The sequence below is a fragment of the Antennarius striatus genome, chromosome 1, assembly GCF_040054535.1.
Source record: "Antennarius striatus isolate MH-2024 chromosome 1, ASM4005453v1, whole genome shotgun sequence".
Taxonomy (NCBI): Eukaryota; Metazoa; Chordata; class Actinopteri; order Lophiiformes; family Antennariidae; genus Antennarius; species Antennarius striatus.
In genome coordinates this window covers 9,998,273-10,070,361 of record NC_090776.1, presented here as the reverse complement: position 1 = coordinate 10,070,361, position 72,089 = coordinate 9,998,273, and the positions used below count along the sequence as shown (strand labels likewise).

Genomic DNA, 72,089 nt, shown 5'->3' with positions numbered 1-72,089 from the left:
CTGTTTAAAAACGCCTGTCTGGAGGCGTGATAAATTACACTAAGTTCATTCACACAAAATGTCCTTTTCGTCTGCTATGGAGGCAGTTACATTAAAGCTTAAGATTATTAAATTACAATTTCTTTGAATTTTTAAAAGAAAATTGACGTACATCAATCATCCTGAATATTATGTGTTGATTTATTTTTAAAAAAAACAAAAAAAACAATTCTCTGACAATAATTCTCTGGCCAAGAGGCAGAATGATGACAACCTGCTGAAATGCTGAAATGACAACCTGCTGAAAGAGTCAGATCCTACATCAACCCATTTAACCCACATTTATATCAAACATGCTGAAGACAAAGTAAGCTAATGAATATATACCCTCATGTTTCTCAGTTGTTCTTAAGATCTCAGTTTGTTTCCCACCTTCACTGATGAAACATTGATGCCAGTGAGTTCACATCATGAAATCTGATGTGACTGTTCACACTGCTGTCACAGCAACAGGAAGCAGGCATATCACTGATCCTATCACGATAGTGGATCGAATCAGAATTAAAAACGTCTGGTTTTCTGGTCATTTGATTTGTTCACATCGTCCTGAAAAAACAATCGTCTCAGACACATTGGAGAAAAATAACAAAACAAAACAAAAATCAGATTTGGGACACTTTCTTCTACATTAAAAAACTGAGCAAAAATTCTGAATAAAAAGGGATTTTGAAAATATGAGGTCTTTTAAGAATCAAATTTGATTGAATACATGCTGAGAACAATGACTGTGGGATTCCCATCACTTCCACAGAAACGACTTGATGAAACCAGAATAAAAGGGGAGAACAATAAAAAAACTCAGGGTTCTTTCTGAGTCAGCATGTGAATGTAGATTAAAGACAGACTTGAAAATATGTGAACCAATCCTTTAAATGATCGATCAGACTCATCACAGGGGATGTCAGATAAAAAAGTACCACTTGCATATTTATGTTTATTAAAAAAAAAGAAATGTTCTTTTTTTTTTCTTCTCTTTTTGGACCACGTAAAATTACCTTTTAGCTTCTGTTGTATTGCATAACGAGCCTTTCTCTCTTGATCCAACTCGCTGCACAAAGTGTCTATCCAAAAAAAAATGAATTAAAAAAAAATGTAAAAATTGGTCAAAATAGGAATAAAAAGGAGGGGGAGAGAAATTGTGAGTTGCTGTTAGCATGTGAACTGGAGGAGTGTAATGAATGCCATTTGCCCCTATGGTATTTAGAGTGACCCCTCTGTGTACTTGAACCCTGTATTTAAAGTAGTGTAACAGTAAACCAATCCTTTAAGGGGTGGCTTTAGTTGCTGTCTACTGCATGTAACTGATACAGCACTACATTATGGTCTGTCTATTCAATTTTCCAGAGCATGATTTAGGAGAAAATAACCTTTGCAAACAAAACAATGTGGTTTCAGTTTCACCTTTGGATATTTAAAAATTTACTCAACTGCAGGAGGAAAAAAATAGAGAGTTTACAGGAAAAAGGCAAGACATAAATCACCAATATTAATATGCAAGTGTCACTTTTCCTTTTGTTGGGAGGTTAGTTGGTCCAGATTGATCAATACGGACCATATTATTTAAACCTTTTTGTGGCTCAAATTTTCCCCCCATAAACTTAAAGAGCATTGATCTACATCTGCTTTACAGTAATAATCTGGAGGCACACAAAGTACAGAGAGAGACCAACCTCGGACAATCTGCAGCTGCTGGACCATTTCCTCTCTGTAGGACAGCTCTCGCTTCATTTGATCCTGAAAATTATCTGAGGAGTAGGGAAGGCCCCATCAGAGCTGACATTGTGGAGGTATATTTAAAAAACATTCAAATAAAAGGAAGTTTTTGATGTATTATCTAATCTGAAATCAGTGCTAACAAAGACTCCTCATCATCACCCCTCTGTGACTCCATGGTTTATGTCCTACCTTTTAAATGCTGAAAATCTCTCTCCAGCTTTTTTCTCAGCTCCACTTGTTCCACGAGCTGCTTCTGCAGTTCCTCTGCAAAGTCAAAGTGTATCAACACAAAGTTATTTTCATCTGGGAATGTGATCCACCTTAAAACACTGCAGCTGCAGCACACACACACACACACACACACTCACACGCACACGCACACACACCTGACAGGACCTCTGAATGACGCGCAGGGATGGAGGCGCACGGGAAACAAGACAGCATGATAAGCAGAAAACACCAGTGTTAACACAGATATCTAAAAAGAGATTTTTCACTCCACTTCACACCGGTTTGATTCCACTTAATGTGATATATTTTGAAATTCTGCACATTAAGATTAATGTCGGTTCAGTAAAGCGACTTCAGGTGCGTTTCCATCCTTGATAACAACCATTCCCGCCATCTCCTCTCGCTGCTGCCGCAGTAATTGCCGCGCATCGCCCGGAGGTGGAGGCGATAATAATGGAGTCCCAGGGTTTTTCCAAGCGTTGTAAAATAATTAGCTGCCGTGCCTCGGGGTTATGGTTCTGTTCGTTAAAATATTAATAGCCTCTAAACGATTTCCTCTTACAATAATAAGTCAAAACTCCCACATCTCGTGATTAAGTGGTTAACAACTATGGAAACACTTTAGGCCTCCAAAAATGTAAATTCAGACACAGATTTTGGCGCAGATCTTTAGCAGGCCGTGGGCATTTAGTCGCATTTTAAATGAGGGTGGAATTCAATATTTACTGTTGCAAGGTTATTTTATTTTGATAATTAAGAAGACTTATAAATAAATTTAATAAAACCGACACAAAAACGTAAATAGTGTATTTAATTGAAACGGTGGCAAGAGCTCACATTAAAATACGCTTTTATCCGTTGATGTGATAAAACCATACTCCGATCAAAACAAAAATAAATCGCTTAAGTTAATTAACATGATTTGCGATTGTTTTTCCACTCCTTTGTTCCTCACCTTTGGCCATGTTCTCCAGATCTCTGTCATGAACGCTGATGTTGATGCGTAAAGCTCCATCGGCTGCACAAAACCAGGAAAACAGATTATTTAACCTACAAATAAATTAAATCTGGGTGTGAACGGCTCGGGAGGGTATTCAGATAAACAGGGGTTGTTTTATGTTGGATTAAAATGATGAAAATCGAAACTAAAAAAAAACACAAAAAACCTTGTTTGTCCTTTTGCTCCTGGAGGGATGGAGCAGTGCGTTGGCTTTGTAATTCAGACACATCATGGAAACCTAAATGTAAACAAGTCATAATTATTTTTGGTTGGAAAAACGCCGCTGTTTGGATGAATAATCATGCCAGAAACCAATCAGATAAATTACCATTAGATCTGCTCGATTGTTTCGACCCAAAGGGCGCAGGCTCGCTGAGGACCACGTGGCCGTCCTTGTCTGGCGCGAACACCTGTAAAATGAAGCACACACTCCAGTTCAATGATTCCACATCATTCGGTCCAGTTTTGTTCAGAATTGAGAGCCTTTTTTTTTTTCTTCAAAGCTCTGCAATTTTCTGTGCAGATGTGGAGCTGATTCATAAAAGCCGTTTCAGATTCAGAAGCTGTAATTTGGCGTCATTAAACAGACTCAGAAAAGTGTTTATTAGGAATAAATGGGAAAAAACAAATTAGCGTAAAGGGGGGGGGGGTTATAATTTAATTGCTTAGATGTGAAACAACATGATCGATGATATGTTCGTAAAAATTAAAGAGCCCCCTACCGATCTTTCCTTTTTTTTGTGGACTGTATTCTTTCATTTCTTTTCCACTGGGCCTTGTTGCATTACTTGAGGGCACTTCGGTAGCGCGGTTTCGGGTTGCTTTCCTCCACACTGTTCCGCTCTTTTAAACCCTATTCTTATTAATGATTACAAAATGTCCTTATCAACTAGTTAAATCTGTATTTTTTTTTTTGGTTTTCAATCCCTGGTCAATTGATGTTGATTACATTTTTCTGTGCCTCCTCTGCTCCATAAAATCATCTTATCCACTACTGTGACAATTCAACTCCCCCCACGGGGATCATTAAAGTTTCATTTAATCTAATCTTACTTCATGAAGAGGGGAGCCATTACGCATCCGTCTGTCCTCATCTGATGACCCAGTGTGAACGGAGTCCACCGGTGATGCTGCTGATTCTCCGGAGCTGCAGGCGTCGATCTGGTTCTCCTGGTTCTCCTTGACTCCCGAGGACACCCGGTCCGGCACGGGGGAGTCACAATGATCCGCTCCTGGTGAGATGTGGATCAGCTCGTCCTCGTCTTGTCCTCGGTTGGACTCCACATCCACGTCCAGGTCGTCATCGTCGTCCACCACACTTTCCCTTTCTGGTGATATCGATCTATAACTGGAACTCTCGCTGATAAAATCCGGGGACAGGTATCCGGGGCGCACACCGTACCCCTCCCGGTTACCGTAGAGTTTGGCGATGGTCTCTGCGTCTTTTACCACCGGTCTGAACGCTGAAATGTAGCTGATTTTCCTTTGAGGGGTCTCGTCCCCGGACTTGTCCTCGTCGTTCCGAGTGGAGGACTGGGAGCTGGAACAACGATCTCCGCCGTCCTGCTGGTGGGGAGGGTGCTGGTTGGTGTCTTTGGGTGTGTTTGCGCCCCGGTCGCTTTGGTCCGATAAATCCAGCTCACCCTGCCGGACGCCTGGCAGCTCCAAAGGAAGTTTGGGTGGGGATCCCGGATAGGGGGGCATCGGGAGGCCGCCTGCAGTGGGCCAAAACATGGAGAAAGCAGGGTAGAGGGTGTCCTTTGCGCTGGGCCAGAAAACACCAGAGACATTGGTTTTGGGCGCATCAGGAACGCCGTCACTCTTTTTCTGACACAGCCCATAGCCCGGGAAGCCGTAAGGATGGTGAGGGAACAAAGGCGGAGGGATTTTCTGAAGCATGCCAAAGTTCTTGCTTGGCACTGGGATGACTGGGTAGGTCCGTGTGCCCCCCGACAGACTCATGTTATTAGTCCCCTGGTCCTCGTCACAGCGTAAAGTTTTGTGGGGGATGTCAGGAGAGGTCGTTTGGGTCAGGCTGGACGAGCCCTGTGATTTCATTGAATGAGACACCCCCGAGCCATTCATAGGCAGAGTCCTTTTCCTACTCCCCCCGTTGAACATGGCCTTTACATCCTCCCACGCGTGGTTTATGTCCTCGGCTTTTATGTCCGTCAGTTTCAAGTGGCGTCTCCACGAATTGAAGTTGGCCGCGTCCGGCTGCAGGTACTTGGACTCTGAGGTGCGATGGGAGTGGAAGATGAATTTGTTTGGGGAGAAATACATGTTGCACAAGCTGCACTTGATGCACTTTGCCCTGGAGCTGTTGTATCTGGCGGGTATGAAGTTGCCCCTGCAGCCCCAGGCGCATTCGTGAGACACGTCAAAGGCGAAATTCTCTGGCAGCTTTGGTGGGGTGTGCGCTCCCAGGAAAGACTTACAGAGCCTCTCGGCCTCTCGTTTGGTGATCATTCCACAGCGTCTTGATGAGATGGGCATGGCCCCGGCGCGCCGCAGGAGCTCCAGCTGCACCGGGGTGCACTGGACGCAGGTGATGCCCAGAGCGACGCGGCGGTTGTGAATCTCGTTGTAACTGTAGTTTTTCAGCAGGGTGTTAGAAATCTGCGCCAGGCAGAGTCTCTCCTTCCCGTCTATGACTAGACATACGATGGGCACCCCGTACAGGGTGGTCTCACTCACTTGATTTGGTTTGAGGGAGCTGGGGCTGGAGAAGCTCTGACTGTCCTGCTTTGAACTGGGGGAAGAGCTGGAGTCTCGTCCCGCGTCTCGAAGCTGTCCGGGCATCGAATCCATCCCTGGAAGCCTGTCAGTCAAAGAGAAAACTGGGGTGACCCGGGGTGGCAAGTCGGCAGTGTGCCAGAGAGATACTTCATCTGACAATTCTTTCAATTATCACAGCAAAATTGTTCATTTTGAAATAAAAGCAAAAAAATTATAAGATAAAGGAAAGAAGAAAATTCTTATTTCCTAAATGTCAAAAAGAAATATATTTATTATTATTTTTATTATTATTATTATTATTATTATTATTATTATTATTATCATAATCATTATATTATTATAATATTATTTTTATTATTATTATTTTTAGTTGTAGTAGTATCATCATTATATTATTACCATTATTATTTGCTTTTGTTGTTTAAGAAATAATAATAATTATAATAATTATAATTTTAGTTTATTATTGGTAAATTTAAAAAAAATAAAATAAAGGCCAGCTAGGCCTACAACTACCTTCAGGTGTCGTTATATCTTTATATCGAAAAGTGAAATGAATGAATGTTCTCGTTAATTATTTGTCGTATCGTCGGTGCGTCGGTGTGCGGCCTCCTCTCAGGTTATCCGGGGTGGCTCCGCTGCTCCTCTTATCTACAAATCGGCTCTGATCTTCTGGGGCAACTACTTAAGAGTCACATAAGATCCTTACAGTCGGATAAGGACGGAAGGAAAATGCAGCTTGAGCTGCGCCAATGCGCTTAGCCGAGAGGAAAAGAACAACTATAAGCTGCTTTTCAGGTAATTACACTGATCCACGAGCGCGTCTGCGTATTGTTAATAAAAGACTAGCCCTATATATAATTAAACCTTCAGCGGAGATTAGTCTGAGCCAGTTGCTTGAAATTAGGTTGAGGCAGGCCTTATCTCACGTTCACCTGCGCGTACTTACTTTACGCGTCCCGTCACTTTTTACGCAGCGGCGTTAGTGATTTCTCAACAACACACGCGGATAAAACAACTTTGGAGCGACTGACATATTTGGAAGAATTATAATTATATCTAAAAAATATTCTGAAGAAAAAAAAAAAGCAAATAAATTAAGTTATCGTTATTCTAATAGAAATGATTAATACAAAAAAACAACAACATACCTCTCTCCTCTAAAAGACGACACACTCCGACTGCTGTTGTGTAAGATGATAATAAATATGAATTCTTGGATGTGAATGGGTGGCGTCCAGAGAGGATCAGACGGTCTGTCAGGAGGAACTCTGAGCCGGATTCTTTATTTCACTTTATTTCAGTGCAGGCAGCAGCAGGCAGGACCTCCATCCCGTTGGATCCCTGGGAGGTGAATGGTGTGACAGGAAGCACATGGCACCTCTCTCTCTCTCCCTCTCCCTCTCCCTCTCCCTCACTCTCCCTCCTGTCACGCTGATGTGTTACAGCTCCCCCCTCCTCCCTCCCTCCCCAGTCTCTCTCAAAGACGTGCTGAGCGAGTACACACCAGTTTTGATAATTCACAATTTTGCAGCCCTAACGCACAATCCACGCAAACATTTAAAAAAAAACCCAACATATCACGCAAAATTAGGTTCCCGCTGACCCCAAATGGAGAAACATTTTGACCCTAACGCCATTATGAATATATTTGTTATTAACCCATGAGAGAGAAAACGTTGACTCTTGTAAAATCTGTGACGAAACACGACAACATAAAAAAATGACAGGTTTACGGACCGTCTAAGGGCCCCGAACCTCAATTTTCGAACCCGCTTCTGGCCCTCTGATGGTGCACAGCGCGTCTTGGGCATCATTCAGACACACGCACGCACACGCAGGCACGCACGCACACACACACACACACACACACACACACAGCCCTGACGCACAGAGGCAGCCTGAGTGTGTGAGGACCACTTTGGAGGGCAAGTATGACAAAAGGCCCGCACTCATTTATCAAGTTACGCGGCCATCTGTTAGGCTCCGTCCACGGCCACGCAAATCAATCTGAGGCCGAAGCGACAGGACAGCATGGAGACAGTCAATGAGTGAGTCAATGAATGAATGAATGAATGAATTAGATTCGTTCGCGCGTCTTTTCATTTGGAGTGTCAAAGTGTAGTGTTATTGGAATGAGCTAATTATGATGATGATGATGACAATGATGATGAAGATGACGATGCCTTTGACGTCAGACTGTCACTCCTTTCTCTTCTCACTCTCTCTTCGTTTGCTTTACTGTCCTGAAACACCCGACTGTCTTTCTTTGGCTGCAGTTATTTAAAGAACATAAATGGAATTGAGTCCTTGAATGTCTCCTGAAATGATCAGTCCATATATGAATGTATGACGTCATCAAGCCCAATTTGTTACTCAATACTAACTAGAGGGTCACGTAGTGTAGTGCATTACATCTACACATTATCATTTCCCCCCCTTTATTTATACAAACCATATTTATATGCATAAATATTTTCAGCTCACAGCCAATAGGCTTGGAGCGGAGGAGCCGGGGCGGGATAATATGACCATATAAGGGAAAGCGCCGGATCAATTGAAAACTGAATCTGTTGAGAATGACAGATAATCCACCTTTTAATAAAGTATTAATGAAGTGACTGTGAGTGCATTACATGTAGGGGTGGACGGGGACTGTGGGGGGCCACGGTAGTAACTTATGGCCGCACAAACACACGCACACACACACACACACACACACACACACACACACACACACACACACCACACACACACACACACACACACACACACACACACACACACACGAATCAAACGACTCAGCTGCAGAGGAACTGAGATCCACGCAGCTCACAGCCGGGCTGATGTGAAAGTGTGTGTGACCGTCGCCTCTGTGTGTGCGTGTGCGTGTGTGTGTGTGTGTGCGTGTGCGTGTGTGTGTGGAGTGTGAGATGAGTGTGTGAGGCATCTGCAGCATGTGTGCAGCCTGAGCTCACCAGTTTTACCTCCCTGCAATATTGATGCTGAACCCGATCCTGAGCGCATCCTCTCCGCTTTCAGCATCAAGAGGCTTCCCCTGCAGCCCCCGCCAATAATTACAATTTTATACTGTAATTATTCCTCTCTTTTTAATTATTTAGACCGCCGACTTGAAAGCAACCATTGTCGCTGCTTATTCCGGGGGAAACGTGAGCTGACGTGGCGGGATCAGCAGCGAGGAGGCTTTAATTAGACATTTCAGTGGTAATTTTAGGCGATCTCTTCATTATTGCTGTTGGATACAAACGAGTCGGGTCTCATTCATATGCGCTCGATTGTTGAAACAAACCTTTAACCTGAAACATTAATGCGCTCCAGGTTGGAGCCACAGGAGCACCAGGTGAACCCACACCTGATGGATTATTTAACACCGCAGGGGAAGCTCAGGTGTTCTGCTTTTGGAAATAAAGTTTAATAAGCGTTTGATTTACTTGTAAACGGATATCTGACGTCTCACTGTTGGAATAAATCATCACAAATAGGGTCAAAAAGCTCCGACAATGTTTTTTTTTAAAAACACCTCAGTGAAACTTGCCGAAAATGTGGCAAAAGGTTTTTGTAAAACAAACAAACTCACAAATGCAAATACATTAAGCTGATGTGTCTAATTCAGCACAATGAAGAGTTTATTTCTATATTTTTCTATATTTCCTTTTATTTCCTTCTCACATGTCGTCCACGTTCAACCCATATGCGAGTCTAAAAAAAGTGTTAAATATTTGTGTATATGTCAGTCCACCAACAGCAGGTTTATCTGTGTGTGTGTGTGTGTGTGTGTGTGTGTGTGTGTGTGTGTGTGTTATCCTTTTAAAGGAATGATCCATTACATTCTAACGTTACAATACAACAGAATATTGTTCAGATTCTTGTATATTTAGGTTCCACAGAACTAAGCAGATTTTATCCATCACAACAACAACAACAACAACAACAACAACAAAGTCTGTTACAGCTCTTCACCTGATGTATAGTGGATCACTTTGACTGATTTTAGCTGCTCTGTCCTCCTATGTTAACTTACTGATCACAAACTTGAAATCAAGTTCAAGGCTCCGAACTTTCCTGTCACACAAACCCCCCCCCCCCCCCAGCAGAGGCTTTTGCCCGCAGTAACAGAACAAGAAAGCAAAACGCCACTTATAACAGCGACAGGAAGGTGTGTGTAAATGCCTCTGACCTGCTCCAGTTGAGGTGTGATGGTTCTGTTATTGTTTATTTCACAAACATCTGCATTTTGTCATATGGTATAAAAAGATAAATGAAGCCCCCCCCCCCCCCCGCGGTCAGGACAGGTTTAATAACAGCAGCAAACTGAGGCCAAATGTTTTCTAATTAACAGTGGTATCAGGACCATATAAAACCATGACCCCTATAAATTCCATTTTAGAGAGCGATCAATCGTCCTGGTGGACTGAAGGGCCTATTGATCCCGGAACGCTTTGGCGTGTCCTTATGGTTTCCACCAGTGAAAAGACTATTTCGATTGCACTTTTTATTGGAGAAAAAAAAAAAAACACTGCCAAGAGGAAAGCGATGGCTCGAAAATTAAACGGTGACATTTTAATTACAGGACATTGATAAAGGGATGTGGGTAATGGCTGAGTGGGGGGGGGGGGCGCCCACGCATTGTCCCGCCTGATGCGCTAATCAAGTGGGACCGCTGCGGGAGAAAAGGTCACCGGACCCACACAAAGAAGAGCCGCAGCTCGGTGGGAATTTGGGAATATGAAGGTCCCGAGCTGCCAGAAATGAAGACGCATCTCCAAACAAAGCTCGGTCAATATCCCAGACAGATTCCCGCCAGATGCGATCACGCAGCGCCCGCGTTTTCATTCCCGTCGTATTACCGCCATAGGTCACACGCACCGCCACGGATCATCTCACGCCTCCATTTACCAGCCGCGGGAAGCCGCTGTGACAGGAGCGGGTCTGTCTCCGCCCCTCCCGGCGGCTCCAGCTCAGTAAAATCAACCCACCTGATCATCAGGTGTCCGAAAGGCCATGAGGTCACGAGGAAACGCGTCTCCATCTTCATGAGACACGAATTGAATGCACATGGATTTCAGAAATACGGAAACTGAATAAAATTGTTCGATAAAATTTGTGCCTGGACTCTGCATGAAAAGAAAATACAGGAAAACGTTTGTGTAGGCTCTCAGTTATCCAGGTCATGGTTGTCTAAAGCTGGTTAAATTAAGTCACTGGACTTTAAAAAAGTTTCTTGAAGACGTTTCGCCTCTCATCTAAAAGACTTCATCAGAGCAACACCCTCAGACGAAGACTGGTCCACCCAACAGACCCCACACAACCAGCACAGCAACCTGGTTAAATGCAGTGAGGATTGCTCAGATGTCTACCAAGGGGAAAACAACCACCAAACAAGCACATGGCTCAACACAGAAGAGCAAACTCATCAGGACAAGACTCAGCAGTCTTCCTTCACCTCAAGGAAGAGGGACACTCAGTTCAGGCCATCCATGTGGTCTGTGGGGGGTGGGGGGGGTCTGTGACATCACCTTTCGCCCATTTACAATCATGTCCTTTCAAAACTCCCTAAAAAACAACTCAGTAGATGAACCCAGATGATGATGTGTCTCATGCCAAAGAACCTCATTAGCATACAAAGGCTCGGTAAAATTCACATTTCAACGACCCCCCTTTGACACCCCCATCAACCATTGTTGAGGAACCAGATAGCACTGACCACACCCCGCATTTCAGTTTAATTAAAATGACTAGAAATACTTTTAAGAAGTTCTTGAACTGAACTCACTAACTTTTAAGTCATTTGCTTCTAATCGTGTACACTTTAAATCCACACAACAACCTGACAGGAAATGTTTGTGCTCCCTCACACAGACACCAGTTAAAGCACCAGTTTCAAGTTCCTACAGACAAACATGGTAAGTTAGTTAGCTTAACAAGCTGGTTAAGAGTCACCTGAACAGCAGCTGTTTAACACAATGTCCCTTCATAGAACCGTTACTGATGACATCGCGGAGATCTTGACCTTTCTTCTCGTCCCATCATAGAATCTACTTTTGATAATCAGTTTCAGATTGTCCAGTTGTTTGGTTGATCGTTTAAATGATAGTACGAATAAAGACGCAGAAAAAGCAAAGCGAAAACCAGCGAAAATCCAAACACTAAACGTCAGCACCCGAGACAAAATAATGAGAGTGCAGCTTACAAAAAAAATGTGTGGAGAAGCTTCTTTCAGCGTGGTGCAGTGTCCACAGGACAATGTATGAATTAAAGGCAAAGAAAACTATTGTGAAAATGACTAAGAATGACTACCAGACTTTAACATTTTGATTAAATATGATTACATCCCGCTTCAAAGCGGTGATGTAATGTGATCGTCAGTGATCGTGTGTTCATCCCTTCGTTAGTTAGTCCACCAAATATCTTCGCAACCGTTGCAGATAGAAAGATGAAACAAAAAAGTACTTTACTCCAGTGGCAAAGGGGATGGAAATTAAATGATGAGCTTGACCTTGAGAAAACTAGGTCAAGGTCAAATTTCTACTTTTGTGCACTCAGGAACTGCACAAGATAGAAAGACGAGGGAGAAGGCCAGTGTGAGTAAGACCATGGATCAAAGCTAATACTTTCCTCTATGAAAGTATGTCAGGGTAAAATTCTGAATTCAGGGGTGTCGTGGGATGTTGTAACTCTGACTGCCTTGGTTCTAGTTTTACTCCTTTTTTCTTTTTACTTAAACAGTTATGACATCATTATTAATAAAATTATTAAAATGAACAGTTTGTTTAGTTTTTATATTGTACTACAGTATTGGCCAATCAAATGGCTTCTACTGTATATTCTGTTATTAATTTTGGGATGCAAAAATGTATCTTGAAGCGCATCCCAGGGATGCACTACTTTCTTGAGGTAAAATGAACTCTGGTTTCCTTCTGTTTGTTCTTCGTCGTGCATTATGTCAGCTTTTATTGCTTTTCCGTGTAGAGAATCCTACTAATCCAGTGGCAACCAAACAGTAGTATCTGACTCAACTTAATGGTGTTCTCACTGACTGTTCACAGTCCGCTGTATGAGAGACGTGTGTACTTTCTTGAAGGAGTGTATTAATATGCTAAATAGCACTTGACATGAAGTTGCCTGAAGCTGAGATTGATGCTAAAGAAAGGAATCTCTGCATTTGTTCTCTGTATCTTGACAACCATTGATTTAATTGACTTCACACTCAGTGGGTGAATTGATGACAAATCGTTGAAGTTGTCATAAAAAGAAGACACTTATCATTTCTTGACCTCTCTTAAGTGGCTCCATTGCAGATGCATAGCGGTAACACACCTCAGCCAATCAGTTGCCGATCGATTGGGTATTTGGTGGATTGTTGCCTATGATTGATGAAAATGTCGCCTCAAGTATGATATTTGGGTTGCAAACAGTGAGCAAATGCAGCTCTGTGTCGGAGTACGGTGGGGGCCGTTTGATATAAACACTGTTATGTCTCAGCAGGGTGGTGCCTCAGGGTTAAGGAGTGCACATAAGGCAAAAAAAACCAAGCAGGGCCGTAATAGTAGCTGACAGGAGCGTAGACGTGTTTGATGAGTAGCTAAATCAACCAATGGAAGACGGTGAACGTTATCGTTTCAGCGTGATCTGAGTCTCACTGATGAACCATTGGTCTTCATTTAAACCCATTGATTTATTCATTTCTTACTGCTGTAGTCCATCGTTGACATTTAACCAGACAGACAGATGCGTGTTGGCTCTGGACGTTTCCAAATTGCCCGTAGTTTGTGAGTGTGACCGTGTGTGGTTGTCTGTCTCTGTGTGGCTCTGGGCCGCACTGGCATCGTGCCCGGAGTTCCCCCTGCCCGTGCCCTAAGCCCGCTGGGATAGGCTCCAGCTCCCTGTGACCCGCTACGGTGGATGAAGCAGTTAAAGAAAATGGATGGATGTATGGAATTGTCTCAAAAACGCTTTGTTTTGCTTTTGCTTTTTGTTTTGTGGCTTTTATTGGTGATACATTGTGCAAAAATGATCGATGTGCACATTCCAGCTTGTTTGGAGGATGTATTGATTAGAATTAACTTCAAGTGACCTGAATTCTGGTCCGTTTTAACCACACAAGCTGCATCACCGCAGGATGGAAGTGTCTGTAGTATAAATACCGTCTGAAGTGTTTGATTGATAGACCTCTCATGGTCCACAGAGGATGGACCGTGGATCCGGTAGCTTTAGTGAACCCCTGCATTGATGAGGTTGACAGATTAAATATCTTCACCACTGGCTTGTTTGCTGTTTAATTTTTTTATAGAGACATCCATCTTTAGGATGAATTATGAATAGTCAAATATCTGCCGGCATTTCTTTAGCAAATCGCAGGATGAAGAGAGTGAATCTTTTTATTTTAATTTGCTGTTAAGACAAAATTAGATTATTTCTTAATGAAGAAACCTCATATTTACTCATTTCCTCTCTGCGCTTTCATGCAGATGTTTGGCCTTCACGGTTTTATTAAACTACTTACATTACTTAAATCATTTTTTTGTCTTCAATTGGGGATCTTACCGTGTTAATTATACAAACTAGAGCCGTGGAGACATCTGAGGACCCTGACACATACCTAAACGACACACAGTCAGTCAATACCATGTCTTACTGTGCAAGGTAGTTTTTAAAAGAGATCTCAGACAGAAAACAAACAGCGTGCTGTCGAAGCGTGTTTATACAACAGTGAACATGAAGAAATTAATTCCTCGCTTTATTTGGTCTTTCGATGAAAGTCAGGTTCAGCAGGATGATTTTGTGATAATGACTGTCTTCGCTGATCCCCCCACCCTGACAGAGGAAGCTATTTGACCCCTTTTATGCTGCAATTATTCTTCTGAGGGACACCAACTACCATGATAAAACAAACACATCTATGAGCCGGAATAGGACTTGTCCTTGTATTTCCTCTTTTAACAACGTCGAGACAAAGTAACGCCTCTACAGTGTTTCAAATTTGATGGGAGTTTATTTTTTAGAAAATTCTAGGGTTGAACAAATCAGTGAGAAATTAATGTAGCTTTTATCACATGTGAAAAAATAAATAAAAGCTGAAGGTGGATCTACTTGATGCGTAAACCTTTAGGTCACTCAGCAGGTCACTCCACGCTGCCACGGAAATGCTGTTTGGAAGTCTGGATTGATTTGTTAATTTGGCTCATCGTCAGTGTCATTGTTGCATAACTTAAAAAAAAAAAATCCTTACCCTCCTGTAAAAGCCGCTGTAGTTGAATTAACTTGAAGCGCATGTTTTTGGAGGTGGGAGGAAGCCGGAGAACCCGGTGAGAACCCGCGCAGACACGGGGAGAATATGTAAACTCCATACAGAGCAGGACTCGAACCCAGAACCGCCTTGCTGTGCGGCAACAGCACTACCCCCTCGAGACAACTCATAATATTCAACCTGAAATGGACCAACTCTGTCTTTGTAATTTTGCTGTACCATCTGAATAATGACAAAAAAAAAAGATCTTAAATCTTTCTTTTAGTTTTGAAGCTTTGCTCTGGAGGAACATTGCTATCCGTCTTTGGGTTCCCATTCAACCTAATATTGTTAAAGAAGATGTAGAACTTAATTTCTGTTCAGGAATTACTATAGTATACATAATAAAGAAAAAAATAAATAAAAAGAAAAACTTTGTGGGAAGTTCTGCATTGTCATCCAATATTCTTCGCAAAGAATTAAGCAGAGTAATATTAGACTGAAACCAAAGTTAAGATCCCCCTGGTACACCTTAAGATAAAAAAAAACCCCAACAAAACAAATATTTGCTGATTCTGGGTAATTTTGTCCTGTCCGGTTGTAAATCCTTCACTGATCAATGAGAATTTTCAAAACATTAATGGGCAGGATTTGGGTCCCCACCTCTATTATAGGTCGTCCTACTCAACTGTAATATCTTATGGAGAACCAACATGGAGCATCGCTGATGTTTGATGAATAAAAACAAAAGGTTCTTCTTGTTGTACTCTCAACTATTTCTTTTACAATTAGGTAACAAATTCATATCATCAGAAAAAAGCTGATGCTCAAAAAACTTTGATGAAGATTAATTATGACATGCAAATCATTGAACTCAGAACAGGGAGGTGCTCACAGGTTTGGGTCATTCTGTTTCAAACAGCTCTGAATGTGAAGGTTAAAAGACACACATTTTCTTCTTTACATTCAAAGCCACGTGAAGAATAGAGGTCACGTCTAAGAGGTGTCCCAAATCTAGTGCTTGTAATTTTACTGACGACAGCAGTCATAGTTGTGTGTTCCATATACGCAGTGGCCAGTTTATTAGGCACACCTCAGAGTGGATGTTAGTTTATCTTTGAATTTGAAGTCTCTGGTGTTTCCTCAACATGACCTTTCATTTTTTTAAATATTGGGACACTTTTCAAATATCAACCAATCAAGTCTACATCTTTATATTTCAATATAACATTTAATTTTTGATCAAGGATCAATGATAACTGATCATTTTTTAATCTTTCGATAACTTTCTATAGCAACAAATATGGAAGAACAAGTTAGTGCTTTGAATATGATCCTAATGTTTAATCACTCTCTACCAAATGAACAAGAGTAGGATTTATTACACTGAAGTAGTAATCACCTGAGTTACTTTTATCTGGATGTACCTGATACAAAAATAACTGGCAGTACGGTGATGATCAGTTTATCATTTCTCATTTGCAGACAATAAATCTTGAAGGGGCTGCAAATTTAAAATGAGTCCCTAAAACAAAACAGATGAATAAAGTGTGACTACAATAAATGTCTAATTTCTCCTAGATGAACAAATTACAACCCCTTCATGGGTGAAGAGAATAAGTGTGCAGGTAATTTATTACAAATACTTAGACAATGAGTAGAGGAGTTACCCAGATTATGGCTGAATACATTTTATTTTTATTTGCACATCATGGTAGGAATATGTGCCAACACAGATACTAGAAAAGGCCATTATGAGCCAATGATATATCAGGACCAAAGGATGTCTGCGGCGTTCCATCACTGACATTATGCTTTGTGGTTTTGGTAAAATCAGGAATAACAGTTAAAGAGTCACAAGAAATGATCTGTTATAAGCAAGATAAATGTAAAAAAAATAAATATTTCCACTGATAATGGAGACACAATTAAAAATCACAGTTAATGAGTACACAATGAAAAACCATAAAATGTGTGTTTGGGCTTGTGGAGGTTGAAGTACATCTGTTCAGGTGTACAAGCTGTTTTTTTGGTTTCATTTGAGCCGAAGAATACATTCACACTGACGGAGTGTTCATCAGCAGCCTGAGGCCGCGACACACTCGACCCCACAGGTCAGCTTCAGCTTCGGGACCGCTGTGTGTTGATAAGACGCTGTTAAGGAAGCTTCGTGGAAGTTTATGGATATGTTGGCAGTTTGGTAGAAAAGGAGTTACCAAAGTGAAACGTTAGCATGTCTGTGGTATAACGTGGAGAAACTATTAAAATCATGGCTCTAAATTTATCTGAAAAAATGTTGAGTTTCACCAACTATTAATGTTGTTTTTATGAAAATGATTCCTGCAATTTTCAAAAGACTGGTGCTGACCTCACAAATAAAAGTGCTCATGAACTCATTAACATGTATAAGATGAAACTGGATCAGTTAGCGTCAAATGGCTGAATAAGGAAAAAGACTCCATGAAAAATGTAATTCTTATTCAGGAAACTCTAGTGAATAAAACTTACCAAATAGATTCTCGTGTTCAAGATGTGACTGGAGCTATCACTCCCACTTTTCTCACACATTGCATTATGGGTCAACATTATCCATCAACAACTTAAAAAATAAACTGAGTTCAGTGTATTAAATTCCTATTTTTACAAGCATGGCATTATTTAAGTTAGCACGTAGCAGACTTTGTAGCTGGCACCACGTGGGGTCTAGACTTCCATACTAAACAAAAATGTGTAAAAAATTGATGCTGGACAACTAAAACGACAAAAGTTGGTTAAAAATGATGACGATTGATGTGTTTGATGTTCCATTGTTTTACAGACAACAACCAGGATTTGAATAAAATATGGTCAAATTAAAATAGAGTGTTTTCTTTCTGTTGTCCTCATCCAGATACAAGAACTAAGGCTGTAAAACTTTGGTGGTGTGGACGTACAGCCACAGATGTTCACACTGAGTATCATACGATGCGTTTACTGTCCCCTTGAGAAAGTAATGAAATATTTGTACTCAACATTTTAACTGCTCGATGTAAAGACCTTGTCAAAGCGATGCATTGGCTTATTCACAAAAGGCGACCACATTTACAGCGACCATGAGCGATCCACAGAACTTACCATCAGGTTGTGAATGGTCTCTGGTGTTTAAGACACAATAATGTCAGTGTCGACATATCTTGCTAATGAAAGGATTTATTAGTGAGGAGAAGGATAATAAAATTTACAATTAACTGCTTGCTTCATAGAGGAGGAAGACGTGTGGGCACCGTCATGCCTCTAAGAAAATCAAAAATGCGGCTGAATGAAAGTGGAGAACTGCTCCAGCACAATTTCATCTCCAGTGATTCGTGGAGTAAAACTTCCAACATCTGGCAGGTCGGTGGAAATGGAAACCAAACGTTCTGTATATGAACAACTAGCTAAAGTAACATCATTCCTCCCTGTGATCATGAAAAGTAACGTGTTTGGTCAGGAAGCTTCAGGGAGAAGAATGTATCTCCTGTTGTGAGTCACAGCACATCCAGCAGGGCTGATGGTCATTACAGCAGCTTCAGGGACCCGCTGGTGTCCTGCATTAGGACTTAAGTGGATGATACTGCAGTCAAAGACACTTCTGTGTGTGTGTGTGTGTGCGTGGGGGGGGGGTTATGACAGTGACACCTTAAGTTTACTGAGGTAATAAATTACACCACTGAGAAAACAGGCACACGCATGGGCACCTCCACATGAACTAGAGGACTGTCAACGGTAAAGCACAAGACGGTTACATGAGGCGCCGCCCGAGACACGACGACAACTCCGATCCACTTCCTGTTGGTTAGTGTCCTTTCATCAGACGCCACTACATTCCAGATCCTCCTGATGGAAAGAATACACACACCTCTGTGCATGTTTTGGATGCAGTCGTTCAGAAGAGACTTCCTCACATTATTTACTTAATAACTGGTGATTTCTGTCCGTATACTTTATGCTGCTTCACTTACAGAATGAGTATGTTTTTACTTGGCCCTGAAGTCTTTGATAAAGTGGTCAAGCTTTGGGATCAAACGTCCTGGTCCATCAGAAGTGGACAGCGGGACGTCAGGCGTGTCCTTGAACTCGTCTCTCCTCTAAACAGCGACAGACCCACATGGACACCACCTCGGCGTTCCCGTCATTATACTGTGTGATGAAGGAATGATCCTAAAAAGAAGCAGAAAGACAGCAGATTAGTAGAAACACTTCTTCAGAACAGAGAACAGAGAAATTTGGCTGCTTTATTAAAAAGCTAAATTAAAAGCTGTTTGTGTCTGTAATGCAAGCCATACTTGTAATTGTAGGTTTTACTAACACACACTGGACAAATTGATTTGATCATTTTGCATTTATCACATTCATAGAAATTAATCTGAAAATACCCCAATCATATTGACAAATACGCTTTTGATTCAAACCAAATTGTGCAGAAAAAAGGACTGAAAAGTCTTTCAGCAACTAAAGTTAAGTTATATTTTTTGCATTTAGGATGAATATTTATTGCCGCTGACTTTATTCTAATATATAATGTATATATATGACCTTCACAATAATTGGTATCTATGGAAAATTTTGACTAAAGAGGCTGTAAAAATGAGTCACAAGCTGTCATTAAAACAGCAAAAACAACAACACAAATATATTTTAACAGCTATTAAAAATAGTAATTTCTATTCTGCAATATTAATTTTTATTATCAACCAGATTGGAGCCACAAACATTATTACACTTCGCTTATAGTTCAGTTCTACTTTTACAATTAATCTAAATCACGGTTCATGAAATAATAATAAAATAGGAATAAACTAAACAGGAACATCATCAAACCCTCTTAAATATTTATGTCCAACAGATTCGGTTTTAAATGTCAAACATTTAATAACGGCTTGTCAGGTCATTTTAAAGAAATAACTTTAATGATCAGCGCAAATCATCACAGGCTGGAAAATGAGTTTTGTAGTAAAACGTAGAAGTGACAATAACATAAACTGTCTTCGTCAACTATTTCAAAATGACCTAGAAAAGCCTTTGAATAGAAAACTCTTGAACAGTTTGTTCCCTGACTGACTTTAACCAGTGGATCAGCAGCGCTGTAGTTTGTTCTGGAACAGACATCACATTATATCTGTGTGACAGGGGCCCAATCCCTGGCCCCATCAGGGAGGCACTCACACCACAGACAGAGGTCATGTAGGGGTCAAAGGTGAGAGTGGGGAAGGCTGTAACGAGACAAGTCTACTGGGACTGACTGGGAGTTTTATTTGTGTTGTGTAGCCGTCCAATTAGGTAAACAATGCCACGGCTGGCCGCCTTAAATGGACCTGTCCACACCCGTTTCTGACACGCTGGGCAGACGCTGGACAGACGCTGGACAGACGCTGGACAGACATGGACATCACATGACCAAGCTGGACAATGACTTTCTCTCATAACTTCAGCGCTGATGACTGAGAAGACGACCAATAAGGACATGACCCGTCTACCTCTGATTGGCTAGCCCTACATGTCTTCATGTATGTAAGTATGATGTATTTTATACTTTACATTAATCACAAGAATAATACACAGCTAGGTCAACTGGCCACAAAGGATGCAGGAATCGCAGTGTTAGAGTTCAGCCATGGATCCAATCAGGTCAACCCACAACGTCACACGCATCCATAAAAAAAATCAGTACAGTGATGTTATGTAGCTGCATAGGGATTAATAAACTCTCAGGTGAAAGTCCTCACAGAAAGGTTGGTGTATTATCTTGAGTAGCGCTCTGTTTTGTAGAGATTTTGATCATATTAAAAGACAGAAAGCAGACCATTAACACCAAAACTCCAACCAAAATGATTCACAGCAGACATATTTATAGGTCATGCTCAGCTCATCAGAGCTGATCCAACGCATTGTGACAAAAAAGGAATAAGTGAGCAAAAAGAGAATAATGTAAGCCATGTTGTTTTTTGAGGTGACACGTGTTCGGCCTCCAGCGGCTCAAACTGCCTTCAGTGATGAAGGACAGACCTGAGGCTCCTCCAGGTCACGCGACGTAAAACTGTCACGGCCGTGTGTTGTGTGTCAAAAATTTATGGATGAGAAACGGTCACTCCAGATGTTTTGTCAGGTGTACTTTTATACTTTAAAGAAATTCTAACACACAGTGGTGTGTAATCCTGCACAAACTACAGACACTGTGAAGGACTGGGGGAGCTCCATCAATCCTGCTGTCCTTCTAATGGGCAGCTGGGGTTAACACAGTCTGAGGTTAATTACTCTCATATCAGGGCAAGTGTGTGTGTGTGTGTGTGTGTGTGTGTGTGTGTGTGTGTGTGTCAGTATGAGTAGCGTGGATGCTTCTGGGTGCCCCTATGTGCTGAATACCCATCTAATCAATCACTCCTCCTTCCTTTGTACAGACTGGTACAAAAATAAAGAAGCCGGTCCTGAGAGGTGTCTTTAAAGATCCAACTTTAACCCCCTGTTCCAGAAATTAACCCTGACAGGCCAAAGACATCTGCTGGAATTCCACCGCGATGAATGTGTGTCATTTGTCTTATGTCACACACAAACTCACACCAAAATAACACAGATGCAACTACATGATAAAAACTTCTTTGCCAAAAGCACACATGAAGGAGCCGTTTAATCTAAATTAAAAATCGGAGGAAAATGACAAAACTGGAGATGAAACAAACAAAAAAACCTCGGCAAACCACTTAGCGGGTTGAACTAGACAACACATTTATGTATGGGGTAAGTTGATTCGAAAATTCGCAGACCCTATGTTTCTACATCATGAATTAACTCTCAATCTAAAGCTCCAACCCAAAGATGAAAAAGTCCTTACAAAGCTGTGAAAACACAAACGTACATAATCCACGACAGCCGAGCAAACCTCCATCTGCTTCAGTCATGTTCTGTGAGCAAAAGCTCCACAACAGCTAATAAAGGACTTTGTTAATTGTTTTGTCAAATTAACTGACATTCATTGTGGTTACTTCCTAAATTAAAAATAGAAGCAGATAAAAGTCTCAGCAATGACAAGGCAGCAGAAACACTCAGATTTTATGTAGCATACGCTGCCTTAATTGTCCAGAGTGGCACAATCAGAGACACATCACTAATGTCAGGTGTATTTGAGGGACAGGGCTCATTCCACATAGAGCTAAATGTTCTGGAACAGCAGGGCCTTTGGGATTAGTGGGCGATCACAAACACAACGAGCTGAGTCACATTTTAGACATAAATACCGTGAACATAAAATATTTTTGTGGCTTTGGAGAACGATGCAAAAGTCTTGCAAATTTCTATCAATTGTTATCATTCTTGGTCAGGTGCACATGATGACCCACTGCACTGGTCAGAGTTTTGGGTCTCTGTGTGATCAGGTAACAGGAAGAGTGTCAACCATGAGATCTCTGAGACGCATCTGGAATATAAAAGTCAGCACTTCTCACCACCTCAACCGTGTAACACAACTTTTGCAAAGATGCAGGTTTGTGACAGTTCAGTTCAAACTCAGCCATGTTCCATGTCATAATGACTCGTCTCAGTACTGTGGTGGCTTTTTGAGTCCTGGAGAGACGACGTTCTAAAAGACTTTAGGAGGAAAAAAAGCTGCAATTTTAATCATCAAGATTTCCTTTTCTTTATTCCTTATCTTGCAACCTGGCCAACAAATACGCAGACAGGTGCCCTCAAAACCCGATACCGAGACTATTAGGTTTAGATCCGCTGACATACATACATAATTAAATAACTTACCAGTTAAATTAAGTATGAAACCTGTAAGCGAAGAGTAATAAATAGAGTTAATAACCATTCTTTAGTTAGGTTACTGAAGGTGTCGAGACGTGCTGCCGCTGCAGTGTGAGGACAGAGGTGAGACAGGGTAAGGACTCATTTAAAGGTTGCATTAATCAACGTCTGGACACATCAAAACGGGATAATCACCTGCAACTGCACAGCTCACATAGAAACGGCCAAAACCCCAGGGAAATTCTACCTAAGTCTTTAATTGTTTGAAGCCTTTGAAGGGTGTGTTTAATCTAAGATTAATTTATGGAATTTTAAATAACCCTATGTATGATTAATCTGCTCGAAAGAAATTAAAAGGAGTGCGAGGCAATTATATCGAGCAACTGGTCATCGCCTCATTAGAAAAGCGTTGGGGGAACCGCGGTGTGTGAGACAGAGGTGGGTGAAGAGGTGGATGGAATAACTAGTTCTTTACAGATTTACATGCTAATCTCTAGTTCCCTCTGGAAGCCAGCCAGCTTGCTGGAAGACGTGTTTGTTTGGTTGATCTCATCCAACACGGACGTGAGGAAATTAATGTAACAACGACCTTCCTCCAAAGCCGCAAACAAGCATCTAATGCGACTTTTCTGCTACTTTTGAAAGTGAAGGCTTTCTCCATCAGTTGCTGCGGGAACCACACACCTCAAAGGCTGTGTTTGAAAAGTGAATGCGACACATCAGAGAACAAGGCCAACTCTTTTTTGAAGGCTCCTTCAGATGTGGCTCACAAACGTGACCTTCGTTTCTGGGTCTGCAGAGGGTCATTGTGCACCGATGATGATTTGGGGTTTTTTTGTCCAAAGTTTTGTAGCACAAGTGAATTGTTGAATTTTGCTGTAAGCCTGTCCGTCTGATTTGGCAGTGCTAAAAACCTGGCTTTCATAAAAGGATGAAAAAATTAAAAGAGTATTAAATTGTAAGTTATCTCTTAACTAACACCCAATTAGTTGATTATGGAGAACAGTGGGATCGTGGGAAGGCCAAGGTGACAGTATGAGCTTTAACACAGACATTCGACAGTCTACACCACAAGTGTCAAACTCAAGGCCCGGGGGCCAAATGTGGCCCGCCCCATAATTTTATGTGGCCCCCAAAAAAGGGTCAGAGTGTCTAAAAATAAATAGGCCAAAAGTGTGCTTTGAGCAAAACTACATTTCACACAAGGCAGTAATCAAGCCCATTTTAATATAGACAAAAACATTTTGAAAAAAGTTAACTTGTTCAAAACTAGCTTGTTTGATGTTATTTTTCTTTATTCATTGAATAGTTTGATAATTGATTGATGGAGTTCTGTGGGTTTAATAGGTTGACAAATTAAAAGGATTTCTGTTATAACAGAGAAACAAACATATTTTTTCTGTGTAAATGTAATGTTTGTAACTTGAATAAGTAATATATTCAGAGTTACTTAACATTACAGAGTAGTTACATTGAGTTACATTTATTAGTTACGTCTGGCCCTTTGAGGACCGCCGTTATGCTGATGAAGCCCTCAGTGAAGATGAGTTTGACACCCCTGAGGCCTGTACCATAAAGCTGGATTACGGCTTAGCAAGATAACTTCAGGCTTAACCCTGGCTTTTCGGTACCATAAAGGTGGCTGACTTTCTATCGGGCTATGTTGTCGCGGTAACCTATGCTAAACACCTAACCTGCTCCAGAGCAGGATAAGTTCAGGATAAGAGCCCAGCAGGTATAACAGCCCCACCTACTGACCAATCAGTTCTCTTGGAAAATGGGCTGTCCGTTTTATGAGAACCCGGTGGATCTTGGTGCACAGCTTGTGTGAAGAGCGCTCAGGCGCGAGAGAATATTTAGAGATCGCTGTAATCTGTTTGAATTGCCTGATCACTGTACGAAAGGTAGAGGTTTTGGGGAGAGGGGTTACATTACATCTGTCAGCTGCTGGAGCCTTACATCAGTAATGTAACGCACCGCAACCACGCGCTGACAGTCCCGCAGACAGGGTGCATTGCACTGAGGTTCTTTGCCACAGTTAATATATTTCTCAGTGATGTTCGTAATTATTATGATGTCCTTAAATCCCTCGTTGGATGGGTTACAAGCAAGCCACAGATAAAATGCCATTAATCGATTATTTGTTTAAGTAAATCATGGATGGATTGATTCATTCATTCATAGGTACTTTTATCTATTCTGTTGGCGATGCCGATGCTGTGTTGCTTTTTGCCTGGATTATTGATTTGTATTGCTCATATTTATGAATTATTATTGTTTGCTCCTCCGTTGTGAAACATGCGGCTCGGGCCAGTTTGTTGCATGTTTGCGATTGGTCGCATGCAGCGACCTCCGCCCTTTTTATATGAGCGAGCACAGATCTAGAATGGACATGCCTGAATTGAATTAGTGAGTTGATATCCGGCTTTATGGTACCGAAAATCCGGAGGGCGGATGTCTCGGTAAGTGAAGCCAGATAAGTAAGAGGAAGCCCGGCTAGGTTCATCAAGCTTTATGGTACAGACCTCTGGTCTACACCAACAGAGTGTAGACATAAACAAATGTGAAAAGAACAAACAAATCTGAAACTGATCATCAACATGACAAAAAAAATGGAAAGGAGATACTGGAAAATAAAACAAAAACAAGTTTTAGTTCCATTGAGGTCACCATGGATCAGGACAGGAGAGCCATGTGTGGGGAGCAGCAAACATCCAGAGACCTCAGGTAACACGCCTGACAATGTGTTCTGGTACACTGCAAAATGATGCATGACAAAAGCAGCGTGACTGGTGACAAGCAGCCCTCAGTCCATTTCTATGATCAGAAAACGACGCAATGTTCAATTACAATATTTGTATGAACATCTCCCTTCCCAGACATTGTTTGGTCCAATCAAGGGAGTCAAAAAACAAAGCAAAACAGGTTTCTTTCTTTTGTCCCTGTTATACAACACTTGGTATTCAAAGGGACATGACTGAACAGTTTCACACTGGCACCATACTACGCACCGTAGGCCCATCACAGTATGTGTGAATGGGGTTCATGTCAATGAAGACCCAAGGGTGAAACGTGAAAACATTTGGCAGGGAAGGTGCTGACAGAAAAGTTTAAAGGAGGAGGAGACACCAATGAGAAGAACCCACAGCCCCCCAAAACAGGTCATCTGATACACACGCCTGGATGTGAAAATCCTTTTTGCACATGAAGCGATGTTAACAGTAACACACCCACTCCTGAGACACTAAAACTGGTTCCAAAGAGACAGATGGTAACTAGAATTCATTCAAGACCATCATTCACACGAAAAGACAAACAAAGAACTACACATTTAAGATGGATAATAGTTCAAGTTTGTACAAAACAGCCAATATGGCACCTTTACTTGTGCAGAATTTTGCAGTAAAACAGCACAAAATAAAATCCTAACATATCCTAAAGAGCTACTGTTTTAATGAACTGCATTATTAAATGAAGGATCCACCCAAGATGGTGAGGATCACGAGTTACTGTGTCAACTAGGTTTACACTTATATAAGAGAAAGGTTTACCGGAGGATGGGTTACCGAAGCAGAGCTGTGTGTTAATAAACATCAACAGTTCGGGTTGGACTGAGTTTTTGTGTGAAAGCTACATTTGGGGACAGTCGGACACACGATGGGCTCCTTTGTGAAAAGCTGAGGGGCTCATCTGGTGTCTCGGGGGTTGAATGGGGCCAACGAAATTTGTGTGTGCGCGCCTATGAATAGAAAAGCAGAATAGGAGAGGTGCATTGACAAGGGTGCTAAAAGGTTGTGTGAAGGCTGCTGGCTGGGGAATGAGACACGACGGCGGATGGGGGGAGGGAGAGGAGAAGTGTCTATCAAATCACAATCAAAGAAAATGAGGCTGTTGGATCATCACGAATTTGAAACGCAAATGGCACACAGTCAGTTGTGTTGGACCATCAACAAGTCTAGATGCAACTGATTATAGACTTTTTATCTATTCATTGCCCTGAAGCTTAATAAATAAGCCACTAGGAGCTCCACAGATCAACCCTCTGCTAAAGGAGGAGAAAAAAGACCCAGGAAACCTCAGACAGGACAAGTCGTCACCGAACCGAGTCCGGTCAGTCCTGGGAGCAGGCCAGTGGAAAGTCCCGCCAACTGACCGACGTCATCAGCTTATGATGACAGGATAGGGTGTCCACAATGAAAGATGCATCAGTATAAGGAGAAGAAGAAGACGCTCACTTTCCTTTCTGATGGCTCATCTCATCTGTCTCTACAGGGCTCGAAATTTACTTTTTTCTTGGTATCACTGGTGCTCCTAAATTTAGAAGTTAGTCGCACCAGCAAAGACTTCAGGAGCACCTACCCAAAAGCAATGCAGTGACGGAGTGATAGAGACCGCTCCGTCCATCTCCGTTCCGCACGCCTCTCTCCCTCGCCCAGGAGAGCAGCCGCAGCTGCGCTCTCATTGTTTCCTGGCGCACCAGATTTTCCCCCCTAGTCGCACCGGTGCTCCAAAATATATTTAATAGTCGCACTGATAAAAATTTGGGCGCATATGCAACCAATATGGGCACAATTTCGAGCCCTGCTCTACAAATGGTGCAACACGAAGAAAAAAAGAAAGATCTTCACAGCTTTTACAGACAGACAGAGCTCAGTCTGTGAGATATTACTGCACAACTAACAGAGGCAAGGGGTAAAACCATCTGGGCCCAGAGTAACTCTGGTTTTTCACTGGTAACAAGACTTTATGGTAATGTTTTTAGTTGTTTAATAATGCAGGTCTGTGGGAATTCAATATGTTATACTAAGGGTAAATGGATGGATGGCCCACTGTGAGATTGAAGTTGCTCTGTAGTCGATCATACATGTTATTTTAAGAAAACTGACTTCAACCTTCCGTATAAACACGACGATGGTGTGTATAGGGTCCATTTTGTTCCGCACCAGAAAGGAAGCCACCTCCGTACTAACGCCAAATCGCACAACTGTGTTATATTGAGATGGAAAATGTAAATAGCAGCTAGCAACAGTTAACAGCTAACAAAGAAGAAGAAAATGAACTGGGAGCTCTGTGTCGTTCAAGGATGAGATCAACAGTCATGCAACAGTCTGTTCTTGAGTGTTAATCTGTGCTTCAGCGAGATGTTAACTGCCAACCAGACTTGGCCTCTATTTTATACATCAACCTCTTTTGTTAATGAAACCCTGGCTCGCTATTACATCATTGTGATGCTCTCCACATTCTCTCACTGAAAACAAAAGATATTGTCAAGAAAGGTCTTTGTTGAGATGCTTTTGTTTCAATAAGGCAACTGAAAAAGAGTTACACATTCACATTACATCTGCCGTGTTAAAGCTGGTCTTGACTTAGAAGTATTTTGTTTCACTTTCATAGATTGCAACTGCACCCATTCCCTTTATCAATGTGGTGAACGTTGCATGTAATGTCTCTACAGCCCCAGAACAAGGTTATCCATTTGCCGTGGCCCTTAGTTTTTGAAATGATTGGCAAAGGAAAAAAAACCAACTTGAACTGAAATGAATAAAATATTAATAGCGTGAACAAAATTTGAGAATCAGTAGATATAGCATATTGTTTAAAGCCTCAGGGACAGATTCCATTAAGTCTAGGCATGCATTCAAACTGCTAATAGCATAAAAGTCCCGCTGAAAAATAATAACAGCAGTATAAGCCACCAGTGATTGGAGAGATCATACACTGAAACTCGATGAGGAACCTAGATCTACAACTTAAGTTTGATAATTAGAAGACAGCATTATGAGCCGATAACGATCAAGTCTCAAAGATAAAATACTGAAAGCAAACAGTGACACTTTCTGTACAGCGCAGGGAGAGAAGAAAATAGGAGCTGAGGCAGGCTGAATTAACATACAGATAGAATAGGTAAAGAGTTTTAATGCACTCAGGAGGCTGGGGGTAGACAGAAGGGTGGGAGGAAAGAGGGAACAAAAAGAAGAGAAAAAGACAATCAGCAGGTAGGTGCCACAAAGGCAGGCATCCGTGACCTTATATCTCAGTTCATCGTGAGCAGGGGAAGAAACGAGAGGCCTACAGGAGGAAAAAGATATACGTTAAAGAAAGACGACAATGAAAGAGAGAAGATGAGTACAAAAAGTGTAAAGAGAAAGGGAGAGCCATAGAGAGAGCGGTGAAAAATGAGATACAGCACAGCGATCAAAATGAATATGGATGAAGTGGGACGGAGTCTGAATGTGGATGAGAGCGCAGAAAAGTAAACAATGAACGGGAGCAGCGATGACAACACCATGAGAGCCACGATAGTATGAACCAGGAAAAGAGGAAGAAAGGGATGCAGCACATAGTGATTAAAAGACGAAGAAACAAAGCTACGCCAACCGCTGATGATTCAACACGACCAATTAGAAAAACAGAAAGTTAAACTGTGACAAGGAAAGCACAAAGAATGTTTTGATGCCTAGGATGAGTTATTGTCCCTAAAAGAACAGAGACAAAAGACACTGTCAAGTCAAGCCAGGCTCTGAAGTAATGATAATTGGGTAGCATAATAAAACAAACACACCTTATTCCAGAGGGCGACACCATTATCAACGCCTTCCATTTATATGTCTTACATTAAGCAGATAATGTGTTGATAATGTGATAATATTAGACAATTATCCTGACAGGACTACACAAAATTTTAATCCTTAAGTGTTGTAAAAATTCTTAAGGGAAAATATACTGTAATTATAGGTCTGGTTTGAAGTACAAGAGGTTTTCTATAAATCTAGGGGGGTCAGACTGTTGAAATAAACCCAGACCAAAAAAACTAGCAACAACTACAGCTCTCAGAAGTCAAAACGAGAACTGTTTCAACTCCTGCCTCAAAAAACACCTGACAGGAATCTTGACGAATGGTTGAACACGTGTAGCATTTAAAAGCAGCTTCAAAAAATGGAACTGAACACATCAATAGCCTCTAAAATTGTTGTGTGGTGCATAGATGGCACTTCGTTATAACAGCCACTGGCTAGCAAGCATTTCACTTGGGGATAGAATGGAAAGAGAAAAAAGGTAATTGAAGGTGTGTATTTTCTCAGAGGAACTCCCCCGTGGGTCCGAGCCAGTCTCCTCTCCCTCTCCCGTGTGCGCTCAAAAATGTCCAAATCTAAACTATACTGTCCTAATGTTTTGTTGAAAAAGATTCCCTTGTGTCCACAGCAAGCATCGGGCCATTCCAATGACAGAAAAGGACCTGAGACATCTGGAGGAATGAACATCTGGATTCATCTCTGATCTCCGGATTTACAGCAGCAACAGCAGGAGGGGTCAGAATTACTTTGTATGGTATTAAAAAGTGGATTCATCTCTGCTCCTGTTGATCGACCTGTCTGCAAAGGACACTGTCACGCAAAACAATCAGAGTCTTTGTCCTTCTTGTCTGCATACTTGAGAGGGGGAAAAAAGGGGTGAAAAGAGTCTCCAGTGAGTGATGGGTTCAGAGAGTAGGTGATCACAAACACAGACGGACCCTCGGAGTCGGCCGCTTCTCGTCAGCTACATTTGAATTATGGTAAAGAAGACGGTGGAGTCTCCTCCTCAGAAGCATCAGCAGCAACGCTGGTTTGGATCACTGATCATATCTGACCCAATCATCTCCTACATGGACTGACACCACCGTTTTAACATAATAAATAAGGAGCCCTACAGCCAATCAGCTATTTCAGAGTCGAAACAATAATGATGCTCAGACATCCATATGTTTGGAACCACATGGCCGATTGTACCAACAACTATGGATGTACATTTGAGAATGATGCACACATAAACACTTTGTACTCCTGCAGGCTCATCTCATAAGACAGAACAGATAACTGGGCTTAAAGACTATCTTGATCGACTACATGGACACACCGGGAGACAAACGGGACCTTTTCAGCTAAATATCATTAATCGGTATTTAGTTGAATCCTTTGCTTAACTTTATTTGTGTAAAAACAGGATAACCAAGAGGATGACCAATTTCAGTCTCAAAAATGAATGAACACAGATGCATGTATGTGGGGGCTTCCTCTAGAGAGACACTTCTGTCTGGCAGTAAGACTTTCCAACGAGTATCTAGACTTCCCTTTCACTCCTCCTTCCTGGTGTGAGACTGAGAACATACATTCTGCTATCAGCTCTGCATTTACACCCTCCAGCCCTTCGTCTCCACGACACAAACCTTCACCCCTTTTCTCTGTGGACCTAACCGTCAATGTCCTTGGTCCTACCACAAAAAGCATGTCACAACTCTTTAAAGCCAGTACAAACTTTGGAGGGAGGGGTGGCAGACCTGTATGTTGGTTATCCCCTAGTAAAAACCCAGGCAAATCTAGATAGAATATAATTAGATAAAATATAGATATTAGGCCATCGTAGATTGGAATTCTTACAAAAACCTTGTGAAAATGTCTTGATTAACAGGAAAACGTTTGAGAAGAGTTTGGGTAAACAACTACAGTAATCCCTAGTTCCCCGTGGTCAATGCGTTCCAGGAACCACATGCGAACAACGAATTCCGCAATATAGCGACAAACTACTTCTCTTATTATCTAGGGTAATTTAAAGGGACAGTAAAGTTAATTTTAAGTGACACATATGTTATTCATCATTACGAAAAATATAAGAAAAAATAAATTTTATATGTGTAGCATCATCCGTTTGGGCAAAAAAGCTTAAAATCTGCGCCGCAGCAGCTTCCGCATTCAGTGGTCACGTGGGCGTCATACGTCACTGGGGCCAAACATAGTTTAGCAGCCATAAGAAACAATGCAATTCTAGACGCGATTAACACCAAAAATATCATGGTTACCTGCGCGGTGAACGGTTGTGTCAACAGAACTGCAAAAAGACGCGACTTTCAAAAGAATTCATTGTGGAATTAATAACAACTAGAGTTGTTATTAATTCCACACAGTCCAATAGTAATGCAAGTGCAATTTCCTCCGGGATTATTAAAGTATCTATCTAATAAATGGCGGTTAGCTCAATGCTAACATAATAACATAATTAGCGCGGTACCTTCCCAGAAGGTATTCTAAAGAACAACAGATCCTTGTCTTCGAGTCTTTTTGCTGTTCTGTTGACACAGCCGTTCATGGCGCAGGTAACCATTATATTTTTGGTGTTAATCGCGTCTAGAATTGTTTATTATGGCTGCTAAGCTATGTTTGGCCCCAGTGATGTATGACACCCACGTGACCACTGAATATGGAAGCTGCTGCGGCGCAGATCTTAAGCTTTTTTGACCAAACGGATGATGCTACACACATAAAATTTTATTTTTTCCTTCTATTTTTCATAATAATGAATAAAAATTAAAATTAACTGTCCCTTTAAACGTTTATGAACCCTCCCCACACTGATATTGAATTGTTCTCGACTGTTTAAACCACTTTTGTGTCTTACAGAACTACGAGACTCACAGAACAGAGCACACTTCCGGATGCCGTCAGCGCGTACAGTATCACGTGCTTGCCTACTAAAAATCCGCAATGAGGTGAAGTCGCGAGTGTTGATGCGTGAATGTGCGAGGGATTACCGGTTGTCATCCCAGTGCACCGCTGAGCCACACAAAAACAGACAAACAGCCAACTAACCTGAAGCACGTGATTTTGGAGGTGGGAGGAAGCCGGAGAACCCGAAGGGAACCCATGCAGACTCCACACAGAGCGGCTGCGAACCTGGAACCACCTTGCTGTGTGGCAACAGCAAGGTGGTTCCTTCAAATCAAGTTAAAGTAACTTGAGTTGGAGATCTTTCCCAGAATTCCTAACAGCCTGTTGGTAGGAATTCTGGAAAATCATCCAAGGATGAGGAAGAAAGTCTGAGAGTGTGATGAAACTTTTAAATATTCTGAAATATCCCTGGGGCCGGATTGATAAAAGTTTAAAAATGATACGGACTTCCTGATCCAATGACATTTTCCAACAAAACAAAATCACAAGATCTGTTGATGATTTAAGCCTCTTCTAGTTTCCACTGTTCAATTAAAATACAAATAAAAAGCTCATACCTGTGAGCATTACTACAGACTTTAATGGCATTATTCTGAAATAAACTGTAAATTTCATAGATTGTGTGTATTTTTATTTTATCCTCATCATCTCGATTATGTCTCTTGTTGACTGTGCAGATGATCAAACAGCCAATGGTGGTCACCAAAAAATCTGCCAAGAGTGGGCTTTTTTTCTCCAACGAAATGAATAATCACGGAGCTACGGTGAGTCTCGCCCTATTATGAGGGTCGCTAACGAAGTCAAGGTGAAATGTGATTTGGGTTATCAGTTTTAATCCATGACTACAGGAAATATATCAGAACATAATGTGTAGATGAAGCAGCAGAGGCTCTATCATATTTTAAAGCTTTGCTTTGCTTTTAGAACTGTGTATATTTTACACGGAACCTCTTTAATGACATCCTTAAAAGTTTCACGAAGAAAAAAGAAGATGATTTCAGGCCTTTCTTAGAAAGAATCTATGCTTTTCTGAGGGCTTCAATTTCTTACATTTTAAAATTTAGACCTGACAGAAATGTACCAAAATGTGTCATTTGCTGATATTTCAATTAAGAGTCTTCGCGACTCAAAACTCTTGATATCATAAAGGTGTTCTCCGCTGAGGGCGACTTAATGACTTCAACAAGTAGCAATACTGTTGTGCAAGACAGAAAAGATTAAAAAAGTAAAAGAGAGTTATTAACAGCACCTAACTTTAAAAGAGGTAACTAGTGACTGAAAGCCTAGGATTTGAAAAGGAATAATGTTCTGTATAGGAATACAGAAATCACTACTTGGTAAAAATGATTTCATTTTGTCCCTTGCTCAGTTTCTAATTAGGCTATAAAACTGTCTTTTTGTTAATTATTTCACTATTGTACAACAAATAGACCTGATTTATTCAGATAGGAAGAAATGCAATGGATTTAATAAATTATCGCTGAAGTAGGTTTGAAGCCTACCTCAAGGTTTCCTATTGACCCCACACTGACGTCTTTCTTTAGTATCAAAAAGTTCATTACTGGGGCTTCCAGACACCAAAACCAACTGTGAGGGTCCTTGACCCAAACACCTCAATCACAGCATACAAAAACACAACCGTGTAATTCAAGCTCAGCCAACATGATTATGTTTAATTGAATTTTCCTCTAAATGCATGAATGTGATGATGGCTCTCTGTAAACTGTTATTCAAAACTTATATTTTGTGGTCCTTGAAACTGCTTAATGACGAGTTGGTTTAACTTACCATGAGGTTATTTGGGGCAGGTCTCTCTTTGGGTTGTCTCTGCATACTGAAAAGAAGAAATACAAGCCATCTATATCCAGCCATGATTCAAAATGTTTTGTCTCAACTGTCATTTTAATGTCATAATTCTAATTTATAAACTAATATTTAAGAGATTCATCTCATCAACTCCTGAAATTGACCTACATTGTGGAAAAAGAAGCGACAGATTTCTGCATTTAGTCATGTAACTGGTTTATGTGTCACCGTGAATGAATGGGCCGCGACCATCAGGAGAGGTCAGGGCGACACAACGCACATTAGTCTGTCCTCAGAGACGCACTTGTGTAGGTAAATGAAACAAGACCAAGAAGATAAACAACAGCTGGTACTACAACACCCCCTGCCCTCACACACACACACAGACACACACACACAAACTATAGAGGTACCAGCGGCTCATGAATCATTGGCTAAAACTTGGTAAATATTGTCTTTGCCCTGTTGCATTACATAAAAAAATTGTAAGAAATAACCTGCTTTCACATCAGCAGCACTGAACATCTCTGACACGTCAGCGCACTTTAATCACTTTGTGTGCTTTCATACTTGGGATTCAATTCAGTTTGTCACACGCAGCTCGTGAACTCTGCACTTATTCAGTTTGGTCTGTCGATCAAATGGTTCAATATCTAGAATCACACACAAAACATTCCACTGTGTTAATTCTAATTAAAATAATACATTTCTTCCTAACTAAAGACTCACCACTGACTGATGAAGTGAACAAACTTCTCACTGAACTGGCTGACAGGAAGAACCGGAGGATCCTGTGAAGAACGATGAGAGTTAGTTTAACATCCACAAAACATCGACAGTAAAACAGACAAGAAATAGGAAAAGCTGCGTAGCAAAAAGACCACACAGACATGGCTTTACCGCTGATGTGTAGCATCTGGAGTTTAACAATCATTACTATTCATATACTGCTGCAAAGTTTGTTTAAAGAGTGAACTATGACAAGTCTGATTTTAGTGCATTACGGAGCAAAGTGCTGTTCTTGTTCTCTTGAACACAATGCTCTATTTTCTGACCTTGAAGCTACGCTCGTCCTCTGTATTCACAACATCATCGAGTAACAAATGAAAGCACAACATTTGCCAGTCGAGCAGTCAACACACACAGGATATTTACAATAATATTCTAATAATGTATGGATTCATTCTTGCCCTTATTGTCATTATTTTCTACTCATGTGTTTCTTACTGAAAAGAGAAAAAGAAAGTTTCCAGACAAGAAAACACAAAATGAAGAATATAGTATTCTGACACTTCACATTGAGGACTTCAGTCCATTAAAACCACAATTTAACCTCATCAACAGGAAATCTTAAATGAAGAAAGCACAGATGTGATTGAATAAAAGTGTAATCTAGACACAAACATGCATCTCTGGACTGGAGAAAAAAATACCCTAACTTTGTGTTCATTCCTGAACACGTAAAATTAGACCCGTTGAAATGAAATAAAATAACAAATAACAGCAAAAATAAAAGCATAAATCCATGGAAACAAGCAGGCCAACAGCACATAGCAATGCAATACATCATCATTAAATTGTGAAATGTATATTAATACTGCAAGCAAAGCGTTATTGCCGGTTTGTGAGTTTTGGGACAGAGTGACGCCCCTCACAGCCCAAGAGACCTCTCTAATCAGTAAAGATGCAGGTTTATTTTCCCTCAAACATTGTGTGTTTAATTTTTTTGTTTTATGTATATGAGAATAAACACGTGCATGCAGAAAATCTCCCAAAGCTTTAAAAATGTCTCATGGTCACACAATACTTGTAACACATCATCTTTAATGAATATAAAATATGATGCATGACACATAAGGACATTTATCCCAACGATTAAGACTCAAAATGAAAATGAAACGTGTTTATTTCAGGTAAGGTAAACGTTGTCTATGGAGGCTCCATGAATTGCATCAAACAGCTGAGTGAGAACTCTTTTTTTTGTCTTCCATCTCATCGCTCCATCCATTTCCTCCTCTCTCTCTCTCACTAAATTTAACTGCCACCATGAAAAGCTCACTATCTGGTATTTTTTACCCTGACAAAGGGCTACTCTTCTCCAGCGAGCAGCACTCATACGAGAGATGACCAAGTGGACCGAGACCATTATCTGGTAATTCATAATTGAATTACCAGTATGTCCACTCTGAAGGGGTGGAGCTTAGTCTGAAGGTGGGTGGTGCTTAAACTTGAAGTTTGTGCATCTAAGACCCCCCAATACATTAAAGCATAGCTGTACAAAAATGTAGTTAAAAATGGTGAGACCCTTTTTTCCCCAGTTTGGAGCTACGAAAATAAAACATTTTTGTAAATAAGTTTGCTTTAGCAGCTCCTAAATTTCATTTTTTTGTTCCCTATCTTATTGATTCTCAGGGGTGAAGTTGGGATTTCTGGCCTCGGCCACATAAATTCTATCCAAATGAGAAAATTGCCAGCAAAAAATACGCCATAATCACTGAGTGATAACAGCAGCCATCTAACTAAAGGTGCATGTGCTCAAGGCAGGATGTTTACATCATATACAGAGGTACAGTCAGAAAATATTAAAAGCAATCAGACCAATACATAAATCGCAAAAGATTTAAAATATGCACAGCAGTGACATCGTGTGATGTGAAGAAAAAACCTGCGTCCAAAACAAGGCGTTTATTCAAATGGGGGGAATTATAGCTCTTTACATTTGAAGCCCTGCTGTGCCATTAAAAACACCTCAGGGCGGTGTTCGCCGTTCCTTAATGCTCCGATCGGCAGGCTCCCGCAAAGCATGATGCATGAGCCCATTTAAATTAACAAAGGAATGGGTTCCCTTCTAATCTCACTCCACTTCACTGTGCTGCCGCCGCTTGGATGAGCAATATATCATAACTCATGCACATACACACAGAGGCATTTACAAACAAATGCCCTTGAGCGCTGCACACCACAAGCTTGAGAGTATACACGTTTTATAAGAATACCAAATAATTTGCAAATGCTCTGGTACTGAATACACACGCAGACAAAAATAACACCAACTGGAGAAACCAATTTCTTTGCTGAATTGTTTAAATTTGACAAATTCTCCTTGTGCACTATCTCCATATATTGGCGTGCACATGCATTTTTTGCAGCTCTAACCCAAACACAGACACTTATGCATGTATTCATGTTTCCAGCTGAGAGGAACATCGCTGCAGCTTTGATGTGGCAGCAGGCGATGGACACAAAAGACTAGCAGGCTGATGAAAGTGGTCGGTCTGCGTCAATTATTCCTCCTGTTGTATATGTACTCCACGGTGAGACAAAAACACAGACCATCAGAGTACAAGGGTACAAGTAAATATACATGTCATCGCCATGAAGCAATTATTAGGCAAAATTAGATCAGTAATTACAGGCTTGAAAATAAAGTGGGAGTTCTTCATCAGTGGAGCCACTTGCTATACAACAAACGGAGGAGAGCGAGGGACATGATGAAGGCTGACAGGACAGATGGCAGGAACAACTACACCAACTTGTTCAAGATGTAGCCTGAGTCGAATGCTAATATTCAATGATATTTTAAAATACACTGTGGAAAATTTTTAATGGTGCAAGTGTACTGTTATAGACAAGAGGAAACAATTACTGAAACTGCCGGGTGTCAGTTTAAATGAAATCTTACTTCAATAGCTGACATGTGAACCCTGAAACATGAGTGAAGGTCAGTGCTCATGGAGTACATTGGTTTTCTCATTCAACCTTGCTCAAAAATATTTCCCTCATCACAGGGAAATCCAGGATTTACTATTTGCTTTGCAGGATGACCCGACATAAAACTCAGTCCTAGAAAGAGAATCAAAAAATGTAGTTTGACTTCAGTCCACAACGCAGCATCGTTCCTGTGTGTCTCAAAGTTTAAATCCACCTGCTCTCTACCACAGAAAAGGTGTTTTACAGCACAGACGGCTCTTCCTGTAAATTTTCCAGAGAAGTCAAAACACTTTTTTTTACAATGAAATATTGATTTTTGCATTTATGAAAAGTAAATTTGAATAAATTAATCCACATCATCTTAGTATTCATGGATCGCCTTCACAGACAAAGTGAGAATGTGTCGTCTGTCAATGTGCTGACCTGAACTCTGTGGTTATTTCTGTATTTGTTTTTCACTGAGACTCACAGCTTTATATCATATTAGCCTTCTTTCTCAGCCACGCCTTAGAGTGTGAGGCAGACTGTCCCACCTACCTTAAGCTGCAATAATAATAATAATAATAATAATAATAATAATAACAATAATAATAATAATGATCCACTGTAACAGCCGGTGACTCATTCAGCCATCACAGCAGCTTTAAGGTTCCCAGTTGATAAATCACACACAATATTAAAGGAGAACAATGTCGAAGTTTAGGCAAATTTAGCACTCCAGTGGATCATCACTGATCCATAAATTTGGTCGACACAGACTGACAGGATTTCAGAAGTCTAGCTATCTATTAGGATGAACTTTAGAAACATACCAGGTAAAAAATTTAATGACATCTATCAATTCCCACCCTCTTTCTTAGGTGTGTAGCTTACACTAAACATTTGTTCAAATATTAAGAAGAAAAGATTTTTTGCTTTTTTGCTTTATCTTTGTCTAGCTCACTCAACCACTGCTGCCCCCTAGAGTCTGGGAGGAGAGGCTAACCTGCAGCTAAACAGACGAACTAATTTGTTCTATATCCACTCCTGTGCTTGAACCCATTCCAGTATTTAATGACTTCTGTCTTTGCCTATGTTACAGTCCTCCAGCATGTTGTATGAATATCAGGCTGGCAGTTTCCCCACAATCCTGCTGACAAACATGTAAACAAACCATCAAACCAGACTAAAAACACGCTGACCTTGGTCATGAAAAACCTTCTCTTTAAATCTAGCAGTCAAAGGTAAATTTTACAGACTTCATCATGGTAGGTTTAAATAGCCTGACATAGCTAGAGTACTTCTCTGGGTACTGGACTGCACACTGATGGTGTTGTTCTTGTGTAGTCCTCCCTAACATTCTCTATGAGCCACTTCATCTTAAGAGTTTGTCTCATCGGCTCTTCCTCCTAAGAGCTGCTTTTTCTTGAACAGTAAAGGTTGTTTTACTTAAAGAGGGAGGAACGGTAGAAGATGCCAGAGTTTGACTGACGCCTCCATGCTGACTGATGCAGAGTTCCACTCAATTCAATCCACTACGACCAAAAGTATTTAATTATTAATTACGGCCAATCTATAAGCAGTTAAGGCCAAGGAACACTGTACGTTTAATATGTGATATGGATTAGGGCGAGGTCTGGAGGACGATTTCAGATACGTGTCCTGGCATCTTTACAATTAGTTTAAGTCAGTAAAGAAGTGATGAAGAAATGAGAGAAGAGGGGAAGGCTGGAATTGAGTGATAACAGTGGTGAGTTTAAATGTTATGTACGCACAGTTAAATGGTGTTTCCACGGACATGTTCACTGCTGGACAGCCTAGTGCTTCTGTGTGTGTGTGTGTGTGTGTGTGTGTGTGTGTGTTCATTTCAAAATCAAGTTATTCATGTTAACCCAACAGTACGAAGAGGGTGATAAACACAGCAGACATGTCACTTCATTTCATCACTTCCAAAATGTGACACTGCTCAAATTCAAAAAATGAAATTAATCCAAGTTTGTTTGTTTTTTATTTGGTTAAAATAACATTGAGCTTGAAAACACTTGAATGATTGGGTAGAGCAAATTGAAATTTAGACTGGCAATATTGCGCCCAAGGATTTAGCTAGCGCTGGATGTGGACAGAAAATTAATTTTAACCAAGAATGTGAACAAACTGAACAAAATCACAATGCTGATAATGTTTTAAACCACACCTCCAGAGCTACATAGTAATGCGTGAAATTGAATTCTGTAGGAGCTGCATGTAGACCATATCACATGTATTAATGAACAGACAGCAGGAACCTTTCAGCTCACCTGACAGACGCACAAAAACTGAAAGAAGGTTCCTGAACACACTGGACATGTAGTAAATGTTGTGTTTGTATGGTCTGCTAGTCATCTGAAGATATCCCTCACACACACACACACCTGGAACACTATCATAACTTCCATTCCTTTGCTCAGTTTGGAGTAGTGGATGTGGATGGAAAAGATGACCAACCTTAAATTATCTTTCCATAGAAAACTAAAACAGCACTTGTAGAAAAATTCTACTCATCTCCTTATCTCCCACTGATCATGGCTGATATATTGATCTAGTGTGGTGAAGCTGGTACGTATAGTTTAAGTCACATGCTCCAGATGAAAAAAAATATTTTAGATTTACAGATGAATCCATTGCTCTGTCATTTTTATGTTGTTTGACAGTAAGATTTCAATTATCAATAGCTCAACACTGATGATGTTCAGTGCTGGTGCGGGTATCAGTGTGTTTGTGTAGCAGCTATGCCACCTTGATAAAGAAACAACTTACTTCAACATTTCCATTTTGCTTTAGGAGTCTGTGTGGTTTGTAGGCTTCAAAGCCGTGTTGCTCTGTGTGTCATAACAGGTCTAACCTCTACAGCAATGTGTGTGTGCACATGTGTACTGCCTGAAGCATTTGCATAGGGTGAAGCATGGAGTGAGTGGGGAGCAAAGCCGCCTGAGTGGTTTGCTTCATTAGGAAACAAAATATAAGCTTTCCGGGCCATTAGGACTGACTTTAGATGCAAAAGCACATAAGACGAGGACTCACCTCATCAACGATGCATTGCAGTAACTGGAGAGGCTGGAAGAGGAGCGACACGGGGAGATTAAACAAAAAACAAAAAAAAACATGTTAGCCTACACGGAACTTCATGGCAATAAGGAAAAACAATAGTGTGGCAAAAAAAAAAAGGATCTACATAGATTAATCGATTGCAGCGATCTCTGGCAAAGCTGAACACTTAAACATTTTTATTCTTCCATAACGGCCCCCACAGTAATATCAGCTCTATAAGCATGTTGTAATATTTCACTGCAAACATGCAATTCCAGTGGGGTTTTTTTTGTCTCAAATGAGAGAGTCAACCAACAGTAACAGACTATAGGGTGTAGGCCTCCATTTTCTTCCTTCCTTTTCCGAAGCAATAAAACTTACCATTAAAGAGCCTTGGTTTTTCTGAATCTGTAGGGCAAGACAGACAAGATGCAACACAACAATATGTAATTAGCATGTCATAATCAAGATGATGCACTTGGACACATTATGATCACTAGAAGAAAATTATCGCTTTCCTGTTGGCAATTTGTGAGTGTGCTTTAACACCATTTACATAATGAAAACACACAAATGTTAATAGCCTTGCTCTCATTTGTGGAGAATGGGGGTAAAAGACCCACTAATGCTGATTTTCATAGAAGTACTTTATTCCTACCCTCCAGGTTATCGAGATGTGCTGGGATGTAGAATGATTGCTACAAACAGTATGAACAAGAATTGCACTGAGCCTATTCAATGTCGATTATCCGATTTTGGATGAGGAGAACCAGGAAGAGTTATTTCAGATTGCATCTACAAAGGTACAGATATAATCCCCAAAGGCTTTGAAAATAGTGAATTTTTATTTGACTCTCTAAATATACTGTCAATGGTCACAATCAAACATTTGAAAAGATTGAGCCCTGAAAAATACAAGCTAGTGAGAACTTTTCATTTGCATGTTGATGCCATCTCTGGGACATTGTCTTTCGAAGCATTTAGTGTTTCCTCTTTGGATCTCCAGGATCTTATTTATCAGTATAATAGAGTTGAAAGTCAATGTCATATAAACAACATGAAACCTCAGCTCAGCTAAATGTCTCATAATGTATGGTAAATAAATTGCTCATTTATCCACCTCTTTTGACAGTGCACTAAAGCACTTATTGATTCACTCAATTAAATACAGGTTTTCACACTCTGTAAATACCAAGAGACTTTTAACTGCCTCTGTATCCAGTTTTGCCTGATTCAGACACATTAAAGGCAACTATGGAAAACTAATTTGTTCAAAAATAATTACTAGCACAAAATTGCATGCTACACCCGGGGTTGAAATTAGATAGTAGGAGACTGACTTATTCAAGGATAATTGAGCACTTATTCTTTTTGTACTAGGTAACTTTACCACATACAAAGAGAAGCGTTTATCTATATATCTTTGCCTCTTAAGGGATTCTCTCATCACTGTGGGTTGATGAACTGGTAGACATGCTACCCTCTGTTCTTCCTGAGGGTAAACATCGGTTAATGTGACATTTACTCTTAAATGCATCGTGTTTAGATTTTGCCAGTTCAGATAGAAACAAACAAAAGATGCAAGTCGCGGGAAATGTTTTCATTGTTCAACAGCCACCTTTGCTAATGAATAATTATCTGACGTGTCTTGGGCAGGCCATGCTCATGAAGTAGTGTTTTCATCATGTTCTCTCACTTATTTCGTCAATCTCTGACTCATTAAAGACACAAATGTAACATACCGCTCGCTGGACATGACTGATGGCTGTTAACAAACTAGATAACTCCAGATAGATAGATAGATATATACTTTAATAATCCCGAAGGAAATTCAGGGTGACATCTGCTCACAAAAGATACAAATAAATACACATAACAGCAACTGACACAGACAACAAGACGTTATATAAATTACATAATTAACATAATGACATAGTTACAACAACAGAAAAACCTAACATAAAAAAGGAAGCATAGGAACCTGATACCATGTCCAGTCTGTGGTATTTTGGCTTGATTATTCAGATCTACTTAAAGTCTGTCACATAAAAATACATCTCTGAAACGGTTCTTCTAAAACCTGATTGAATGCACAAAGGGCATCACATTAACTTAAAAGTGGCAAGTACAGTATTTTCCACACTGTAAGGCCAAAGAGGAGGTTTATGGATGTAGTGAAAGAGGACATGATGGTAGTTGGTGTGAGAGAAGAGGATGCAGAAGACAGGGTTAGATGGAGGCAACTGATTCACTGTGGCGACCTCTGAAGGGAAAAGCCAAAAGGAAAAGAAGAAGAACAAGAAGAACAAGAAGAAGGTGCACTGGACTATAAGGCGCACATTCAATGAATGGCCTATTTTAAAGCTTTTTTTCATAAATAAGGCACACTAGATTATTAGGTGCACTGTCGGGTTTTGAGAAAATTAAAAGTTTTAAGGTGCGTCTTATAGTGTGGAAAATATTGTAACTGTTTTTGCAGAAAAAAGTGGGACGAGACCATGTACGTGTATCCAAGAGCCCTGTGTAGGACTGAATCCATCACTAAATGACTAGGGTTTTGTTGAACATCTTCTTTTTATGATGATGGAAAAAACACAAAAGAAGCTTTGTGATAGTTTTATGAGATATGTTGTATGTGACAATTGATGTGAAAATATCCCTGCATGAAAGCAAAAGCCACAAATCCATTCTTGAGATATCAAATGATTTTTTTTCCAAGAGCAAATCTGGAGCCTCAGAAATGTCTCAGCAAGAAGAGGGAGAAGGGTAAGTGGCACTTCTGTCTGATCTTTTCTTTTTTTTTTTAGGTCAACAACTAAGCCACTCTTTACACAGCGACGAGTTGAGGTGAAGCTTTACATACTCAAGACTGAGATGGAGGGTAGAGATTTTTTCCACATCATTTGTAAAAGAATTGAAATCAGCGAAGGAAGCTCAGTAAGATGAATTAGTCTTCGCAGCTCTTCCCATAGAGAAGAACATGAGACCAAATAACAGTTAAGAGCTGATGTAGGAAAAATTTACAGCAAACACCGTTTAGAACAAACATTTGGTAGATACTGTAGTGGCTACCTTGAGTTGTGCTACAATACAACTTCTTTTCCATTTTATTTGAGAGGAAAAAAACACAGACAAAGCCTGCATGTTGTTTTTGAGGGACGCAGTGATGTGTGATGGAAGCTCCTGAAACACACAAAAACTAGTGAAAAAAATGTCATCCAGAAATTCATTGAAATCTGAGAAAAGATGACAAAATAAAAAGAAGCAAAAACAACCATGGAAGCTAACAAAAACACAACAAATCAATCAGGAGCAACATCGCTGGCGGCTGTATACACATCACATCAGGTCTGGTGTCTTCAAAGACTTTCAGAGCGAGCCGTGCAAAAACTCCATTAACTCCTGACAAAGGACGCAAATGAATCCCGACATGTGGTGGAGTGGAATTAAAGAGACCATCTCTAATCATGACAAACATGAGGCGATGACTCCAAAGTGTATGCACACACAACAGAATGAATGGAGATAACTCATCAACTAAACATTCAAAAATAAAAGTAATTAGGAAGCACGCAAGAACAACAGACCCCAAACAAAAACTGGCTTTACAAACATGAAGCTTTTCTTATCATGTGTCCCCAACCATCTAGAGAGGAAACTCAGGGCCTTCCAATCTCCCTGTCTTACATCTTCTCTAACTTCTCCTTGAGTTTGTGCTAAAATGTCCTCAGTGAAGGGTAGCACAGGGCTTTGCGCAGACAGCTGTGCCAGCGTCTGCAAAAATGACAGCTAAGGCCCGAGGACTTTGGCTGGCTGCGCCTGTCGAGCTGGATCCAAGCACTCCCGCCACACCGCTCCGCCACAGCCTGCAGGTGAACTGTCTTCAGTGCCATATGGAGTTAGGGGAAAATTAACACTGAGATAAGGAAACGCTTGAAAGTGCAGAAATTGCAGCTGTAAGAGGTGATATTGTGACTACACCATTTATATCATGTATAGAGTGGATCATACGTCAGGTGATAAAAGTCTGATCACTAACTTAAAAAAACCCACCATAATAGAAGCATGATATGAAGGAAGGAGAGGCACTCTGAAATCAGTCCAACCCCAGGCTGCGTTCACACAAAGTCAAAAGTGCTCACATGATCACATGACACTCAGTTCCATCAGTTAGTGAAGTGTACAGGCAAACCTCAGTTTCCGACCACAATCTGTTCCGGAAGGCTGTTCGAATACCAATTTGTTTGAATTCCAAACACATTTTTCCCATGACAAATAATGTAAATGGTCTTAATCCGTTCCAAGACGCTAGAAAACTACCTTTTTTCAACATAATATCCATCCATTTTCTGCCGCGGTATCCGCGTACCACATGTAATTTCACCATGTCATTTATACATCAAATTGTATAGTTATGAAACATATCAAAGAAATGTAAAAGAAAGAAGCAAACATGAGAAAGAAATTATTAAGTACGATCCTGTGACGCTCTTATTTTTGGACTTCCTGTTGTACCAGGGAGTGGTTGCATGTAAATATAAAGCTCTTGTTCTGTTGAGTGCGACATGCGAAATGTGCCAGTGTTCAATTGTGTGTTCAGGTGAGCGTAGCGGGCTCCGGCTCAATAAAGAAGAGAAAAACTTATTTTGTTCCGCTTATCATTCACCACGCAGATTCCGGTACGAGTTACCGTCGTCTTTTGGACAGAACTTTACGGTACCTTAACTCGTACCATAGGCAATGGAATGCAAATTAAGTGAAAAATTATTGAATACAGTAAACTAAGATAAAAAGCACATTACAGTTAAAGCATAAGAACAATAAAGATAAGAATTTTTACCTTTGTGGTGGTGAGCAGTTGGCATACGGAGAGGAGGAGGATGGATGTTACTGCGTTTGTTTAGTGTTCGACTTCCAAATTTTGTTCGACTTCCAAGACAAAAAAAATTCTGAATTTTTTGGTCGAATTCCTATGTGTTCGATGTCCAAAGCGTTCAAAAACTACGGTTTGCTTGTACACTAAAACATTTTTATTTGCAGTCAAAGACCAACAAACAGACGTAAGTTCATAACTATCATGTCAAACTGACAACGACTGGAGAACTCAACACGCGGTCCAGTCGGCCTCGGTGACGTAGAAAATGAAAATATGAATTTTTCCAACAAGTGACTTGCTTTGGACTTTTCAACAATTACTCCTCACTGGATAAACTCCTGGGCAGCCTGGAGGTAACCTGAGGCAGCCGGATTTAGATCGCTTAGCCAGAGATAAACCCATCTTAAAAGGATAATGAAGACATGATGGGATTGGGAAGTCGCTTCTGTTGTCGGCAATTACATTTGAGCAGGATTTTTACTTAGTGTAATAAGAGGAAAAAAATGAACACACATGGAGAAGAAGAAAAGCTTATTTCAAAAGAACTATAGGTTGAAAAATATATTTACTGCCATTTTTGTCTCGTTCAGGTCTTTCAATATTTATAACAGAATAATTTAAACAAAATGTTCAAACTTCTTTGGACATAAATAGAGGTTGGGAATCACTAAAATCACTCATTAAACAAAGAATGATCTTATAATGTCAATAACTAAGTAATAATCCTAAACATTAATGTTAAATTGTTTAGAAAATGTATCTTTCCGATTCAAATAATAAATCTAATTATTTTATTATCAGATTACTACTTATTAATTATTGCTTAAAATCAGAATCTTGTTTTAGTTGATCATGTTAAATGTTACAAAATCTGATCTGAAGAGGCATTATGCAGGACAAACACAACACTTAAACACTGAAAACATCTCCATTTAAATCATATTTTATAAGTGGAAAAGGAATCACCACTAAACCCATATAAAATATTTTCTGGTTATAATAACACTACTGAAAAATTCAGACTAAAAACACAAATGAAAGTGAAAATCCACTCACCTGTGGATACGGGAACATGCCTAGAGCCAACTGTAAGAGGAAGAAAATTTAAATCAGAGCCCGTTTTCTTAAGATGTTTGAAATAAAATAGTCGACTATTTTGAATCTCTGATCTCAGTTCATTCAGCGGTTTGTAGACATTTCAAACAGCCTTTATGACACTTTAGTACGGGCAGCTGAAGTCATTTTAGGCTGAGTATAATATCTTTCTTACACCTTCTCAGAGATACTGTATGTGTGTGTGTGTGTGTGTGTGTGTGTGTGTGTGTGTGTGTGTGTGTGTGTACACAGTACATATTCTTACAGATCCACTTTTGAATGAAACAACTCAAGCCTCTAACAGGCATGGGGGGGGGGGCGAGCCAGCTTTCAGACTAAATGAATGTTTAATGGCTGCTGGACTGAAGCCTTGGTCCCGTATCCGTGTGTATGTCCTTATGCATCCATGGATTTCCTTCTCCAGCATCTTAATGTTGTCGAATTTGAGTGAAGACAGCAGAAAAATGCTGCCAAAGCCGTCCTTAGAGGTGAACCCCCCCCCCCCCGCTGTTAACGCTTCCTCATGAAACATCAGCTTTTAGTTAATAATCCCACACCCACTATGACCACCTGTGGAGTAGAGAATACAGGGATAAGGAGGATGAGGACAGGATGGTGGGACAGTTCTGTGTCGTGTGTTATTTTGGCTGGGGGCGGGGGGCCGGTTGTGTCAGTTCTAGCCTACATTTTTGCAATTCACATGGGGTGACCATTTTTATCTGGTCAAGGGCAGCATATTGGCAGCATTGTATTATTAAGAAAAAAGAACCACTTCCTTTCCTTTTCAAATTCCAGACACACTATCAAACTATTAAACTTTGTCGTACCTCCATTAAAGAGATTCCCACGCTCCATACGTCGGCATGGATACCGTACTGCTCTCCTGATATCCTCTCTGGCTGTGGAGCAGAAACATCAGGAGGAGAATGCTATGACAATCTTGGTTCTCCTGCTAACTCATCTCTAAACTGCTGCAACAAGAAAATGATTTGACATGAATATTAACTTTGATGAAACACTCACCGCCATGTATGCATTAGTTCCTACATAGGTTTTGGCAATGGAATTCACCAGCTGTAAATAAAACATGCATGAGACACTCAGGATCCATCGCTACCGATGCACTTCAGCAATAAAGGTTAAATGCATGAATTGATGACGAACGTAGGACACGACAATGATCAATGCACGCCGATCCTCCAGCATACTCATGTTTTAGAGAACATAATAATCCGTGTAACTTGTGAAAACGTAACTTTTTTGTAATTGAAAATCTATAGTTGTTCAAATCCAGGCATCTCTCCAGTCCAAGTTGTGTGAAGCAAACACTGAACAGCTTCTCAGTTAAGCCCCAGAAACCGTCACCTGAGACTTACTTGTAACCATGGAAACAAAAAGAAATTAAAACAAACAAAAAATAGCACCAATGCTTGGTTCTTGCGTGCAGGAAATTTTAATAATAAACAAATTAATGTAATATTATTTGATGTATTATTTGGTGTACAAAAAAATCCACCAAAGTCCACACCGCAACCATAGAAACCATAGATGTGACAGGTGTCGGTAAACCAGTTTTTCATTTATGCTCCAAAACAAAATGTAACCGCCAAAGACATAATCCCATTCCTGTATCCTTTTCCCCACTTTAATCACGTGAAAGATTTAAAAAAGTAATAAAAAGATCCAAAGACAAATAAATACTGCAATTCTGCTCGCTGTGTAAATTCACAATGTTCAGCAGATCATAATAAATGCTACTCCACACAGTAACTTTTAGGAACCTTTCCTGTCCTATCCTGGGGAACAAAAAGCCAGGAGCTCAAAGTAATTTGCTGAAATCTCCTGAATGTCAGGCTGATATTTCGGGCTGCTCTCAACCTTCGCACAAGGGAACAGGAGTCAGACAAGGAGACATTAGTGAGTTCATGTGTTGTGTTTGCAGAAACAAAAGGTACATGCCATCAATGACAGGACTGTGATAATGAGTGTCTGCTCCCTTATGGGCTTGGGGGGGAGGGGGGGTGTACATGTGACAGAGAGATAAACAAAAAAAGCTAAAGAGGACGGGTCAATGTCAGCAAGGACTGGGGAAAATTCACCTTGGAGCTTCCAAGGAAGAGGAGGTTAAAAATGAAGAACAATTCATAATAAAACGGTCCTCAGGGTAAATGTTTTGGGGAACGCTCAAGGTCCGAAGGTCCCCCCCCCCACCTCGAATACGATACAAACACACACTCATACACAATGACTATGCTATTGTTCCTACCCACGCTTTCCCCACTGCTCCCGAATGCATATGAATGAAACTGTGCTGTTTTGTGTGTGTGTGTGTGTGTGTGTGGGGGGGGGGGTTATATGAGTGGAGGACCCTTGGGATGGTGCTGATGTTGAGATGAAACTGACTGCACTGATTGACAGGTTGACCATATGCGTGTCTGTGGTGATGCAGCATCTAAGACGTGCTGTCCCTCCTCTATTTCCATCCGTTTCTCACCATCTCTCTCTCTCTGTCATGCTCACACACACAAATCAGTATACCTGTGTGCTGACACCAAAGTCACAAAGCTTGACTTGTCCCCGGGTGTTCACCAGTATATTGGAAGGCTTGACATCTGCGGAGACAAACTGCTTGATGGAACCGCCACATCAGCACTCTGTAGCGTATCTTTATCAACTCTGTTCTGCTTTTACAATAAACACACCGCTTTCAAACTGCCTTACTCACCTCTGTGAAGTATCTTCAGGCTCCACAGATACGTCAGGCCTTTTACCACCTGGAGAAACACATTAAACAACAGAATAAAGTTTGATTTCAAAATAATACTGTTCGTATTGGAGGACTTTTGGCTTTTTTAGATCATTTCAGGAGACGTGTCGGTTTCATAAAAGAGGAGTCTTCACAATGATCAACCTTCTTGTGGATGAGGAGAATCTTTTAAGTGAATGCAATGCCCTAAATAATTCTCTCCACCAAGGGCAGACACTTCAATGCAGGTAAGCAGGAGAACTGAGACTAGGAAGAGGAATTCTGCTGTCATTGAATAGAAGGCAATGAAGTCATTGAACTGAGAACAGATTAGGTGATGTGGCTGCAAAATGCATATCTAAATGGTGCAGATGGAAAAGGGTTGCACATTTAAACTTCCTGTTCAATCTTTTTTAAACAGATTTGGTCCCAGACTTTGAGCACTTGTTCCACCAATCACAGAAAAGTATCTCCTACAAGGTTTAGTGAAGAGCAAAGTGATTAAGGTATTGAAATGCAGCTCTTTCACGCTGACAGAAATGCACTGAAGTTGTCATGGCACATAAGAAGTGTTCTTGTGGCATTTCTTTACATCCGAGTATAGAAGTAGGAAGAAAAGAGATGCACTTGCTTTTCACTCTAGCATGTAACTCTGTGTGGCTCGATTTGTACAATAACCATTTCATCATTTTACTTTTGTTAAATCATCCTTCATCTCCCAGTGAATAGAAATATTTGACTGTTTTCATTTAAGGGATGTGAGAAGTGATTCTAGGCTGCAGCGTCCTGTCAGCCGTCTCTAATGCTCATCAACCTCAGAGATAAATAACAGGCAGCAACAAAACAAAAGCTCTCTGAAGTCCCGCTGACTCAAAATGCGGTGGCGTGACGACAACAACTCCATCCACAGCTTCACTCACACCTTCTTCTGAGCTCGTCCTTCTGTGATAATTAACAACTATGACAGCAGAAAGGACAGGGAGCTGTGAATTAGAATTAACACATTAAATGGCTTTCATTGTTTGATTACGGACAAAGTTAAAGGGGGAAGCAGAAAAGAGGAGGTTTAGATGTGAAGGATAATGAGTGTGGACATGCATTTATCAGAATCAAGGCCATTGCTATCAAAATGATAGTTTTAACTGAGAACAGAAAGCGGGAGAACGAGAGATGAGAGGATGAGGGGAAAACAACACTGACTCAGTGAGTCACTTCACCAAGTAGAGGCTAATTGGAAAAATCACAGCTGTGGTTCTCTTTTCTTTAATCTCATTAATAAAAATGACTTTCCTCCTCAGACTTGTTCAGTATCCGACTACAAATAACAGGTCAAACAGAAAATGATGACTGCCAGGCACACATAGATCACACTCCAATAGACTACACATTTAAGTAAACTCAAGGAAATGCCTTTTGAGCCAAATCATTTTAACTTAAGCAATGAATCAAGCTAGATTTTAATGCAAACTCACTGCGACTGCGATCCTCCCCAGAACATGCTCCGGAATTCTCTTGTACACGTCCAGAGAACCTCCTGCAAAACACAATGTTTTTGTTATATTTTTCATTTAAAGCCACAGGGGCGGCAGTAGCCCAGCGGTAGAGCGGCTCCAATGATCCAAGATCAATGGTTGGATTATATGTGCATGTGAATCACTAAAGTGTGCTCCTAAATTCCCTTCGGGGATCACAAGAGTATATCAAATTAAAAAAAATTTTTTTTAAATTATTGCCACAATATTAAGACAAACACAAAACTGACATTAACCAATCAAATAATAACATTCCAGAATATTCATATAGTTGACAAAAGCTAGTTGCTTCCTTTTAATGGAGCTTTCAGCATTTTTTTGTATTTTGAACCAGCACCTTTGTCAAGAAAGATTTACATAAACATTCATATACAGTCATCTTATTTTATTCTTATGATGAATAAATGAAAAGAAATCCAACTGAAAGTCACTGATTTGTCCTTTTGCAGTCCAAATTTAACATCACTACTTTCTTCAATAATAATCAATAAGAGGAAACGATGGCTCAAAGAAAAGTTTTAGGAAGAAACGAGGTTGGACAGACTTTGCTGACAAATGTGTGAAACAGGGGAATCGTTGCATTAACACATACTTGAACACACACATATCACAAACGCAATCCAAAAACAGACGGTCTCCTATCTCACACCCAAATACAAACACACCAACAAATGCACTTAAGTCAGGATTCATCACACCCTTGTAGCTTTTAGCACACAGGCATGATAACCAGCCGGCAGCCACACGGCATTCTCTTGATCTGCTGAAGTGTAAATGGATACACAGTCGAGACGGAGGAGAGTTCCCTTAAGTCCCTACTAAACAGTTGTAGAGAGCAAAGATGAAAAAACAAAACAAAATATTTACCGGCATCCTCAGCAGAGGAAACTCACCGTCCATAAATTCTGTGCATATGGATATCCTGTTCTCCACAAAGAAGGCACTGAAGAAAGTGATGATGTAAGGCGAATCACACTGCAATCAAAGAAAGAGTCAATGTGACCATTAATGATCATGAAAAATACTAAAACAATTGAATACATTATGCTAACCATGCGTTTTACATAAAGCTGATCGGTGTGCAAAAATGTAACAGCTGCACCATCTAGATGCCTTCGTGGTGATGAGTCAGCATGACTCTGAATTTCAACAACTGTTTTTGTTTATTTATGATCTAATTCCACATGAAGTTCAAATGAAGACGACTAACAGAGCTCTCAAGCCTCATGCATATACGGTTGGAGATGAATGACCTTCCATTAGTTAAACTCTTAGTTTACTAACAGTGTAGAACTGGTTGGAAAGGAACGATCAGTGGACTAAAAGTATCTTTAAACAATCAAAACTAACCTTGTAAAGAATTTCTAATTCGGACATGATCTGCTTCTGTAATTCCACAGTGATGTCCAGAGGAATGACCTGCAACCAGATAAAAGATAAAGGACAGTATTAAGAAAGATAGGAGCAATAAATGTAGTGTAATATAGTCATATATACTTCAATAAATACTGAAGTCTTAGTTGTTTCGGCCTTCTGCGTCCAACATGGACGGAATCTCACCTTGACCGCCAAAACCCTCCTGCTGAGAAGATGGTACGCTCTAGAGAAAGGAGGTATGAGAAAAAAGAGGGAAATAAAGCGGTTTTAGTAAATAACTAAATTTTTACTTCTGCATACAAATTCAAACCTACTGTCACTTTTTGTTTTATTTTTTTCTTCTAGCTCAGGAGCTCAGATGAGGCGGCCTTGATAAAGTAATACTGATCAGACTGCTAAAATCAGGTCTTTGTAAAATAAGAATGTATTCAGCATCCCGACGAAGAGGAACTGATGAAACTAAACAATTAACAGAAACAGCAAAAATCTACAGCTCTGTGAGTCTGTGTGGGCATGGCAGGTGTCAAAGGTCACCGAGGAAGACCAGTTAGCTCCATCACGAGTTGTTTTCCAGAAAGGTTTGAGTTGCCAGCGACAGACTGGGCCCAGAACGATTTCATTATCAGACGTGTGAATGCCAAGCATCGGCTTTAGTTACAGCCGCTGAAGGTTAGTTTACTTCAGGAGTGACAATACCTCAGGACAGCTCAGCATACAATACTCATGGATGAATACTGTCCACCAGCTGCCATGTGATGAGGTTGAGGCAGGTCAGTGTGCAACACGGTCTGGTACGCCTGCAAGCAGCCTGAGCGAATGTGATACCTGGATGGTCACGTGTTTCTGCGTCCTACATGGAGACGCCGTGTCGTGTGAGGTGTGATTAACACCTCTTTCACTGGGGTATTGTGATGTTCTATTGCTACGGCTACAAAGACTGGTAGCGAGACGATTGTGATCGTTTCGTCTGCAGCCGCTGAGCCACCCTGTGTGTTACGGGTCTGCTGGAGCCTATTCCAGCTTGTTACGGGCGAAAGGCAGGGTACACCCCAGATGAGACGCCAGTTCATCACAGGGCCACAGGTAGAACATACACACTCAACAAACAAAGGAAGATTCTTCTTGAACCTTCCTGCGAGGCAACGACATTACCCATAGTGCCACTGTGACGCACTTAATTATACTATATGAATTAGAAAAGAATACAGGTCAAAATTTGCTCTGTTTCAGCCACATTAAAAGTTTCTTCAGCATTCTGTAAGTTTTATATAACATTACAGAGCAATATCCACCATCTGAGTTAAGTACCATGTCCAACCTGAAAGACGTGTTGACTACTTCTGATCTTAAACCTCATCATCTTTGAGACAAAGCCTTCAGCACCTCATGCTGATGGTCTTGCTTCCATTTTCATGTCCTGGTCTTCATTTAAACTACGATCAATATCAGTTAAGCATGACTGCTGCCTGTTAATTAAAATGAAGATGCGATTGCAGGTAAGCTCATGCGCATAGATGTTAAATACTTTTGAGTTGGTTTGTTGTGTGTTGCAGTCTGAAAAGAGATTAAACCTTCGCCACGCTGAATGGATCTGATCACTACGTAACACATGACAAACAGGCTTTTGTTTTATATGGTATGGTGCTGGGCGGCACGTTGGTGGTACAGTGAGTTTGTTTGTCTTGTGTTCATGATCAAGTTTGAGCGATAATCTATACATTAAATTAGACATGCAAGAGTGGACTCATTCCAAAGTTTTAATAAACGTGTCTTAAAGGAAGCCATTCGGGGCTGAAGACGTGGTGTGACTATGGCTTGATTAAAGCTCCAGTCTCAGACTGTCCTTGACCACCTCAGGGCCGAGCAAACCTGAATGAGTGACGGTGACAGGCTCGTGACAGCAGGAGACGTGGGGACAAGGTTACATAGCCCGCCCCGCCACCACTTCCCCCTGATCTGACCCCAGTAAATGCGCCCCATTCCTGGATCTTATTTACACTCTAGCTCGCTCTGTAATAAAAGCTCCATCATGCAGTATTCATTGGGCCTCCCTCTGTGTGTCTGAAGTTAGGTTTGTGGGTTAGAAGCAACGGCCTCCTGGATCAGGGCTAACATGGGACTCTTACGTTGTCACATGATGATTGGCTGCTTTTCTCTCCAACTATGGACTATGTCATGTGCCATGGTTATAATGGCTTTCCCATCTGACAGACAGACAGTTATACACACGCGTACATATAAAAGACATCTGTAGTACAATCCCTGACCAAATATTCAAACAGTGATTGTGGCAGGTAGTTAACACAAGCAGCAAAAAACACAAGGATATTTATTTACCTTGCTCTCAGGAATGATGAATCAGCAGAATTAAAGTATTTTGGATCATAGAGAATTTTGGGGAATAGGGTTGATGAGGAAACATAACATACACACGTGGCTTGTCCTCACACTCAGCAGTCTCACAGCCAAAAGCAGAAACAGACAGAAGCAACAGCTTCTTCTTCTTCATTGTCTAACACGCTAACACATCCACACATCCGCAGACCCCCCCCATAATGGATCATAATCCTTCCTTGGTATAGTTTGTGATACTAGATATCAACCAAGGTGCAGCAGGTTGCTGTAAAGAGTATGAAGAACCATTCCTCTGATATCCTTCCTTCTTTGTCCCCTGCAAGACAACAAACTGACTTTGAAGGTGCATACCGCCACCTACTGTACTGGAGTGTGAAGATGCTGAGCATATAAACAAAGCAAATTTGCTTTTTATGATTGACTTTATTCATCAATTATCAGAATTTCTTTAGGACGACTATGAAAAATTATTTGCAACAACAAAAGTTAAGCATGCCTCCTAAAATAATCATGACTTACATATTCCAACCCAGTGCAGCCATTTAAAAGAGATGAAACGTCTACCACAACCTTCATCTCTACCAGTGAGAGTGAATATGTCACTGAGAAATCAGTTTACATACTGTCATGCTAGCAAAAACAACTAAATAAATCAAGTGTAAACTGCAGCCACATTCAATTCAGTGTTAATCTAAAAATATCTGGACACAGGACAGAAGGTCACTAGCAATCAGGCAAATAGGTTGACTCTTCAAAAAATAATCCAAACCATGTTAAAAGACCAAAGTCAATAGGTGGGTCTATAATAGAACCACTATGGGCGTATAAGTAGATGTGATCATAGTCACAGTCAGGAAAATCTGCTAGTTTTAATTGCACTTCTGGATGGGGGTGTCATGAAAACAGCCTGTGTCCTTGTTATTGTCTACATAAGCCACATTCAGTTAGATTGGTGGACAGGAAGGACCTCTGAGAGTGTAATAAAAAAACAAAGGCTGACATTGATGGATGTCTAGGTCGGCACATGCTACGGCAAGCTGAGGCGTTGGTAACATCCAATTGAGTCTAAATGGCTCTGGGTCATAAATGGGCTAAGAGGTTAAAAGGTGGGGAGTGGTGATGTTTTCACATGTGATCAGCCTAATATAAGCTGGAACACAAGGCAGAGGTAGAAGAGGACAGAGAATTGGTTTCCAGGCAAGAAACCTGTCCAGGCCATTGGTGTGTTTCCATAGTGTTTCATTAGAAACACACCATTTCCAGCTTGATGCAACAATACTTGTTCTGTCCTGCAGCACAAATAACTCACAGATCAGTTCTGCTGAGTTTTTAAAAAATGGACAAAAATCAAATCAAACAAATGATGTCAAAAAATTGGCCGACCAAAGAAAACACACAAGGTAAGGAAAACCTGCTATCGTGCTTAATACTGTATCATGACTGAAACAACAGAGCGATGTGCTGGTGACGTATCTGGAACATTTTCCCGTCTAATACCTGTAAGTCCGCTGGAGTAGGCTCCAGCAAACCCCCATGACCCGCTTAAGATGACAAGCTGTACAGAAAATGGATGGATATAAAAATAACGAGGCAAAAGGGAATTTTGAGAAGGTTCAAGTTCCAATTCATGAAACCTTTAAACAATTCATAGAGGGACCACTGATATTATTACGACACAGATGATACACAGATGATATGTCCATTAAACCAGGAAACCCTCTAGAAATGTTCAGCTGCTTTACAGGACTGGACATTGGTTTATACTCCAAGATTAGTTTCAACAAAACTGAGACAAAACTTGTCTTTCTCAGAAAGTTCAACAGACTTCTTTAAATAAATTGTTCCTCCTGCTCCTCTAGTCCATCCACATATCGGATATTCTTGACGTCCTAGTTGACCCTAAAGTGAAATTTGATCACTATGTCAATCACTGTGATCAGACTCCAATCTTTAACACAATAGTTTAAGTCTGTTTTTACCTCAAAAAACCTTGACATGACGTGACTGCTGTATACAGATTTACACCTCTTTCTGCACTTGAATGAGTAATCTCAGTTTTCTGTCCAGACCTTGAAGAAAGCCCTGCTAATGTAGCCACAAGAGGACAAATGTAGCCACAAGAGGACAAACGTAGCCACAAGAGGATTTTTTAGTACTTATGGTCAACAGTCCAGACCAATGGAGAGTGTGGAAAAGAGGTGAAGAAGCTTGTGCAGGCAGGATGGTATGGATGGAGAAAAGTGTCAGGTGTGATGTATGATAGAAGAATTTCAGCTAAAATGAAAGGAAAGGTGTACAAAACTGTGGTGAGACCCGCGATGTTGTTTGGTCTAGAGACAGTGTCACTGAGGAAAAGACAGGAGACAGAGCTGGAGGTAGCAGAGATGAAGATGCTGAGGTTCTCTTTGGGAGTGACCAGGATGGATAGGATCAGGAATGAGTACATCAGAGGGACAGCACATGTTAGAGGTTCTGGAGATAAAGTCAGAGAGGCCAGACTGAGATGGTTTGGACATGTCCAGAGAAGAGATAGTGAATATATTGGTAGAAGGACGCTGAGTTTTGAACTGCCAGGCAGGAGGCCTAGAGGAAGACCAAAGAGGAGGTTTATGGATGTAATGAGGGAGGACATGAAGGTAGTTGGTGTGAGAGAAGGGGAGGCAAAGGACAGGGCTAGATGGAGGAAATTGATTCGCTGTGGCGACCCCTGAAGGGAAAAGCCGAAAGGAAAAGAAGAACTTAAAGAAAGCCCCGCTATGATGAAGCTTTTTTTGAAGACACACTGTTTGTATTTAGTTTATCACCATTATGCTTTAAATTAAGTGAATTTATTTTTAGCATGAAACACTTGTGAAGAGAAATTGTAGGGAAGCATTTAAATAAAACAAAAGTTAAATGTGGTGGAGTATTAAAAGGAATAATCCAGTCGAACTGAATACAACATGATTCAGGGGAAGAGTGACAATAAATAATTAGAACCTTTTTTAAACTGTGACAAAGTAATTACAATTAAAGAAACAGGCAATCAGTTACACGTTACTGGTGAAAATTTATAAGAGCTGATGTCAGGGTCATCAACACAATTAACACCAATTTCCTCGCGCTCTCGTGACTAGTTAAATAGAGACAGGAAGGCTAGGGACCCTAGCTTTCACTATGCCTTTTCTCTTTATTAAATAAAAGAAACACAAATACGTTTTATTCATAGTTCATGACAGAAAGTGATCATTGAAATTTTTCTTTAACTACATTTTTCAAGGATACATGTTTTATTCCAAAATATCAGACAGAAACCTCGAGGTCTAAAATTTGTGTAAGAGTACAGACATGATATTTGTCCAAATACAGTAATCCACGCGTATTCGCGCTTCAAGATGTACAGCTTCACTACATCGTTGATTTTTAGTCGGTGGTCACATGATACCGTACGTGCATGCTATTGGCTGACAGGATCCGGAAGTGCACTGCATTTTACTTTAGGTGCTGTAAGCAAGAGCATCTTTTACAAACTCTCCAGCACTGACATATCAAAACTGTCACTCCTACGTGACCAATACACACACGCTCACATGATACACGCTCACACACACTTATAGTGAAGCATGTATTTTGGATGCAGAATGCATTTAAGACCACCTCAAAAGATGATGTCTTAAAGTATGTTTGGGCCTCTCCATGAACTAGTAGAGTTATATCTGATGTGAAATGGTCATGAAATACAATTCAACCAAGTACAATTAACCAGCCTGTTTTTATTTATTTTCTCTTAATTTTTTTCTTTCCAACCTTAAAAAAAATAGCACTGAAGTATAGATTTATTTGCTTGACTAAGGTGAGAAAAAAGAATTGCAGTGTGACTATTTGCAGCACCAAATATCAACAATACTATTTATTCTCCTGCAACTATCAGAAAATGACAGTTTTGAAACTATCTTGAAGTCATAAAATTGTAAAAGGTGGTTGGACAGGAAAGTGTGAAATAAAGAAGGCTGTACTGGGAATTTGATAGATAGGAAATGTATTGGGTTTGCTGGAGACCGTGTGAGGCAGACCACTCTGTCAAGTCAAGGTTAGCCTGAGCAGTGATCAATACTTCAATCTCAATAAAACAGCTCAATAGCTCAAGATTGATGGGAAGGAGGAAACACAAGGTAGGGAAAGGGGGATAGAAAAGCAACACAAATGCCAGCCTTGTCATAACGTTAGTGGGGCAGTAACACATTTGTCTAGTCGGATAGGATGGGGCTCTTCTGTTGTGGCCGGTAATGTGCTGCAGTATAGACAGAATATCCATTGCTGTCACAGCTTACAGACTCAGATCAATATTATATATATATAAACATGTTCCCAACCTTGAAACCAAAATAAATAAATGCAAGTATCAACAAGAACCAGCATGAACAATGGCACAGAAAAACTGAGACAACAGTGCTGATGAGGAACAGACGGATAGTTAACAAAAGAGAAAATGTCACTCTTGTGATGAGCTTGTCATTGAAAGGATGAGAAAAATAATAGAAATGTCAAAATCAGTTCAAAACTAGCCTCTGATTGAGAGATTTCTTTAATATTTGCATGTGCAGAAGGATTTGTACGACCTGATAAAGTTGGTGCTGCAACATGAAAAGGAAGTCTTACTTGTAGACTGTGCCTCCGTTTCCGTGGCTAAGTTGTTCTTGATAGTGGATATCTTGGGCATTTATCTGCAGAACCACAAACACGCAGAGATATGTTGTTAAAACATGAAAAGACATGCAACCACTCCTCGATTCCTGTTGGAACACGGGTGAGAGAGAGGACGTAACTGGAGGCGATGAAAACACAACATTCAGGCTACTCCAACTTCAGCAACAGAGGAAAGGAAACAGAGGGACAGGAGGGAGAGACGGGAGATCAATACAATATTTGCTGTCCAATTTCTAAAAAGATGTTCCTCTTGGGTGAATGGGGGTTGGGGGGCTATGCAGGGTTTAATGATCAATTTCTTTGCTGGTTTATTCCAATTTACTTTGATAAAAAAATGTCAAAGACAGGTAATACAAAACACCCTTAGCCAGCATGGCTGGGTTGAACTGTCGCCCATTTAAAATGACAAATATCAAAATGTTCTTGAAGGTCAATGAAATACTTCACTATGACCATTCAGAGAGTGGATCCCTACACCAAAGACATTGTCAAAAAATTCTAACAATCAGAAAATAGTTTCTTGACAAAGCTAAAAAACACGAGAAAAACAAATGTTCATAGATGTTCAAAAAAATTAAATGTATTAAATTAAAACACTTATTCAATCAAAAGTACTCTACAATTGAAAAAACTCCCATTAAAAACAGTAAATTTAGTAAAAACAGTAAATATTTTTCCTTAGCTCAGACAATGAACTTAATTTAAACTGATAAACATTCAAATAAAACATTTAAAAAACCCAAAGGCTATAACAACATGATCATGGATAATAACATCACATAAAATTTCTCTCAATGTAAGACATCCTTTTCATTTAAATAAAGAAGCCAGCCTTTAAAATGCTGAGTGAATACTTTCTGCTGGAACAATGAGACAGGCACTGGCATATAACGTGATGGTATGACATCAATGTGTGCTGCAGAGACTAATTTTGTACTGACAGAAAGATTCAGCTATCATGCATGACCCCCTATTCACCCAAACTGATTAGATCCAATGGTGACAGCAAGGAGGGAAAGAGAATGAGAAGAGATGGATGAAAGGATGGAGGAGGGAGAGAACAGTTCTGTTAGATGGCTGGGCTACGATAGAAACCTGAGAGGCTATTGGCTTAATTGTCTTCTTGACACACTCATGCCAATGTGTGTGTGTGCGCGCAGGGGAGAGAGAGAGAGAGGGAGAGAGAGAGAGAGAGAGAGAGAGACAGAGACAGAGAGAGAGACAGAGAGAGAGAAAGAGAAAGAGAGACGGAGAGAGAGAGAGAGAGAGACAGACAGAGAGACAGACAGATAGATGCTGCTCCTCACAGACTTGCTGCTCTCAGATCAGCCCAGAGAGGGGACAACCACACACACATCCTCTATGTTCCCTAATCAATAGAGTCAACAGTGGAATCCAGATGTGGGAGGAGCAGCTGTGATGCAACAGTGGTCAGATTGTACTTAAACCCAAAGCCCAGGCCTACCTGCCCGTTTGTAAGGATCCTCTTCAACTCAGCAGAAGACTTCTTCAGGCTGAAGGAGGGAACACAGCTCAGATTCACTGATACCATCATTACCATCACAGTCATCACTCTTCATCACATGCTCCTGATGCTCGAAACAAGCTCACCTGTTGTTGGCCATGGAGTCCGGGAGAGCTTGGGTGCAGTCATTAGCTGGGTTAGGTCTGGTGTTCACCTGAAGGTAGATGTGAGGATATATATGAACAAATGTGAAAAGATACACATACAGTCACACATTTGGTGGTCAAGGCCAAAACACAAGCAGACATTTAGCCAGACCCCTTAATGAACAAGAACACAACACAAGCTCTCAGTTCAGTCTGAAGGTTAATTGGCTTCCGTTGTACTGAAGGGACGCAGAAAGAAGAAAGAAGTGTCTACATAAAGGAGGGGAAAACGAGACAGAGAGCAGATCGAAAAGGGGAGAGGGGAAGAGAATCAGGAATATATATTTGCAGGTACTATAGCGTAAGAACAGATTTGAAGGCTAGAGGAAAAGTCATTTGAAGTTTTCATGTGGGATATTGTTCTTTCCATCAATTCATCCATATTTATGTTTACTCCAAAGACCTTGTTTCTCAACCCAGATATCTGAGTCGAAAAGAATGACAAGACCCTGTGATGAGGATACCAAAAATATCTCATTTAATTGAGGTCAAAAGGCCGGTGTGTTGGGTCCACTACAGCACGGGGATTCTCTTTTTAATTAGTGCAAACGAAGACCTAATTTAAACAGTGCAGAAGGAGACTCCCCTCAGCCGACTGCTTTTACATTAAAACCAGAGAAAAGAGAGAAAGGGTTGGCGAAAGACTAAACGTTTTCGGAAAACATCCATCTTCTCAAAACAGACCTTTGAACTTAAACAGACTGACACAGTTCAGCAATTGTTAGAAAAGCTCCTCGGAGGATAGGTTAAATAAAATACTCTTCGTATATTGAGGGTGGGGGCGATTTCATGCTGAAATGGATATGGATGTATATTATGGATCATCTGGAGAGACGGGGGTGGGGGGGTGTCAAATAATTTAACCCTGGTAATTAGCAATGAGATTCAATAGCAACATATGCTCAACATAAATGGGAGGGTCTGCGGAAGGCCATTTGTAAATGGCACAGGGGTGGGGGTGGGTGGGCTTGTAATGACAATTTCATGGTTGAAGAATGACATCTACCATATTGACTTAGTTTTTACTCTAATCAATGCTGGTGTTCTGCATATCACATTGAACTAGGTGATCATAATGCTGGGGGGGGGGGGGTCAGCATTACAACCTGCTCTTATACTGTAGGAAGCAGGAGTTACTACCAGCGATCTCCATACATAAACATAGACAAGGAGAGCGAGAAAATGAGTGAAAGTAAAGGAGAGCCTTGACTTCAATTGACATTTCAATAAGTGGAACACAGCGTTACCAATTCATTTGTCTCCCCCCCGCCTCCCCCCTAGCCTCTGTGTAAGGCAGCTGAAACAATTATTGAGATAGGTACCTTCAGGCCATGTATGTTCCGGATCCCTGGAGTCTTGCCGGCTGAAACAGTAATTGACTAGATTGTAGAACACATCACTGGGCCATTTACAAACGTGCTGAAAAGGAATCGGTTCTTTATAAAGAAAAAAAAAGATGGAAAGAAATGAGGGTTATTCTGAAATTAGTTGTAGACTAGAGAGTGATTGAGATGTTGGGCTCTTGAGACAGCTGGTGGTACTTTGAAAAACAAAAACCAGAGAGGAAGAGAAAGAGGAGAAATGGAAAGAGAGGCAGATACAGCATAAAAGAGAAAGGCAATAAAATGTTTAGTCACTTTGCCCTTGGGGCCTGTTAACAATTATGTATGACTTTGAGTGGTGAGGAAACTATATGGAGATATTAAAAAAAAGACTCCTATTGAAAAAGCACTAGTCGTAAAAAAACAAAACAAAACTTAAAAAAAAAACAGTCAGAGAGAACAACACAAAGCCAGCGAACGAGGTTTAGCCTGAACACAAGAGCGCAGTTTCAATGTCCTTGGAGCAAAAGAAATGTAGATTTATAAATGACTGTCAACACAATAACAGAATGAGCCAATGAATTTTAATGTTGTCCAGAGGCTGCGTTCCTATTCCTAGTCACCAAATGCTCCCATTTTCCTATCGTTTGAACACACAGCGCGACGGATTTACCCAAATTACAGATGAAATTTAAACAACTGTGTAAATATTATTTGGATTTGGATTTTTGTTGTCGGAAAACTAATTCAAAAGATGTTTGGAGCCTTTCAGCGTTGCAAATCCAGAAGAAGTGTGTGAATTCGTACCTCGTGGAAAAATCTGCAGAGGGTCCGGCAGCAGTCCATTCATTCGTTGTTCATTCATTGTGTTGCAGTACTAAAAGGGAAAAAAAGTTCAAAATGCTTGAAAGAAGCAGTGCTTTCAAAGGACTACTTCACATGCAGGAACCTGTATTTATTCTAAAGAAAAAAAATCAAAGCTGTTCTGTAAATACAAGACTGAAAAACACAAAAACCATATGAGGAAAAATTGTGATGTGACTCTGAACTACACTAAAATTTTAGGACTCAACACACAAAATGTTTATTTCATGTTTATTAGCATTCATCTGCAGTGTCCCAAAAAATGTGAGCGTGCTGTGCGGAAATCTGTTGCCACTGAGGAGCAATGCCCTCTGGGCTTGTTCTGAAGGAGTGTAGCATTAACCCTTTTCTCCTCCAGGTCAACAGCTCACCAAACACTCCCATCCTACAGGACCGACACGTGCACACACACTCTGGAGCCTCTCAGACGCTTGCCAAGGCGATGTAATAATTGATGTTTCAGTTAACCAAACCATCTGTTAAACTGTGAGCTTGAGTGTGTTTGTGTGAGAGTGTGAATGTGTTTTGTTTGCGTCCTCTCCTTCCAACCAACAGATATTAACATCTAGACCTTGCCAAAGACACAGTTGGACAAATATATATCTTTTATGGACTCTGCGTGTACATGTGTTTGTTGTGTTTCATTTACCATACATCATAAGTTCTCACAGATATATGTAAATTTGCACTATCGTTGTGGGGTGGGGGTGGGAGGATCAGAATGGCTACCCAAGTGGCACAGCTGTTATTAAAAGGCCTATTTATCACTGTCAGGTCCCTTCTCGCTCCTAGCCCTCTGCTTTCGCCCTCCAGCGTTCTCACTAGGCCATATCTGAACAATAGGCCTCATACCCAAAAAGCATGTTGTGTGTGTGTGCGTGTGTGTATGTGTGTGGGTGGGGTGTGGTGGAGGGGGTTGGGGGTCAGGCTTCACATACCTTTAATTTTCCGCTCAGCTAGTTTATTGATTAAGGCTGCAATTACCACCTAATCTGTAGTAGGTGTGTTATTAAAAGACATTCTCCGTTGTTGGCCAATAACTAAACAGTGTCCATTCCCAAATACCATTGCTCAGCCTAAAGGGACAATGGGGAGAGGGAGAGCAGAGGCTGGGTCTCATCATCATTAGCAGACTAAGGAGAAATGGGAGTAAGAACGGTGGAATTAGAGCTACTACCTCCAGGGGGAGCTGAGCGAGGAACAGATGAGGTCACATGTTTTTTTTAGCACCTGACACGGACCGGTCTTTAACTTTGAACAGGGACATCTGTCTTTTAAGGTGTCAAACAATGATTAGAGATGCCTGGAAGACTACTGGTCCTCAGAGGAGCATGTAGCAATCAATGTTCTCTGTGATGGGGATAGTTTTCACAAATGCCCTCTGCAGACTGATGTTAATTAAGTGTTGGATTTGAGCATTAATTTTGCTCAGCAACAAGGAGCATGGATTTTTCACAAAGTAATGTTAAAACAGAGATCTTACATGAGTTAAAACAACCAACTTGAAAATCACATCTAAAAGTCTAGTATTACATTTATTGTCACAAATGTCTAAAACACAGAAACACAAGAAGAAACCACAAGAGACTCTTCTCACCTATCACCTAACATGCAGGTTTCCATTAATTTCACATAATGGCTGTCTGCTCACCTGGAATTAACAACAACGAGATGAAAATCCACCGGGGTTTTCTGTGGAGGCCAAACGGCCAACGCAGCAAACAACCATAACTAGAAAGAAATCGTCTGAACACAAATGCAAATGACTGCTGAAATGCATAACCCTCGCATAAGACATTTAAAGCACCTGGCTAGTGTAAATTAGGTTTTAGTGAGCCAAGTATTTTCCAGGTGATCAGCAGCTTTCTCTACACGTCCCTGTCCCACGAGAAGTAAAAAGCCATTACAGGGCTCTTGGATTTGTTGGCTAAAAATTTTCTGTACAAATGGCTTTTTTAAATTTGTGGACGAAGCAGGATGAAGGATACTAAAGTAGGTGTGCTGGATTGAGTGAGGTGCAGGTCAGAGCCATACGTTAATATGCTGCCACATCACCTGGATAAAGTGTTGGGACAATAAACTGTCATTGTGCATAAGAAAATGTTCCCTCTAAGCTGCGCAATTGCGCACCGCTTGCACAGTCTCAGCGCACAGAAAATTATATTCTGAGCATAAAATAAAATTTGATAAACGTGTTGCAACATCCCGTGTGTCGTTACTGTTGTGTTTTGCTGCCCTTAGTTGTTCTCCGCCAGTTGTACATGAGGTCGCGAGATTTGGAGTGTCAAAGGTGAGTGCTGAGCGGGTGTTGAGAGGAATTCTGGATTGTTGCTTGTTAAAGCTGGATGCCGAAATTGAGCTTGCCAAAAGAAGTCCGTGGTTGTCATCCTTGACCACATTACACGACAACGGGGGTGTCACAGTATTAAAATACAGTCTTCTTCTTCTTTTCCTTTCAGTTTTTCCCTTCAGGGGTCGCCACAGTGAATCATTTGCCTCCATCTAACCCTGTCTTCTGCATCCTCTTCTCTCTCACCAACTACCTTCATGTCCTCTTTCACTACATCCATAAACCTCCTCTTTGGTCTTCCTCTAGGCCTCCTGCCTGGCAGTTCAAAACTCAGCATCCTTCTACCAATATATTCACTACAGTATTAAAATACAGTAATATCGAATATTAGATTTAATTTATTAGACCAAAACCATTGTTTTCTGTACCATTCTGCATTGTAACTCAGTGAGTGACAGATGTCCAGCCAATGATGTGATAATGTTCATTGACGCTACGCAGCCAATCAGAGCATTGACGGTCCTACATGTGTGCCCTGCTGCTTAACTAATTACCACTGGAAACAAACGGGCAGCGACACATCCACCCACCAAGCCAAAGGAAAAAAGAAATGCGATTAAATTAAGATGGAATGGCTGTCGGAGTTTATGTAAATAGAAGAACAATCTGTGAAAGTGGGTGAGATTTTTTTTCTTTTTGAGAAAGTTCAAAGCAAGAAACAGACGAAGCCATTAACCTGGACAAAGTGTACAACCACGTGATAAATAAGGTAAAGTTTAAGTCAGATTTGTGCACATTCTAATAACATTTATTATTTATGGATATTAATCATTGAATGCTATTATTAACAGAGAATTTATGGTTAGTATAAATGCAAATAAAAAAAAAGAGTACTGTAATTAGATATTTACAGACAAAGAGTTATAGGCATTTACACTGTATCACAAGCAACAGCACACGTCATCATGCAAAATGTGAATGCTAATTTAATGTGAACAAAATTTTATGTCTGAAAGGTGTATATGTGTCATTTCTTCCAGAATAGGACCCTGAGGCTGCGTTCAGGGACCCTAAACCAGAACACAACTGGACTTCACCTATAGGCCAAAGTAGCTCTCATCCCCTGGCAAAAGCAGGACCCTCACATATAACAAACTACACATCTCATGAAGAACAAGCTTTTTTGTCTTTTTCATTTCAAGTGGGCAAAATCACTTATATTGAAAATACACAAACGAAAATTGCTGCTGTAATTTGATTCTTTTAATAAGCCATGTATCTTGTTATGATCCAAGGCTTTGAATAAGTGTGATAGTTTCGTGTGGTCACAGCGTGCACATATGATGTTGCTCACAGTGGTCCTCAGTGTGCTCGGGAAGCTTGTGTGTTTGCCCAGATGCACAAAAAATTAGAGGAAACATTGCTGATATCTATAAATTTTGCAATTCAACATCCTTCTCTCACGTTAATCCCGTTCAAACAGGACACAGCTCAACAAGTCAAAGTCACCAACATGCTGAGAGATCAATATTTTTCCATCCCTGTTTCGTAACCCTCACTGGCACAACGACTGTCTCTCTTCCCTTAATCCCCCCGCTACCCTGTACTACCTAATGATTAAAAAGCAGCCACAAGTGAATGCATGACGAAAATGGACAAAAAAACAAGGACTGTAAATTGTGCCTGTGGCTCCAGCAGCATCATTGTGAGCTGATGGGGGGTAAAAGACATCTAGAGATGAAAGTAGATTTTGAACAATTCTGCAGCCCGGGGGGGCCTCTCTTTAATGAGGCAAAACTTTAAGTACTGAATAATAAATAATAAAAATTGACAGTTCATTTAGCTTTCAGTGTACCTCGTAGAGAAAGACATTACACACCATTACTCTTACTGTCCATGGTATGAGCAGTAAGTATGTGGAATATGAAAACGTTCAACACAAGGTGGCGAAGCTGAAGAGTGAATGTTTGTGAGTGTAAGTCCGTTGCTGAAAACCATAGATGAGCAGTTTTGAGAGAATGTGTGTGTGTGTGTGTGTGTGTGTGTGTGTGTGTGTGTGTGTGTGTGTGTGTGTGTGTGTGTGTGTGTAGCTATGCTAAATACAACCGAGTGAAGCTATGTGGTCTCAATGGTCTGAATAGGTTGTTTAAAATCAGAACATTTTTACTATTTTTAGTCTTTTCAATTTAATCCAAAACAGTAGTGTCTCCTGTACAAGCGTAACAATGACTGTTTCCTCATTTTGAACATCACTAAACAAGGTTATAGTGACCATGTCAGGAATCCACTGAGTCAATTTCCTACTGCTTTAAAAATACATTTAAAGTTTGGGGTTTTTCCTCCATCATGCCGTCTAGCTGGTGAATAGGGTCGACAAGCCAAGGGCAGGAGGAACTTGGATGGACAGTCAAGCTGGCAGTTTCAGTTTATGTGTGAAGGTTTAGAGATGTCCATCTCCAAGATTTTTCACCCAGTGAAACGGAAGTTTAGTGGTTCTTTCATTGCACTGCAAAAAGCAATCAAGAAGTACAAGGCTTTCAAAGCAATGTCCCTGTTACTCTGTCCACTCAAGTGTTTTATGTGTTTATTCCAAATTCATAAAGTTTCTTTAGGGGCTTTATAATTCCACTGACATTAAATGCTCTATATTTGGTCCTTGATCGAGATTGGAAAAGCTTCACGGAAAAGAATAAATATATCAGAAACCTTTGAAGGGATCTCTCTTTAAGATGCTCAGAAAAATAGCTGGGGTCATATTAATGTTGTAAACAACAATGGAAGCAGAAGACAAACCGGGGCGGTTTTCAAATGCAGAAACAGTTTTTGGGACGGATCAAAAAAATGTATCAACTCACATATGACAACATGGCTTTGAGTTCTTCATCGCTTCTTACAGTGATTCTGTCCCCGACCTCATCCTCATCTGAAAAAAAAGAAGAGAAAAAGCATGAAAAAAATAAAATTAATCTACAGTCAACATCACAGACAGCAGTTAAAACCAAATACATTTAAACATTAAACATGATATTGCAAATATCTACTTATGAACACAAAATCTAACAATACATTACCCAAATACTTTCACATTGATGCTGATAATAATTCTTGACATAGAACTGCACAGAAACACATTTTAAATTATATATTTTCAGTGGATAATGCTTAATCACAAAATCTATTGAATCAGACATTCATTCTAAAAAAGTATCATCACTGGTATAAGTTTCACATGCATGAACAGGATCGAATAATTAGTTGATTTTTCCAGCTCTTCCCACACAAAGTACCCACATAAAGTAAGAAACATTATTATTCAACCCTGATTACATATTAGGTTGATTGACAATACAGTATATGCAATCTGTCAGCTGTTTGCAATAAGCAGATGATAATGGAAAACCGCTCAGTGCAATCATTTAGATGTTTTTTCAATAATTCAAAGAGAAAAGATCACATATTTGGATCCATAGCTGTTAGTTTTAAATTAAAGGAGGTTGTATGACAAGAAAGAGGCAAAATAAGGAAACTAAAACATATCACACCCGATTCCTGAGGAGGCACATGGACAAAAACCCTCGAGTGGAAGCAAAAGACTTGGCTGCGGAATGCATGGGGGTTTCAGAAGACACAGTAAAGTACACAACATGATGAAACGCCCCACACCTGAACTTAAAAATATTCATCACATTTGACCCACAAGCACAAGGTTTGAGCTTCTGTAGCTCAAAACCATCTGGACAAGACACTGAGGCTTTGGGGTGCAGCTCCATGGAGCGATGAAAAAAAATCTCTTCCATCAAATATCAGGATCCTAAAAAAAGGTCTCACCATCTGTGAGGAAGCTGAGGCTTGAGTATCACCGGATGTTCCGAAAGGACAATGATCCCCACCAGACCTTTAAGACTAAAGAAGTCCTGTGTTGTTCTAGACTGGCTGTGACCAGACTTGAGTCCTATTGGAAATCTCTAGTGGATTTTAAGGATTTGTATCATTTAAGCCCAGGAATGAGTTAAGAACCCTAACAGAAGTTGGTGTCTGGGTATGTGCCATATTTGTCTCTACAAAGTACGAGAGACGCTTGTCATCTTTAGGAACGGTTGTAAAGTTCACTGAACAATTTAAATGTTCCTGGTTAATTTGGATTTGATGAAGCCCAATTCTTAGAGGAATACTGATTTATAAGGCTCAATTTACTACAATACTGAAACAATAAGATAGTAAATTGCAGGAATATTGTTTCGTTTTACAAAATATTATCACTGTCAAACACAGTTGAAGTAGCTGACAGTGTTTGTACTGTAGTGAACTTTAGGGTGAAAAATCAAGAGTTGAAAAGTAGGTGTTATTCTGAAGGGAATCAATGTTTGAGCTGTGTAAAAAATACAAAAACAGAGACTTACACTCAAAGGCCGTGACTGTTGCTTCAGGCATGACGTCTCTAATCGCCACCTGAAAGGTTTGACAGAACATCAGGACAGAAAGAACAAGAAGGGATTCCAGGTGCAGACAGGAGCTGACAGGTGACACAGGAGTCGGCCTGCTAGCTGTGTAGCATGTTGAAGACTCACCAGCAAGTCATTGAAGTTCAGGAGAGATGGACAGTCCACGGATGAGTCCATGTCTCCTGACGGAGTTTTAATCCGGATCACTATCGCCTCGGTGTCCATCATGAGGGGGTTACTGAGACCGAGTGGGAGCATTAACAACAAAAACTAAGTCGCGTCATAACGTCTGTCTGGCTGTCTTATTAACACACCGAGCTGACGTCCTGCAGTGGTTTGCTAGCGACACAGGCTAGCATCCCGCTCGGTTCAGACCTGCTGCTCAGCGACGTGGAGATTTAAAACCCGTCACCGGCGACACCGAAGCGTCATCACAACTCTACGAACGCTCCAGCACGAAGAACAGACGTGTGTGTGCGTCAGGCAAAGTTTCACACTGTGTCATCGCAGACACCTAGCCATCGAGCCAGTTTACAGGAAACTACAAGTGCGTTTAGTCAACATCCGCTTTCTGGTATTTCAAAATAAAATAACTCTTGATCAAATTAAAACTACATTTAGAAAATTAAAAGTCTATTTTAAGAGTACTACAAAATTATTACAGATTGAACATACATGCAGTGAATGTGTGTTTTTGTGCTTCTTGACAAGCAGAACTCATCTGTATTCAATGCACTCTTCAAAAGCTCACTGTAATATCTTTACACTTGTTAAATGTTAAAATCCATTTTTAAATTCCCCTATTATTTTTTTTAATTATCGAAGTGTGCTTCTGCTCCCCTGCAACCGCCCCAATCATATAAATTATAAATTGTAAATTTCCCAGTTTGGGATATCAAAGTACAGTATATCTAATTTAATTTAATCTAATCTAATCTAATCTAATCTAATCTAATCTAATCAAGGAATTATATCACATTCATATAAGATAAATAGTTCTAATTTTGAGAGATATTTTTGTTATTATTATTTCAGTGTGTGTGTGAATAAAAAATAAAGAATGTGACAATGCTTTTTGTATTCATTATTCATTGTTCATATTTTAAATTGTAGTGTTTGTTGAACAAGCAGTACGGTGGCGCACTGTCGCCGCACAGCAAGGCAGTTCCGGGTTTGAGTCCCGCTCGTTGTGAAGTTTGCATGTTCTCCCCGTGTCTGCGTGGGTTCTCTCCGGGTTCTCCGGCTTCCTCCCACCTCCAAAAACATGTACTTCAAGTTGATTGGCCATTCTAAATTGCCCATAGTGTGTGAGCGTGTATGTTTGTCTGTCTTTGTGTGTGGCTCCGCGGCGCACTGGCGTCGTGTCTGGAGTTTCCCCCGCCTCACACCCTCAGACAGCTGGGATAGGCTCCAGCTCCCTATGACCCGCTACAGTGGATAAAGCGATTCAGTAGATTTGACGTGAACGATATGCAATAAAATATCGAAAATAATTTTTTGTATTATGACTGATTGTAGTTTACTGTAATTCACACCTTTGAACTACAAACTGACAGAAATAGTTTACTGCTCAGGTTCTTTATGCTAGATAGGAGTTCTTAAAAGCATTTGCAGTAAACAACACTGATATGCAATGTTTCTTTATATATATGTTTATAATGATACAGTAGCTGCATAAGGGTAGGGTGTTTGTTTTTATACCTTGAACCATTTCAGTCATTAATGTTTGCGTATTGTAGGAATGATCCTCGCTTTATCATAAACAGCTGTAAACAATGGACAGTCCACCTATTGAATAGGTAAGCAAAGGTTTACGTATTCAATGCTCCCTTCCCTGCAAAGGTTTTCATTGAATATGAGTCTTTCTGTATAATCAAATGTAAAACAAAGAGGCTCTTCCAACTATTGATTACAGTCTTATGAATGAACTTCTGATTGAAGTTCGAAGCACAAGACGCTGATCTCTGGATGAAATGAAGTCTTTTCCTCTGTAGTGTAGCGCTCTGCTCCCAAATCTCCTCTTCCAATGAGAAGAAATGTTAAAGCTGGCTCTGTAGCA

At 40.5% G+C, this 72,089-nt stretch overlaps 2 protein-coding genes across 4 annotated transcripts in view; both read right to left on the bottom strand.

Annotated features, from left to right (window-relative positions):
- The window catches only part of skor1a (SKI family transcriptional corepressor 1a), a 6,170-nt gene extending 373 nt beyond the window's left edge, over positions 1 to 5,797 (bottom strand). Inside the window, exons 1-7 of the mRNA XM_068319518.1 lie at positions 4,040 to 5,797; positions 3,315 to 3,396; positions 3,153 to 3,224; positions 2,942 to 3,004; positions 1,945 to 2,019; positions 1,710 to 1,784; positions 1,035 to 1,100 (exon numbers count right to left, since the gene is read on the bottom strand). Coding sequence (XP_068175619.1) covers positions 1,035 to 1,100; positions 1,710 to 1,784; positions 1,945 to 2,019; positions 2,942 to 3,004; positions 3,153 to 3,224; positions 3,315 to 3,396; positions 4,040 to 5,797 — 2,191 coding nt within the window. The remainder of the gene's footprint in view (positions 1 to 1,034; positions 1,101 to 1,709; positions 1,785 to 1,944; positions 2,020 to 2,941; positions 3,005 to 3,152; positions 3,225 to 3,314; positions 3,397 to 4,039) is intronic.
- A 10,687-nt stretch (positions 5,798 to 16,484) lies between these two features.
- Positions 16,485 to 70,572, bottom strand: map2k5 (mitogen-activated protein kinase kinase 5). Of its 3 annotated transcripts, XM_068314096.1 has the most exons (22): positions 70,157 to 70,572; positions 69,989 to 70,037; positions 68,444 to 68,511; positions 63,242 to 63,311; positions 62,435 to 62,475; positions 61,053 to 61,120; positions 60,907 to 60,955; positions 59,394 to 59,458; positions 52,584 to 52,623; positions 52,374 to 52,442; positions 51,917 to 51,998; positions 50,964 to 51,025; positions 49,471 to 49,519; positions 49,284 to 49,357; positions 47,769 to 47,819; positions 47,573 to 47,644; positions 46,707 to 46,736; positions 41,156 to 41,182; positions 40,769 to 40,801; positions 34,748 to 34,809; positions 34,001 to 34,046; positions 16,485 to 19,151 (listed from the first exon to the last, which is right to left on the bottom strand). In XM_068314096.1, the coding sequence occupies exons 1-22, from the start codon at positions 70,286 to 70,288 to the stop codon at positions 19,050 to 19,052; spliced, it is 1,341 nt and encodes a 446-aa protein (XP_068170197.1). In that variant the 5' UTR covers positions 70,289 to 70,572; the 3' UTR covers positions 16,485 to 19,049. The 3 variants fall into 3 exon arrangements, with proteins under 3 accessions (XP_068170197.1, XP_068170215.1, XP_068170206.1); XM_068314114.1 differs by lacking the exons at positions 16,485 to 19,151; positions 34,001 to 34,046; positions 34,748 to 34,809; positions 40,769 to 40,801; positions 41,156 to 41,182 and adding exons at positions 42,615 to 44,655; positions 44,828 to 44,886; XM_068314105.1 differs by lacking the exons at positions 16,485 to 19,151; positions 34,001 to 34,046; positions 34,748 to 34,809; positions 40,769 to 40,801; positions 41,156 to 41,182 and adding an exon at positions 42,615 to 44,886.
- Between the last annotated feature and the right edge of the window lie 1,517 nt (positions 70,573 to 72,089).

Coding starts and splice junctions, on each gene's coding strand:
- map2k5 (XM_068314096.1), bottom strand. CDS start 70,288: ATGCTCCCACTCGGTCTCAGTAACCCCCTCATGATGGACACCGAGGCG. Junction 49,358..49,470: donor CCTGAAGATACTTCACAGAG/GTGAGTAAGGCA, acceptor TTGTCTCCGCAG/ATGTCAAGCCTTCCAATATA. Junction 47,820..49,283: donor ACTTTGGTGTCAGCACACAG/GTATACTGATTT, acceptor TTTTATTTACAG/CTGGTGAATTCCATTGCCAA.